At 44.9% G+C, this 72,089-nt stretch overlaps 1 protein-coding gene across 1 annotated transcript; it reads left to right on the plus strand.

Moving 5' to 3' along the window:
- Nucleotides 1-3,918: 3,918 nt before the first annotated feature.
- On the plus strand, nucleotides 3,919-60,188 carry Slc28a3 (solute carrier family 28 member 3). The gene is made up of 18 exons (XM_059262793.1): nucleotides 3,919-4,275; nucleotides 26,188-26,277; nucleotides 30,483-30,568; nucleotides 32,573-32,664; nucleotides 34,267-34,456; nucleotides 36,518-36,662; nucleotides 39,025-39,138; nucleotides 39,852-39,929; nucleotides 40,701-40,781; nucleotides 42,069-42,149; nucleotides 43,834-43,959; nucleotides 46,693-46,823; nucleotides 48,687-48,855; nucleotides 49,694-49,891; nucleotides 54,632-54,713; nucleotides 55,271-55,369; nucleotides 55,593-55,704; nucleotides 58,001-60,188. The coding sequence occupies exons 1-18, from the start codon at nucleotides 4,165-4,167 to the stop codon at nucleotides 58,125-58,127; spliced, it is 2,112 nt and encodes a 703-aa protein (XP_059118776.1). The 5' UTR covers nucleotides 3,919-4,164; the 3' UTR covers nucleotides 58,128-60,188.
- Nucleotides 60,189-72,089: the final 11,901 nt, after the last annotated feature.

Below are 72,089 nucleotides of genomic sequence, written 5' to 3' on the forward strand. Positions count from 1 at the left end.
GACGGCTAGTGGTACTCGTGCGCTGACTGAAGCCCAGGCGGCTGAGGGCTTCACGGTGCATAGATGAACTAGACTCAGTCTCCTGGCGGTTCTCCTCCTTGGTGTTTTATTTACCATTGCTCCTTTGCCACACTGTGTAGCTTGCTTCCTACACTGGGAAAACTTGGGACATTCTTTGCTTCCTTTAGGCATTATTACTTTGCGGAGTTTGCACAAATGTCAGGGACATGAGCCCAAATTTTGACTTTGTGACTTGTGGTCAGGCCCTTGAGAGACTCCCTCTGTCTTTTTGGATTGAGCTTTGACGTGGAAACAACGCAAATGCCTAATGCCACCCAGTGTGCTCAGCACACATTCCTTTTCTTCCCTTCCTCCAAAATTGTCCTTTTTGGAATTCTAATCGAAGTGATCAGACAGCTAAATAAGCCACACAAAGGCATTGGCAGGGCTCTGCCACCAAGAGCACTCTGCCGCCATTCCCGGGACCTGGTGGCAGCATGTGCAGAGGAAAGGGAAACCCAGCTGCCTCCCAGAGTGCTGCTAAGAAAAGCCTGGGGGCGGCCCAGTTTTCAATATGTATTTCCTTCTTCCTGAAGTTATTTGTTTTTGTTTGTTGGTGGCTAGAGGCTGGTGGCAGGGCCTCATACATGCTAACACATTCTCTACACTTCCATGCGGCTTTATCCCCAATAATGACTTCTCTGCCACTGGGTAATCTGGAAAATTAAAGTGGGTTAGGTTAAGCAATTTACAAACCATGCAGGAGGGCTTTTTTTTTTTTCTTTTTTAGACAAAAACCTCACTGTGAAGCCCAGTTTAGTCTCAGAACTCATGATCCTCCTGCCTCAGCTTCTCGAATGTGGGGGCACAGGCATGTACCATGGCACCCAGTGTGTTTTATTTTAGCTTTAGTATGGATATCATCGTTAATAATGCTCTTTCATCTTGCAGCACACAGACAGACGATGATGTGTGACACAGGAAGAGTCTCCAGAGAACAGCAGAGGCAAATGTGGCTGCAGAGCAGCCCATGATAGTCTGCCTATCGCTGCACATGCATTACACACAGTGGTCTTAATTATTTTTTTTCCTTTTGAAAATGCCTTCGTAAAGAGCAGCCTGCTTACAGCATGACGTGCACAGGCAGCAGGAGGAGTGTGTTTTCTCACGTACTTGGTTTCTGTGGACACACGCAGGGATTCTCAGCCATCACGAGGCAAAGGGTTCAGTTATTGACTGGCTGAAATGCCCACTGGTTTGGTTGATACATGGTGCTTTCAAGGTTTGAAAATGAGATTGGGGCTGCCTAGTGATGGTGGTGTGGATCTTTGGTCCCAGCACTCGGAAGGCAGAGGCAGGTGGATCTCTGAGACCAACCTGGTCTACAGAGTGAGTTCCAGGACAGCCTGGGCTACAGAGAGAAACTTAACCTCAAAACAAACAAACAAACAAACAAAACATGAGATTGGAGGACTTGAAGATGAAAAGAGCCAGAGGGGTTGAGAGACGTAGCTATTTCTAACAAACCAGGACTACTTGACATGAGTCTAGATGATGTAAAATCCACTCCTAGAAAATGAGGAAGAATTCTCATCTCTTTTTCTGATTGCATGGCTTGTTTCCAGAGTGCTCATAGCAAATATCACAACTCTAGTGATACCACCGTAAGTCCAGTCAGTGCTGATGTTTCAGCAATGGGTTCCCATTGGTTCTGGTAGTTAAATCTGCACAGGCTCCAGGTTACATATAAGATCAACCTGTAGTCTGGACGTGACCATTGGGGCATGTCAGGGTCATGGTTATATAGGTAACTTCCTCAGGTTGCAAGTGTTCACGGTGTGGTTGGAGAATGAGAAGCAGTGATTACTGTGTAAGAAGGGTGGGGTGAGATAGGGTCTTGGGACACAGCCCAGTTTGATCGTGAACTCACAGTCCTCTCTACCCTCTCTGCAGTATGCTCCACTGTATCTAGAGCACTGTACTTTATAATCAGACTGTACAGTCCTCTCTGTTGCCAGAGGATAGGCTCAAAAATATCCATGCATTGTCTTTACCCAATGGGCAGAAAACACATTGGATTATGGCTTACTGCCCTACACTGGAGATTGAACGCAGGGCCTTTTGCTGCTCCACAAAAGTCCTACCCCTGCATTGCAGACCTAGCTCCGGGACTGTAGCATTTAACAGGCAGCTGAGAGAATGTCAACCATCAGTCAGGTCCCTGCAATTACAATAAAGCCACCCTAAACCGTGCATAAGCAAATGGGCATCTCATGTTCCAGTCAAACCATTTCTGACACTACCATTTTAATGTTAAAAAAGACTTCATTACGTATGTTCAAGGGAGTCTGACTACCACAGTACAAAGGGCCGAAGACAGTCTTCAGGGGTTGTTTCTCCTCTTCTACCATCCCCAAGACCAAAACTGGGTCCTCAGACTTGAGCCAAAGATGCATTTACCCACCCTGCCAACTTCCTGCTCTTCTTTTTCCCTCTAAGACATAGTCTTACTACTGACCCTGGCTGAGCTAAAACTATCTAGACCATGTTGACCCCAAACTTGCAGCAACCCTGTCTCTGCCTCCAAGTACCAAGGCTACAAGGATGTGCTGCCACACCCAGCTTGAAATTAGAATCTCATGACTTTCATGGGTCACAAAATGTTCTTCCCTATGTGTAATAGAAAGTACAAGAGAAATCTAACTGGAGGAAGAATGGAATCAGCTGGGGCAATGCGCCTGTGGGGGAGGATAACTGGCTTAGTTAAGGTTTTTGTTGCTGTGAAGAGACACCATGACCATGGCAACTCTTATAGGAAAAACACTTAATTGAGGGGGCTCGCTTACAGTTTCAGAGGTTCAGTCCATTATCATCCTGGCAGGGAACATGGCAGCATGCAGGCAGATGTGGTGCTGCAGGAGTAACTGAGAGTCCTACATCTTGCAGGCAGCAGAAAATCAACACTGGGTGGTATCCTGAGCATAGGAAACCTCAAAGCCCGCCCCCACAGTAACACACTTCCTCCAGCAAGGCCATACCCATTGTAACAAAGCCACACCTCCTACTAGTGCCACTCCCTATGAGCTTATGGGGGCCAATTACGTTCACACTACCACAGTAACCGACAGGACACCCTAGGACACATGCATATGAAGATGCAATGATAAAGCCCATTACTTTGTACTCCAGTCTAAAAACATTAACTTAAAATAAAAAGGTGATATATTCTTCCCTTTAATTATTTTTCAATTATTCACTCTTAGCTCTTAGACCATATGAAAATGGGAAGTAGATTGAATTTAGCTCATAAGCTACAGTTTGGTGACCTGAGAGGAAGAAAGCCAGGATTTGAAGCCACACAACAAGTTTGGATGATCCCCTGAGCATTATTTACAGTCTAGACATGAAAATGAAAGCCATGAACTGCACAGAAAATACAAAGGACACTTTAGCAATCTTTTATAAAACTACCATCCAGATATGGCCTCTAGGAGGGGTTTTTCTCCTATTATATCTACTGTCTCTCGGTATTAAATTTTATAATTCTAGTTTTTCACTAATGAGAAACTACATGATAATAACGGAGGAAGAGGAAGAGAAGGAAGAGGAGCTATACAGTGAGAGGTTCATTTAAAATACTAGGAAGTATATTACTAGGGAGTGAACAGTCTTCTTCCACACATGCGGCACACCTCTGCATTTCTGTTCTTGAGGTTTTGAAATCCTCACTCTGAAGCAGGGGGGCAGTGAAAGGCTTTGCAGGCCAGACCTGCATCTGATTCTCCTCACCCATTTACTGTCTTTCTCCAGACAGAATACAAAGTCATGCACATTGTACCTATCACGTGCCTGGCATCAGTGCAGCAACATCCGCCTAGGCCCCAATGCCATCCACAGGAAGTAAACGATTTTGCAAAGGACGACAGAGAAAACGGAGGTTCCCGTTTGTGATGGCAAGTCTATGTTGGGCATTCCTGGAAAGAAGAAGGGAGTGGGCGTGCTCAAAAAGGGACCTCACCCCGCCCTCCTGCCTGCCTCGCCTGCCCCACCCCAACCAGGTTCCAGCCCAAGTCATTTAAAAAGTTGTTGGAAGGGTTTCCAAACTGAGGCAGCAGCAGGTGGCCCTCAAACACAGCAGAGGCAGAGCTTGCTCTCAGGCAGACGATGTCCAGGTCAGAGCAGGGAAAGAATTCTAAGCCCAGTGGCAGCAAGATGAGCATCGAGCTGAGCCCAACAGCCCCGGGCAACCAGGGTCGCAGCAACGCAGCCTTCCAGGTGAGCAGGGCTGAAGGGGGCCAGGGAACCTGCTGTCTTCACATCTGGCAAGCTTAGTAACCGGAGCCGTGGGCTCGCTGAGCCACACAAAGAATGTTAATTCTGTAATGGGTACGCTTTAAGCCCATTATTTTTTCCGACTTGGACTCCTCTGGTTGATAAACCTGAAAAGTGTCTTTCAAGGTCTCGTGTTGATCTAGACTGCACTCGTCACTCGGGAAACAAACTGCCGCCTTTTTCCTTTTTGCCCCTGGACTCACAGCACGTTTCAGGATTTACCCTCAGGTTTCTTCCCCGAGATCTGGACCGGGGAGGAGTAGGGGCCTCAGACCCCAGTGGAGGTAGCGGAAACGTGAGTGGGTTCTCAGCCCCGTGGAATGTAGCCCAGGAGCCTGCCCAGGACAGCCTAGTTACGCAAAGCTGTGTCCTCAGCCAAGACTACCGAGTGATTAATACAACTAGTCTCGGGGCTGGGTGCCACAGGTGGCCCAAGAGGGAGGTCAGTATCTGAGCTTGCTGTAATGTTCTCCCTGCCCGGGAACCTGGATTTGAGTTGCTCCTTATTTGGCCAGCAACAGACCTTTGAAAAGATAGGAGGCTGACCTAAGCAGGGCTCAGTAACCCTTGGGCTTCATGGGCATTTAATGGGCAGAACACAACTTTTAAATGCTAGCACAAGAAGTGCAAGGTAGAAGTGCTTGGCATGAGCCTGGTCTCTTCCTCCATCAAGTTACTGTAAGTTCCGGAAGACCAGGTTTGATTGTCCATCAATAGTCACAATGGCTCCCGTCTCATGGTTTATAGGTATAAGGAGTCCTACAAATTAAACTGGTAAAAGACAAGTTGGTGGGAAGGAGGAAAATCATACAATTTTTATTAGCATTTTAAATTGCTCGTGTATGGTGTCTCAGAAAAAAAGAGGCGGAGAGTCTACAGGGGTGGTGTGTGAAGTCCAGGGCATGTGCACCATTTTATCACGCAGCTGCGTACTGTGCAGATGTGACCGGGAAAGACAAGGGACTGGGCTTTAGGGTCAGTAAGTTATTGCAGTGACTAGAAATAGATGGAGAGTTCATGGAAGATAGTGGTTGTTGTCCTGAGGTTTATTTACGCAGACTTCCCTGCTAAAGGGCCGCTGGCTCAGGTCTCTTCCCTGTGCGCCGTGGGAGGGAAACCTGTGGGCTGCATTAGGAAGGCCAGGAGCATGGAGTCAGCGTGACACGCTCTTGGGGGACACTGGCATACTTGAGCGGTGGCATATCCTTGAAAGGTGCTGTCATAAGCACAAGGGAAGGGAGCTCAAACACAGGAGCTGTCACTCAGAGGAAAAGGTGGCAGTGGTTCAGGGGAAGGGCTCTGCAGAAGGTCTGTGTCACCAGCAGCTAGCTACACGGGCAGAAGGTGCGGTGAGGGTTCCATTTCTTTTTCCAACCGCTCCTGTTCTCTCACAGTACAGGTACCATCCCTGGCAGACAGTCCAAGTTACTCCTTCCTCCAAAGTTTGTTTTACCAGGATTTGGGGGATTTCTGTACACCCATATTTGCTAAGCAGAATCATTACTGCCACCCAAAATGTGGCCATCGCTAAGAGGGAAGACCGGGTCAAGCAGACAGCCACAGCTTTTGCCCTCAAGAAGCAGAGCCGGGTAGCAACTCACAGAAAGATGCAACAGAAAAGAAGGACTTGAAAATCAGTGCAGAGTTGGAGCTGAACCTACTGGGGAGCATGAGGGCGCCCTAGAGGAAGTGAGGGCTTCAGGTGGGGCCATCCGACGAGCAGAAGGGGGTCAGCGGAGCTTCGGAGGCAACGAGCTGTCTGTCCACAGGCCCAGGGTCATAAGAGAGGAATGCGAGTTTGCAGCGGAGGTGGGGCAGGAGTGCAGGGCGTGAGGAGGCTGGTGCACCCGATGATGAGGTCTTTATGAGCAAAGCACTAAAGAGGAAATCCCCAGTGACAGATTGTCAAAGATGCTTTTTGTGACCCTATTGAAGGATGGCTGTGTAGATGGGACAGCAGCAAGGAGACCGGGCCACAGGCATGGGCAGGTGCCGCAGTCCAGGCACTGACAGGGAATGAGCCGCTCCAGGGTGAAGAGCAGGGTGGGGACAGGGTGTGTAAGATTCTCCCTCTGAACTTCCAGTTTTCCTCTGTTAGATAGGATCAGAATGTTACCCATACTGGAACTGTTGAGAAAACCCAAGGTGCGAGTATACTGCACTATAAAGAAGTACGTGCAACCGGGCGGTGGTGGTGCACGCCTTTAATCCCAGCACTTGGGAGGCAGAGGCAAGCGGATCTCTGTGAGTTCAAGGCCAGCCTGAGCTACCAAGTGAGTTCCAGGAAAGGCGCAAAGCTACACAGAGAAACCCTGTCTCGAAAAAAAAAAAAAAAAAAAAAAGTACGTGTAACACACACATACGTGTTTTTGAAAAACAGAGCCTGGCACATAGTATAAACAAAATAATAACAATGGTCCTTGGTGGCGTGGCAGGGGAAAGTGAAATTTTCTAGCCCAGGGTGTCAGAGATTTCTCCTGTTTATCAAGGACATCTAGAGTAAGGCTGGTTCAAGGGAAAGGATGAATTCCATTTGAGGCCTGTTGGTTGAGAATCCAAGTGTCTCCGTCAAGGTGCAGATCCTCTGGCAAGGCTCAAAGAATGAGGAAGCTAGAGGATTTGGAGAAGGAAGCAGGGAGAGCCACTAGGAGGGCTGAGCAGAGTCGGACCAGTTTGAGGGTAGTCGGGAATGGGAAAGAGGGTCAACAGAAAGAAAGGCAGAGCAGCAGGGAGGACCCGGCATCGCGATCCTCAGTGCCCAGTTCCACACAGAGCTGATCCTGGCCCAACCCCTCCCCCTTGCTGAAACCCTTAACCTCTAGCTACGGATCCTACACAACATCCACGCTGCTTTTAAACCTTACAGCGAGAAACCTTTGCTGTCTTCACACGGATACAAAATCGGAGGCTTTGTCCAGCCTCTGTGGCGGACTTTCTAAGAGTCACCGTCATGTTGTGGGCTATTCTATTCTCAGTCCCCACAGTTGCATTGACGTAAGCTCTCTGTCCCATAAATATTACTGTGAATGGACATGTGCGTTATCATGATGGAGATTTTCTTGGAGATTCTAAAATCAGTGTAGGACTGGACATACTTGCACACCCTCCTGGAACACCAGAAACAATTCACTCTGGGTTGTGCTTAGGAGTGGAATTGCTAGGACGTGACATAGAAATCCATCTATACTTTTTGTTGTTGTTGCCCTGGTGTTTGCTTCTTGTTTTGTCTTGAGGCAGGGTCTCGTGTAGCCCAGGCTAGCTTCTGACTCTGTGTACTTGAGGATGACCTTGAATTTATGATCCTCCTACCTCTACTTTCTAAGGTAGGGATGAGGTGTGTGTGCAGCAAAGCTTGGATTAAGTGGTCTGGGGACCAAAGGGAGATGTTGTACATGCTGAGCAAGCACCCTACTAACTGAGCTCAGACACTTTCAACACTAATAACCCCAAACTGGCTTCCCAGATGACTATGCCAATTTAGACCCATCAGAAGGGTGTGGGTTCTTGTTTCTTCTCCTCAGCTTCACAGTTTTCAGTTGACGGTGTAAATTCGGCCACTCTGGTGGGTGTGTGGCAATACAATTATGCAATTATCAATTAACACAGCACACTGAGATATACATCATCAGGCAATATTGTTGTTGTACAAATACCCTCTTTACACAGACTAGACAGTGTAGGCCAGCCTCTGGGCTTGCCAGAGTGAGATGTGGTGAGCAGGATATGCCTCGCCAGGGTAAACAGCCTCCCTCTGTAAGCTAAAGACCCACACTCTGCAGCAGAAAAGGCTCTGGAGGGACCCGAGAGATGGCTCAGCAGAAAAAGGGAGCTGCTGCCACGCCTGGTGACTGAGTTCCATTCATGGTAGGGGCAAGTTGTCCACACACACATACACACACACACACACACACACACACACACACACACACACATACACACACACACACACACACACACACACACACACTGAATAAATAAATGGTAAGCTGTTTTCTATGTATGTGGTGACCCAAGCCTGTAATATAGCACTCAGGAGGCTGAGATGGGGAATCACAAGCGTAAGGTTATCCTGAGTTAATAGCAAGTTCAAGGCCAGCCTGAGCCACACAGTGAGACCTTTTGAGTGAGTAAGTCTCCCAAAGTAGACATGTAGTATAAACGGACAGGGTACCACAGGCAAATCCCAGGATTGGGAGCCTGACGCAGGAGCATCATGGTGAATTTGAGGTCAGCCTACACAATGTGGTGTAATCCTGTCTAAAAATTGTTTCAAAAAGAAAGAAAGAAGGGAGGAAGAGAGGGAGGGAGGGAGAGAGAAAGGTAAATAGGCTCTTCTATAGCTCAGTGACATACGCTTACTTAGCATGCACCAGGTCCTGGGTTCCATCTCATTGAGGTCTCTAGTTTCCCAGAAACTGAGTGTAATGTACAGTGTAGATGGGGAGTCATTTCCAACCCTTCTGTTTCTTTAAAGATAGTCTTTTTCCCACTCCATAAACACGTTTGTCAAGTATCGACACCTGGTACACTTTCTAGAATAGGAAATCTGAAAGAATTCCTCAAACTCAGAGGAAGTGGGAGAAAATCCAGAGGAGATGGAACTGACTCGGGGAAGTCACACAGAGCTCAGTTTCCAAAGGTGACAATCCAGGCAGAGTTTTGAAAGAACACTTTTTTGTTTGTTTGTTTGTTTGTTTTTCGAGACAAGGTTTCTCTGTGTAGTTTTGCGCCTTTCCTGGAACTCGCTTTGGAGACCAAGCTGGCCTCGAACTCACAGAGAACCGCCTGCCTCTGCCTCCCAAGTGCTGGGACTAAAGGTGTGCGCCACCACCTCCCGGCTGAAAGAACACTTTTGTTGAAAGGTATCCCTTAGCACCCTAATTCAACTTTCTTCCTCCTGTGATCGAGCCTTACCACAGGTGACCCTCAGATTCAGGGTAGAAGGCTTGCCTGACACACACAAGGGCCTGAGTTCCACGCCCAGCACCACAAACAACAACAAAACACAAACACAAAGTCAGCTGGGTGGGACCCACTTAGGCAAGGCTGGGGCACGACCAGAGTCCGGAAATGCTCCTCAACTCTGTGCAAACACTGAGCACCAGCTGAATGACTCAGTGAATGGGTTGGGGACCCAGCCAGGCAGGTTTGGAAAGCCTGTTCAGCAGAGTTCAAACTGGAGAGAGCTCAGGAGAGTAAGTCCATCTGGCAAGGATGTGACCAGCTGGAAAGCAGGTGTAGATCACTTCACGGCTGGGTGGAATCACACAGAGTAGAGGAGGGCCGTCATCTTAACCGAGTCACGTGAGGCTGCTCAGGGGTTCTTCTCAGGGCTCAGGACAAGATTAACTAGAACGGCCTCGAGCCTTTCCACATATGAACTAAAAAGTATAAAATTCAGGATAGTGACTTGCTTTTGTTGTTTGTTTGTTTGTTTGTTTTGGAAACAGGGTTTCTCCGTGTAGCAGCCCTGGCTGTCCTGGAACTCACTCTGTAGACCAGGCTAGCCTTGAACTCAGAGATCCTCTGGCTCCTGACCAGAGACTTCGAGTAAAGGAAGTTTTCTTAATATTTTTATTTAATCTTTGACAGTTTCACACACACACACACACACACACACACACACACACACAATTCTCTTGATCATATCCACACCTTCCCCGTCTCTGCTCCCTCCCTGCCGATGTAACATGTCAGCACATCCCCTCTCGTCATTATGTCCATTTTATTTATTATTTATATTGGTAAAGAAAGTTTTTAAAAAGTCTATTCTACTGCTTCCTAAAATGGGCATGCGTGTGTCTAAATTAACTTTCATCTGGGAGAAACCTAAGTGACTGAAAACAAAATCACTTCCCTGACCCCTCAGGAAAAGCACTTGGGCTCAGGCCTTGCAGGCTCAAACACTCCTGAATGATTCCTTCTGAGAGGCCCTCTTACTCCCAGTGATTAAGTGCTGGGCAGAGAACACGGGGCAGATTGTTCTGTTGGACACAATGGCTGACCGTCTCCCTCAGCACTCTATTTCGGTGTCAAAACGATGCCCTCGCTTGCGTTCCTGAGTCTAGTTGGTTCTATTTTCTTTCTATGTTTGTCAGCCTATTAAACAGCTGTCACTTGGTCCTTTTAAAATGCCAACTTGGTGTTTTATTGATTTACTCTATTTTTCTAGTTTGTCTCTTTTTACCTTTGTTCTGATCTCCTTTTGCTTTGGTTTGCTTTGCTTTTTGAGCCCAGGTCCTTGAGCATGTTAGGCAAGCACTCCATCGCAGCCAGACTCTATCCCTTCTCCTCATCACTATAGTTCTTCCGTCCAGCTCAGTTTGCTGTTCTTTTCTAGTTTCTTTCTGTGAACCGTCAGGTTATTGATTAGGTCTATTTTATGTGTGTGCTTGCACGTGTGTCTGTACACCATATACATCATGTTTGCTGTCCTCAGAGGACAGAAGAGGGTGTGAGATCCCCTCAATTGGAGTTATGGACAGTTGTGAGCTGCCAGGTGGGTGCTGGAAGTCCAACCTGGGTCCTCTGGAAGAGCACATAGTGCTCTTAACTGCTAAGCCATTTCTCCATACCATGATTTAAGATCTTTTTCTTTGTAGGGCAAACAATTACAAACTTTGGATTTCCCTCTAGCCACTCGTTTAGCTTCATCTCATAAGTTTTATGTATTTGTTTTTGATTTATCTATTTATTACAGTGTCTTAGTTAGGGTTACTATTACTATGATGAAACACCATGACCAGGGAGGAAGGGGTTTATTTGGCTCACACTTCCACATCACTGTTCATCATTGGAGGAAGTCAGGACAGGAACTCAAACAGAGCAGGAACCTGGAGGCAGGAACTGATGCAGAGGCCATAGAGGGGTGCTGCTTACTGGTTTGCTCCCCATGGCCTGCTCAGCCTGATTTCTTATAGAACCCAGGACCACCAGCCCTGGGGTGGGCCCTCTCACATCAATCACTAATTAAGAAAATGTCCCACAGGCTTGCCTACAGCCTGATCATATGGAGGCATTTTCTCAACTGAGGCTCCCTCCTCTCCAGTGACTCTAGCTTCTGTCAAGTTGACATAAATTTAGCCAGCACAGACAGGGTGTCGCTATGTAACCCTGATTGGTCTGGAACTCATTATGTAAACCAGTCTTGCCTCAAACTCATAGAATTATACCTGCCTCCAACTCTAAATGCTGGGATTAAAGGCATTTGTCATCATGGCCAATCATTAATTTTTAGATAGGGCCCTTTTTTTTTTGAGACAAGTTCTCATGTAGCCCAAGCTGTGCCTCTGAGGATGACCTTGAACTTCTGACCCTCCTGTCTCCTGCCCTGTGCTGGAATTCCTGGTGCAGTGATCACACCTAGCTGGAACCCAGGGCTTCTACTGGGGAGTTACATCCCCAGCCCTTGGAATCTCTCTATTGATATTCTCTAGTTGGGATATTATTCTAGTACAGACTCTAGGCTTCTTCTAAGCTTAATTTCCTTTAGCGTTCTGAACACATTGAAAATAGATACCACAATGTGTTTGCAAGTCCAACAACCTCAGTGTGAACCATCTCATCTGTTTGTGTGTCTCATAAATTTTTTACTTAAAATTGGACTTTTAAAAATATAATGTGGCAGCCAGGTGGTGGTGGCACACGCCTTTAATCCCAGTGTGCAGGAGGCAGAGGTAGGAGAATCTCTGTGAGTTCAAGGCCAGCCTGGGCTACAGAGTGAGTTCCAGGAAAGGCACCAAAGCTACACAGAGAAACCCTGTCTCGAAAAAACAATTAACAACAAAAAAACAAAATAATAATAATAATAATAATGTGGCAGTTTTAGAAAACAGAGTTCCCACTCATCGCTAGAGTTTTGTTTTTGTTTTTGATACTGGGGCTTTTGTAGCCCGGACTGACGTCGAGCTCAGTGCGAAGCCCCGGTTGGCCTTGAACTTGCAATGAACTTGCTTCTGCCTTCTGAGCAGTTTGTTGTTTTGTTGTTTGGTTGTTCTCATTGGTCATTTGGTGACTGGACTAAATTCTTTGTAATCCGTCTTCTGGGTCATGTGCTATATGTGATTCTCCCAGGATTTCTGCAGCTTTTCTAAGCCTGTGGTCTGGGAAGAGCACTTACCTAGCACGGGTATTATGAATTAATGTGCAGGGGCAAGGGAGGACACCCCAAGGTTATCCTGTGTGTGTGGGGAAAAGTACTGGGCAGATACAGTGGCGGGCTAGGCAGATGCAGGCCACGCAGGCATGGAGGCGGTGGCCAGTAATTCACAACCCAGATGCTGCATCCACGTGGAGAGTTTATTATAACAGACGAAGAGAGAGATAGAAAAGAGAGAGAGGAAGAGGAAGAGAGAGAGGGGGGAGGGAGGGAGAGAGAGAGAGAGAGGGAGGGAGAGGTCAAGGGTGCACACTTCTGTGGGAGGAAAGAGAGAGGAAGGGGAGTTTTTCCTTAGAATGAGGCTTTTACGTCAGGATGCAGGGTGGAGCTAAGGGGTGGGATTTCAAGAGGCGGATCAGAATATTAACACTAGGAAGGTTTCCGTTCATAATAGTGGGAGAAGCAGTGGTGGTGCATGCCTTTAATCCCAGCACTCGGGAGGCAGAGTCAGGCGGATCTCTGTGAGTTCAAGGCCAGCCTGGTCTACAGAGTGAGTTCCAGGAAAGGCGCAAAGCTACACAGAGAAACTCTATCTCGAAAAACCAAAACAAAAACAAAAACAAAAACAACAAAATAGTGGGAGAAATGGGTTTCAGCCATACACACACACACACACACACACACTGTTCAAAGCCCTTTTTGGACAACTCATTCCCAGGAGCTATTAAGAAACTTAAAGGCAGGTTAAATACTGGCAGTTTTCTCGGGGAGATTTAATGTACTTTAGCCCTCTGTGGCTGCAGGAGTATTTTCCCAAGATGGTCCTGTGTCTTGAAAAGGGACTAGAATTAGGGGGGCATAAGGCGTCTCAGAGCTGGCTGCACTGAGAGAAGTAGGGGGGCATAAGGCGTCTCGGAGCTGGCTGCACTGAGATATTACTTGACAAACACCCTTTGGGCCTCAAAAGGCTGCCATTTTCCCCTAGTGCTCTGAAAAAGTAATTTTGACAGTTTTCTCGGAGTGCTGAGTAGTACTGAACACATCTGTAGGCACATGCACGTTCTGTCAGGAGGAGGGTGGGGCTGAGGCTCGGAGCACCACTGCTGTTTGCTCTTACCAAAGAGAGAAAGGTGGCCATATGCAGGCCCTCTGTCCATTGCCAGTGAATAAAGCAGAGCTTTGTGGGCCTGTCCAAGAACAGAGCCCATGTCCCCCAGGAACTTCACAGTCATCTCCCGCTCCGGTCTTCTGCTTCTGTGATGCAGACCTTTGTTTTTTAAAGTATGCACATGTCTGTGTGTGGGTATGAGCATGTGAGTGTTCACAGAGGCCAGAAGTGTCAGATCTCCCTGGGCTGGACTTACAGGCGGCTGTGAACCACACTACATGTATTGAACCACTGAGCGAGAATGAAAACCACCACCCAAATTAAAGCCAGTGAAGCGAGCTTTATTTACTATGCATAGGAGCAGCTCTCCAAAGCGGGATTGAAGAGAGCAGTGTGGGTTAACTTTTCAGGCCTCTTTTATAGGGAAAAAGTGCCAACTGGGGATTTTCAAAGGAATTTGGTAACGTAAGGACTTGGCAAGCAAATTTTACGGAAGCAGACAGCAGACTAGATTATTTGACGGATCATCTCAGCAGAACATCTCGAGATATCTCAAGATTCCTTGGCAGAAAACCTTATCAGCATAGAGTACATTGAGGGATGAGTCAAACTCCATGGGATGGGGAGCAAGTCAAATTCCAGAAACAGGTGAAAGCGCGGTCAGCTTGAAGTTTGCAGCAAAAAGAAACAAGCTCACTCTGACCTTATAACAAAATGGCTTTTATCTTGAAGACGGAGTCAGGCTGGTCTATCACACGGATGCTAGGAACAGAACTCCAGGCCTCTACAAGAACTGCTCATGCTCTTAGCTGAGCCATCTCTCAGCCCTCAGACCTTTGTTTTTGTTTGGCTTTGCTTCTGAGAGCCAAAGCTGTTTGACTTCAAGTGTGACCTACAGATTCATCAGAAGTGTAGTGAGCCCTGACACCATGCCAGGCATAACAGGAACCACAAACAGAGGGCCTCTGTTTGGCTACCACCAGACAATGACAAACTAGTACCACTCTGTGTGTGTGCAAAATTGTATTCCCAGCTTGGGTGGGGCCTTCACCTTGCCTGGGAATCAGGGAGTCACTGTTCCACCCCTGCCAAGTGAACATTTTATATATACTTTCATTCACTCGAACTAGCCTAAGCAGCTGTCCGGTGCTAGACAGAAGGAAACTCTGACTAGGACACACAGGATGCTGTCGCCTGAGCTATTTTCTATATTTTTATTTTACTAAGAAGAATCAGATCTGGGATGGGAAGGTAGGGGTTTTGATCCTGCAAGTAGACAGGGTAGAAAAGGGAGGTGGGCAGCAACACGACCCACGTCCTCTGACTTACCTCAAGGCACCTTGCTGACTACAAAATCCTGGCCCTAAGATTCTAAAATCAGTAACAGACTTAAAATTGAACTCCTGTAATCTGTGTACTCAAGAACATTCTAGAATAAACTAGCAAGGTGAATGATAAAAGAGTTAGAACTAAAGTAGTGGTATGAATTCTCTATGAAATATAATCAGAAAGCAGCCTGCTAATGTGAGATGAAGCTCTTTGTGTCGTGGAAAAGTGTCAGCCACAGTCCGAAAGAGACCAAGATGGGTCACACGTTCTCCTCACCTCCCCATCTTCGGGAGGGTACCAAAGCAACAGGAGCTGTGGGGTTGTGTTGTTGTCCCCTGACAGTCCCCCAGCTTCCTTCAGTGTCCCTCCCTCTCAATCTCATGACTTTAAAGCTTTGTGAGTTTTACAACATGTACAGGGTTTCTCTGTGCAGCCTTGGCTGTCCCAGAACTTGCTTTGTAGACCAGACTGGCCTCAGACTCAGATCTGCCTGCCTCTGCCTCTCGAGTGCCCCCCCCCAGTCTCCCTGCCACCCACCCCCACGTACCCTCCATGCTGGGGTTAAAGGCGTGCACCACCACACCCACCTTGAACATTTCTTTTTCTTTTTTGGTTTTTTGAGGCAGGGTTTCTCTGTGTAGTTTTGGTGCCTGTCCTGGATCTGGATCTATAGACCAGGCTGGCCTTGAACTCACAGAGATCCTCCTGGCTCTGCCTCCCATGTGCTGGGATTAAAGGTGTGGGCCACCACCGTGCCCGGCTGTATATTTCTAATTAAAGTAACTGAATTAAGAGTTTCCATCAGGTCAGGGATATACTTGCAAAGAGGAAGTTAGAGAACCTTGGCCTAGTGTGAGGGCCAGGAAGCTTTGAAAGGGAAACATGTTTCACTGAGACACTGGCCAACACAGGTAAAGCACAGGAGATAAAGCAGCAGATGCTTGGTGAATGGTAACAGATCAGCAGGGAAGAACAGAGAGACATCTCAGGGGCCACCAAACACCAGCATCCTCTTGGCTCACACAGCTACTTCCTTGTTCTCCTGTAAAATGCAGGCTTCATGTCAGAAGAGGAAGAAAGCTCTGGGGGAGCTGAGCCAGGGCAGCCTGGGGGGCAGAAAGGCTGCTGTTGGTGCTCCAGGTACTGTCTGTCTTCAGTGTGGCAGAGATCTTGGCTGGATATGACAAGTGGCCTCTTGCCAACAGGAAGACTGTGATTAACTTCTGAAACAGGAGGCACCCAGATGGGAAAGAGAAAAGCCATGCACTGAGAGGCAGGAAAAGTAAAGGCTGTGCAGGAGAGTTGAGTCAGGCCGCCTGGATCTGCAACTCCACACATATACACACATGCACATACATACACATACAACACATACACACACATGTACACACGCATGCACACACACATTACTCAGCAGGTTTTCTAACTTTTCTACTTCTTTCTCATCCAAAAGATGTCTCAGCTGTTAAGGGCAGGAACTGCTCCAGAGGAATGGGACCAGGGTCACCCTGTAACTCCAGCTCTGGGTATCAAATGCCTCTGTTCTCTGTGCAAACCTACATGCACATCCTCACATGCAGACCCATACACATACACATAATTAGAAATAAAAATAAATTCTTAAAAATTTAGGTGAAGCGCTAGAGAGATGGCTCAGTGCTTAAGAGCATTTGTTGAACACAGAGGATGTGTGTTCAATTTCTAGCACCCACATGGTCATTCACAACCATCCATTACCCCATTCCCTCTTCTGACCTCCACAGACACCAGGGACACACATGGTGTACATATATACATGCAGGCAAAATACCCATACACAAAATAAAATTAATAAATAATTTAAGAAATAGGTAAATAAATGCCCAGCATTATAGTCCTATGGAGAAATGAAAGCCCCAAACCAGAGCCCCTGGGGAAATGGAGGCCCCACCCCTGCCTCGGTGCTCTTGAGCAGTGAGTGTAAAGCACCAGCCTCAGCAAATGCTCCAGTATCAGCAATGATTTCATACCATGTAGCTGGACTGCTACCTGAGTTCAGAACGTCAGTTTCTGCCTGTAACGAACACTGGGGTCCCTGGTGTGAGGCCTGTGAAGATGCCACAGGATGCTTCCCCACCCCACTCCTGAGTAGCTGGGATTATAGGCCTGTGCCACCACCTTGGGTCCATACCCAGCTTTGACTTAATCGCTCCACTCGGTGTGAAGCCCCTGAGCCACTAGGTCTGGGCCAAGCATGGCTCCCAGCTGTGCCGGGGAGGGCTTTTGGAGTTACTCTTCAGAGGCCTGGAGTAGGTCACAACTTCAACCGTCAATCTGCCACACCTAGGAGAGGGAACCTCAACTGGAAATTTGCCTCCATCAGATTAGCTTGTGGCCGTGGATGTGAAGCACTTTCTTAATTGAGGCTCCTTCTTCCCAGGTGTGTCAACTCATAACCGAAGCCGACCATGGCCTGGACATGTCTACTTATTTCCTATTGAGGCAAACGTTTTTTCTTAAAGTCTTTATGGCATGTAAATGCATGCCATGGTTTCCTATATCTTATATCTATTTAATCATCAACCCTTTGATGTAGGTAACATGGCCAAGTTAATTTAGAAATCTCCACAAAAGAACTGTTTTCCAAATGTAACTTGAGGTCAATGTCACTGAATATGCAGTAAGTCCCAACCTATGACATGCTTTTGATATTTGTTTGTTTTTTAAAGAGAATAAAGGCAGGAGGAAGGAGAGAGAGACAGACAGACAGACAGAGAGACAGAGAAGAGACTCACTATGTAGCCCTGGCTGGTCTGGAACTCACTATATAGACAAATCTGGCCTCAAACCAAATTGTGATAATCATATAAGTCAATCATTGCAGAAGCAACCATAATTTGAGTTGTCTAGGACCTATTCTGAGAGGAAGTTATGGGCTGAAAGCATCAGTAATGACCACCACTGTCTCAGCCCCACCTGTATCCCTCCACTTCAGCCTGACCTCCTAGTCCAGTCTCTCACTTGAGCAAAGGACTAAGACCACTGAGCAGGCAGTACATAGCCCTTGGGAGGCAGAGGTAGGGGAATAGTGTGTGCGTGGTCCAGCCTGGTACAGGAGTTTTTAGGGTCTACACTGGTCTGCCAGCCCCCACAAGTTAGATTCAGCCACCTGTCCCTAGTAGGCCAATTAAAGAGATAAATGGTGAAAAGCAGAGAAATGAGATGTTTTCAGTGTGGCTACAGTGGAAAGAGGAACAACTGATAAATCTCAAGGCATCTTCTGATGTGGGTATGAGTTGGGTGTAAGGAAAGGGCAAGAGGGTGTGTGTAATTAAGCATTCCCGGACAAGATGTGTCCCTACACGTCACTGACCCTTGACCTCCCCTGTGTCTGCTTTGGTCAGTCAAGTGTGATGATCTGCTATCAGAACTGTGTGTAAATTCTTCCTGCTCTGCCCTCAGCATGAGATTCTGTTAGATAATCTGATAGCAAAAGTGTCTCCCTTTGAAATACCTTCTCTACTGCTCTCCTGCCAGGAAGGTAAAAACCCTGGGCTATGGTATAAGACTCCATTTGAGAGAGAGAGAGAGAGAGAGAGAGAGAGAGAGAGAGAGAGAGAGAGAGAGAGAGAGAGAGAGAGAAACTGAAGCCATGTTTTCTGTTCTCAGTTTTTGAAAAATATCTGACCAAGTTGTGTCTCGGACAAGTGTTGTTATCATCTTGGGGTCATTTGCCTGTGAATATTAGACAACAAATAAACATTCTTAGTCTCAAACTTCATCAGGAGCATCAAAGGGAAAAAGACTTCTTGCCACAGGCCAGATGTGGGCAGACTGAAAGGGCACACATTCAGACTACAGTGAAGAGGTTCGGCAACGCCGTGTGGAGAAACACGTCACTCTGTGGCTTTCACAGAGAAATAGAAGCATGGAAGTTCTCATGGGAATATCTTCCTTTACATCAAACAGGCCAAGCTAAATCAGAGGAAGGTGAGAAACAGTACTGGAAACTAGAATCAGGCAGAAATCATTACGCACACAGTCCAACACAAATGATGGGCACAGAAGTCAACCAACCTTTAAGAATAAAGGGAGAGCCAGGCATGGTAACGCATATTGTACTCTCAGCACTTGGGAGGTGGAGGCAGGAGGATTACTGTCATGAGCATACCAAGTCAGAAACAGAATAACCTATTGGTGTCTTTCTGTAACAGACTTTTCATAAAAACAATGAATCTACAGGGTAAGATGTTCGGTGGCATCACTTTGCCACATAACCCCACTTTTCTTGGTGACCCTGCTGTCCTGACCAGTTTATGTCAACTTGACACAAGCTGGAGTCATCTGAGAGGAGGGCACCTCAATTGAGAAAATGCCTCCATAAGATCTGGCTATACAGCATTTTCTTAATTAGTGATTGATGGGAGAGGGCCCAGAGCATTGTGGGTGGGGCCACCACTGGGCTGGTGGTTCTGGGTTCCATAAGAAAGCATGCTGTGCAAGCCATGGGAGTAAGCCTCCTCCAGGGCCTCTGTGTCAGCTCCAGGTTCCTGCCCTGTACCCTGTTTAAATTCTTGTCCTGATTTCTTTCAAATATTGATTATGATGTGGAAGTGTAAGGAACATAAATCCTTTCCTCCCTAAGTTGCTGTAGGTCACGGTATTTTGTCATAGCAATAATAACCCTAACTAGGACACCTGCAAAGGTAAACACAGGTTCTTTTTTTTTTTTTTTTTCTAGACAGGATCTCACCATGTAGCTCTGACTGGCCTGGAACTCGTTATGTAGACCTAGATGGCCTAAAAGTCAACTGTCTCTGCCTCCTGGGTGCTGGGATTAAAAATGTGTGCTGCCACAACTAGCTATTTTTTAAACATTTATTCATATATGTTACATGTGTTTGTGTGAGTATATGTCACATGAGTGCAAGTTCCCACAGAGGCCAGAAGAGGGCGTCAGGTCCCCCAGAGCTTGAGTTACCATGGATGTGAGCCACTGTGGGAATGCTTGGAATGAAGCAGGGTCCTTTGCAAGAACAGTGCTCTTAACCACTGACGCTCTCCAGCCCCTTGTTTTTTTGTTTTTGTTTGTTGTTTATTTGGTTGGTTGGTTGGTTGGTTGGTTGGTTGGTTGGTTGGAGGGGGGAGTTTGTTGTTTTGTTTGGTTGGTTAGTTGGTTGGTTTGGTTGGGGATTTGTTTGTTTGGTCTTTTGGAGACAAGGTCTCTCTTGTGTGAGTTCTGTGTGTTGAAGGCTTATTTGGGTTTCAAATTATAGTCATGTACTGGGTGTTACAGACAACAGTATAGCCAGTATGAGACTTGTACAAATCTTTTATATCTGAAAATTAAAATCAATATGACTAATACACATTTGCCCCCATCAGTTTTAAAGTGAAATTAGCTGTCAGCTAGTTATGCTTGGCTTTTCCTTTTTGAAGTGGAATGTCCTCTTGATTCACACCCACTTCATCGTCTGAATCTTGACTGTTGTCTTTTGTAATCGTCCTATGGGGGTGTAAGACAAGTCAGTGGTGTGGGCAGTGAGTGGACAGGAGATTCTACCTCCAGTCGCATCTGAGATCAGTCACTTGAGGAGGACGGATTCAGAGCTTTGGATAGTTTTCCCCCAAAGAACAAAGCAAGACACTGATATCAATACAACCAGTGAGGACCAACTGCATTCGTGAACTGGCCTGAACTTTCAGCTTCTGCGGAGGTGAGTGGGCCTTCTGAGGAAGAATGAGGAAACAGGGAGAGGTTCAGGCCCAGTCAGAGGTGTGGAAGTTGCAAAAAGCAGGAAAGGGTAGGAGGATTTGCTAACTGGCACTTACTCAAGTCAGGCTCTTCCTCTGGCCAACTGGAAGGTTGCCTCCCAGGACCTTTGCAAAGGGTTAAGTCAGCTCTGGTCAGAGAAGTTCTCTCCACCTCTCAGGGCTAGTGAAGGGCTCACTACAATAAGGAAGCTCTCTCATTGCTCCAAAGAGTTCAGGAATCCTCTGCCAATTCTGCACCCACAGCGTTTAGAAGCCAGGTTAGTGGTTGTTCAGGTCTCTTACTGTGGAAGAATGGGTGAAATAATTTGTCATAGGTCTGCAGAAAGGTTGAAGTTTCAAAGGCGCTGACCAGTCTTTGTCATTAACCACTGCCACATGACTGAAACCACACTACTGCCCCCCTACACACGCACAGAGGCATGCCCACAACCATCACCTCTGACTTTGCCGTTGTTGGTCACTCTGGACTTCCTTTTGAGTTCACAAGAAGGTTGATTCCTCCTTTATCACCAGGAAAAGCAACACCACACATCAGTTCAATAACACCCAGTGGGTTGTTTGCGTTCCTGTTTCTCAAGTGTCCCCAGATATCTTTTACACTAATTCCTTTTCCTGTCACTATGATAAACTACTCTGACAAAAGCAGTTTAGGCCATCGGTGGAACACGCCTTTAATCCCAGCATGGAAGGCCAGCCTGGTCTACACAGTGAGTTCCAGGACAGCCAGAGCTACACGGAGACCTTGTCTCAAAAACAAACAAAAACTAACAAACAAAGAAAGCAGTTTAGGGGAGACAAGGGTTCCTCTGGCTCACAGAGTTTACTATCTATGGCAGGGATATAAAGGCAGCAGGCGCCTGAAGCAGATGGTCACATGACACCCACCATCAGCAACACGGATGCTGGTGCTCGGCTCGCTTTCTTCTCAGTGCAGGAGCCAAGCGCAGTGAATGGTGCTGCCCCGGGTTAGCGCGGGAATGGTGCTGCCCCGGGTTAGCGCGGGTCTTTCCACCTCAGTCAACCTGACTGATACCATCCCTCACAGGTGTGCCTGGAAGCTAGTCTCCTGGGTAACGCCAGGTCCCATTGAGTTGACACCACAAGTGACTTGGTTATGTGTCTTTAGTTTCTTGCAGTTACCACATTCTCCAATACTTATTTGTATTTGTTTTTCATGGCAGTGGCGGTTGAAATAGTTCAGATTGATGAAAGGAAAAAAAAAATAGTTCTCACCAAAAAAGGGGGAAGAGGTTGTTTCTTCTGGAGCCAAATAGCCTAGGAACACCGATTGAGGTTACCCCAAACTCTGTTCCAATGTGATAGTTTCATGAAGTTTTTACAGCCACAAAGCAAACACAGGCATAAATCAATACAGTTTTCAAATAGATCGGTGGGGTGCTCTAGCAAAGTGAATGGCAGATCCAGCTGGGTCAGCTCTTAAGGGAGAGGGCCATAGAATGGCCCTCATACATACATAGAACGTTCTCACTTTTAGGGCAGCAGAATGTTGTTCTCCACCAAGGCCAGAGGTAGGACTTAGATTCCTTTTTAAAAATACATTTTTAATAATAAAAAAAAGAAAGAAAGAAAAGAAAAGAAAAAGCCAAGTGTGGTGATGCACACTTTTAATCCCAGCACTCAGGAGACAGAGGCAGGTAGATCTCTGTGAGTTAGAGGCTAGCCTGGTCTACAGAGCAAGTTCCAAGACAGCCAGGACTACATAGGGAAACCTGTCTCAAAACACACACACACACACACACCAAAAAAAAAAAAATTGGTTTAATTTTATTTTATTTGTATGAATGTTTGCCTTAGTGTATGTCTGTGCACACATGTGCATGCCTGGTGTCAATGAAGGCCAGAAGAGGGTAGCAGATCCCCTGGAACTGGCGTTATAGATGGGGATGCTGGGAACTGAACCCAGGTCCTCTGCAAGAGCAGCCAGTGTTCTTAACTACTGAGCCACCTCTCTGGCTCCAGGGTTTCATTTTTTTGACCAGAAACCAGGAGCTAGCGTCCCCTGAAAACTCCATCTTTTCATATTGTGCCTGGAAGGTGGAGCACAAAGCCGCTGGTGAGGACCGAATCTACTGGTGCCTGTCTGGCTGCCCAGCACTTCAGCATGTTAATTCCTAAGCTGGTCCCACTGGCAGAGCCTGCTGGAGTCAGGGTGGAGTGCAGGAGTCACTGTCCCAACAGCTCTGGTGGAGTGGAGCCCCAAGTGAACACTGCACAGCAGCACCCTGGTGTTGGAAGCCGTGCATTTCATGGAAACATGACCAGGACTTATGAATTCCAGTGGGAAAAAGCAAAACCCTGTGAGAGAAATCATGAAGTAGGACTTTAGACAACTAAGAAGAATGTTCAAACTGTTTACTTACTGTTTAAGAAGCTAAATGGTCACAGGGCTGAAGCCTCTGCTCCCGGACACGCTTACACTTCTTACACTAACTTACTTTCCAGACTATAGTGTGGATAGCTCCATAGGCAAAACTAAGACTTCCCACTATGTACAAATAAAATGAAAGGGCTCCTGTGCTCACAGACGTATCCACTTACTGTTTCCTGGGGGCTGCAGACACGGCTCAGAGGTTAAGAGCCCTGACTGCTCTTGCAGAGGGGACCATTCAGCTCCCAGAACCTCCAGTTCCATGGATCTGAGGCCCTCTTCTGGCCTCCATGAGCATTGCACACATACATGATGCACAGACATACATGAAGCAAAGCACTCATATGAATAATAAATAAATTTTTGAAATAGGATCTAACTATGTAATCCTGACTGTCCTGGAACTCACTACGTAGACCAGGCTCACCTCGAACTCACAGAGATCCACCTGTCTTTGTCTCCCCAGGGTAGGAGAGGAAGACTTCAACTTGGGCCTGAGGAGAGCATAGCTCATTCCCTAAGACCAAGGACAGAGCATTCCCTCAATACACTCTTCCCCTGAACCTTGGGTTTTATTTGCCTGGAGTTTTATTGTCCTTATTCCTTTTTAACTGTTATCCTAGTTAGAGTTTCTATTGCTGCAATGAAACACTGTAACTAAAAAGCAACTTGGGGAGGAAGGGGTTTATTTGGCTTATACTTCCACATCACTGTTCAGCACTGAAGGAAGTCAGGACAGGAACTCAAACAGAACAGGAACCTGGAGGCAGGAGCTGATGTTGAGGCCATGGAGGGGTGCTGCTCACTGGCTTGATCTCCATCACTTGCTCAGTCTGCTTTCTTATAGAACCCAGGACCTCCAGCCCAGGGATGGCATCACCCGCCATGGGCTGGGACCTCCCCCACTGATCACTAAATGAGAAAATGCCTTACAGCTGTACCTTATGGCGGCATTTCCTCAGCTGAGGATCCTTCCTCTCTGATGACTCCAGCTTGTGTCAAGTTGACACACAAAACCGGCCAGTACAACTGTTAATGGAGATGTACAATATGCTCTATCAGAAATACATTTTAATATCTCATTAAATATGTTTAATAAGATATTAATCTTCAATATCTTAATATCTTAAATACGTTTTAAGTTTTATTCACATGTATGCATGCATGTTTTCAGCCCCTGCTCCATTGCTTTGAAATATGCATGAGATTCCTCCAGTCAGTGTCCTGGAGGTTCTTTCTACCTAAGAACAGGGGTGCTTATAGGTGTGAGAATCAAAGGTGTCAGTAATCTGACTTATTAAATAGACAAAAAGAAATAGTGGCTTATAAGTGATAGATGCCTCTGTTACAGACCAACAGTTCCAACTTAAAGAGTGAAGCTGGTCATTTTCCACCCACCCACCCACACCCATAACAACCCCTACTTCTGTTCTAAATCCTCAAGTGGGAGGCCTTTGTCTTCCTGGAAATATAAAGACCAAGGAGTGAGTCCATTGGACAGAGCAATCCCAGCACACAAGGGAAAACACATTCAGGGTTCTCTCTGTGAGTGTGCAAAGCAGCCCGCAAACACACCCCCATACAATCACATGCACTTTTCATGATCATCGACTTAAACCCACAGTCTGAGTCCTTCAGCAAAGATTTCAGACGCTGCCAGCAGGTGGCAGGCATGGTCAGCATCAAAAGGCTGAAGCTCCTCCAGGGAGAAAATCTCAGGATTCTGGGGAGAGCCAGAAAGAAAATGCTGTTGTGTGGACAAACAACTGAGATTTAGAACGATATGGTCTGCGGAGTGTCACACACAGTTACAAATAAAAACCCCAGGTCCAGGGGAGAGTTAGTGTACTGAGGGAGTGCTCTGCCCTTGGTCTCAGGGTTTGGGTTCAAGCCCGTGCTGAAGTTTTCCCCTCAATCCTCTTATTGCATCTTTAAATTAGGGACCCTGATTTTATTCACACATGTAATTCAGGATCCTGGAACCTGTTGTTTTCAATTTAAATGTTAAGGAACATGTAAGAATCCATGAATGGAGAATAGTAAAGAGCCCAGAGGGCCCTCAGTACAATGGCCACTGTTCTGTCCTCTTCCCATTCTTTGTATACATATGTTGCATTTCCTCCCACACCATTACCAGGAGTTCCCGAGAGACCCACCAGAGGTGCCACATGTTACGGGCAGATTGCGGCACTCGCTTGGAGTCTTAGTCTCCTTACAAGAATTTAAAGATGGGAGTGGTGGCACACACCTTTGATCCAGGCACTCAAGAGACAGGAGGATCTCTGTGAGTTCAAGGTCAGCCTGGTCTACATAGCAAGTTCCAGGAGAGCCAGGGCCACAAAGTGAGAACAGATCTCAAAAAAACAAAGGAGGAAGAAGGAAGGAAGGAGGGAGGGAGGAGAAAGAAAGGAAGGAGAGAGGGAAGGAGGGAGGAAGAGGAGAAAGAAGGCAGGGAGGAAGACTATTTAAGAACAGACACACAAGGACAGTTTTATTAGAGTTTAAAATTGAAGCCCTGGGGCATGGAACTTCTACCCAGAAGAGAGAAAGAAGAGGCCATGCCAGCTGAGTTAAACAGGCATGGAGGTGAGCAACATGTGAGCAAGCAGCCATGCTGCAGAGAAGAAAACTCTAGAGAAACTGTGGCCAGAGAAGAGATGGAAAGAAAAGGGAAGAGTTTGCTTCTCAGAACTACCCCAGTTTAGGAATCTCATGCACGTGTCCACACTAGGGCCAGGAATTCTGGGAAGGAAAAGTGCATTATCTTTTTAAAGGGATAATCATTTCTCCTATCACTTGAGCATGGCTTAAAGGTGGATCTGCCTTCCTGAGGGGTGGTCCCTCAGCTAGGTGATTCACTTGCCCTGTGGAAACATTAGGTCCCCCACCCAAGTCCCCTGGTACTGACTCTGCAGTCAGAGCCAAAGGTAGGAAGCTGTCTGTCCTTCCTCAGTGTGCAGCATGTGGATCTTCCCCATCAGAGCAAAATAAAGCAAAACTCATCTGTTTCCTTATGAGCCCACAATTCCCTGGTTGTTCCCTGAATCGGGTGCCTCATCTGAACCCTGAAGCTGGCCTCCTGCCACTTCTCACAATCCTTCCTGGAATCTTCACTGAAGGACACTTGTGTGTGGGTGGGCTCTGACTCCGTATCTTTTCACTTTGCTTTTTTCTTAGGACGAGGACTTCGAAGAGCAGGACACACCAGGAAACAGCACAGTCAGGAGCAGAGTTGTGCAGAATGGGGAAGAAGGAAACACCAAGCAGGTAGGACAGGTGTGGAGGATGGTTAAGGAACTGTTGCTATGGTGATCCTCTGCCACCTGTGAAGGAAGTGTGGTTAGTGTGTCCAAGGCAGAGTCACCAGGAAGCAGACATACCCTAACAACGAGGCTTCACTTTTACAGACAGCCTCAGAGTTCCCCAAAAGGGAAGCCAGCCCAAGGCCAAAAGCCCAGGAGTAGGCCAGCATGGATGAACATCCTTGTAGCCCCGCTACTCACGGGGTGGAGGCAGGAGCAGGGCCAGCCTGGGGTGAGATCTCCTGTCAAAAAGAGAAAAGCACCTGAATGTTAAGGTGAAGGAGGCACATGAGATGCCCCTCCCTTGGTTCCATCGAGCCTGAGAGTTCCTTACAGGACTTCAGCTTACACAGCCTTTGTTTATTGTTTTCATTTTATTATTGTTGTTTTGTTTTTTATTGGAGTTTTTTTTGTGGGGGGGGGGGGGAGAGGGCCTCAAGTGACCCAAGATAGCTTCAAGCTCAATATGCATGCCACAGAGGGTGACCTTGAACTCCTGATCCTCTGGCTTCCGCATCCCAAGTGTGGCATGACAGGCATGGACACCACATCCAGCAAGGAACTCTGTGTAATTAGATTTAAGTAGAATTTCTTCAGTTGCTGGGGGAAAAAAAAGTGAGTAGTTACTCATGTAGATTGTCCATTGAAAACTAGTCCTGAGTACCAAAAACTGGGAAAAATTGTTGCAGCAAAACTGGAAGATGAAAGTTGTCATTTTATCCGAGGGGAGAGTCTTGGTATGTCTTGGAACGTAGCCTATGTTTACGCAAACAGACTCTTTTATATGTGGATATTAGGATCACACTGTCCCTCTTACTTCCCACTTATCTCATTCCATACAGTGTCAGTGTCACTAAGTGTCCCCCAGCAAACAAGCTAGTCCACACAAAAACCACCACACAGATGCTTACAGCAGCTTTTATTCATAATTGGCAAACCTTGGAAGCAGCCCAGACACCCGTCAGTAAAACTGATGAATGGTGGTTTGTCCAGATAATGCGATGTTTTTCAGCTCTAGAAACAAATGATGAAGGGCTGAGAAGAACTAGAAGGGCTGTCCATGCATATCACAGAGTGAGAGAAGCCGGTTTACAATGGGGACACCCCACGCCACCCCAGTAACATCATCCTGGTAAAGGAAAAACCATAGAGGAGTGAAGAGATATTGGTTTCCAGGCTTAGGGAGAAAGTGAGGGTGAGCAGCAGGAATTTTAGGGCATTGAAACCATCCTGTACACTACAGCAGTGAAGACTCACTGTTATCCATTTATCCACAGATTGAGTGCTCCAGAAACGACCCTTGTATGAGCCAGGGTTCTCTACAGGAAAAAGCTTACAAAATGTGTGTATGTGTATATATATATATATATATATATATATATATATATATATATATATATACACACACACAAAGTGTGTGTGGGGGGAGGGATTTTTTATTAGAGTGGCTTACAGGCTGTCGTCCAGCTAGTCCAACAATGGCTAACAATGGAAGGTCCCAGAATCCAGTAGTTGTTCAGTCCATGAGGTTGGAGGTCTCAGCTGGTCTCCAGTATACACTGGAATCCTAAAGAAAGAGGCTCTAATGTCAGCGAAGGAACAGACTTGCCAGAGAGAGAGAGAGCAAGCAGGCAAGAGCAAAAGCTTCCTTCTCCCATGTCCTTTACAAAGGCTGCCAGCAGAAGGTGTGGCCAGATTAAATGTGGATCTTCTCACCTCAGATGATCCAGATTAAATGTGGGTCTTCTCACTTCAAATGATTTAGTTAAGGAAAAAACCCTCATAGGTGTACCCCGCCACTTGAGTTTCCAGATGTAGCCAATTGACAAACGATAATAGACATGACAAGCCTGAAGGTAAACTATGGGGCTGGTGTGGTCATCAGTGCAGCAGGTTCATCTGTGGTAACAAATGAACCTCTCTGGTGCAGGTTGTTAGCAGGGGATAGGACCATGTGGGGATCTATGGGAAGTCTCCATATTTACAGCTCACTTCTGCTGTGAAGCTGCAATTGCTCTAAAAAGTCTATTTTTCGTTGTTTTACACAAGAACAGAGCAAAACTTCCATATTTCATAACTATAAACAGGAATGCACAGGCTGAGTAGCAGCTGGTTTGGTGGCAACAAGCATTGGGTGAAGTTAAAGGAAGCCATTCGGTAGGTATGCACACATCTGTGCACACAGTGGACCCATCAGTGAGCAGGTGTGAGCAGATGGTGGCAGGAAGAAACACACAAATTCCAGCAGTGACGGGGAAGTGGCAGATAACCCGTGATGATGGAGGGTCAGGATAGATTTGAACCCGTGATGATGGAGGTTCAGGATAGATTTGAACCCGTGATGATGGAGGTTCAGGATAGATTTGGTGTCCATGGTAAATTAAACAGAAGTGTCCCATAGGAGGCAGGTAGCTTGGGGCACATTGACAACAGAACATCATAGCCATTTAAATCAAATATTTACTAAAGTATTGGCCAAGCTAGATGTCAAGTGGGAATAAATGGATAAGGGACTGGAGAGATGGCCCAGCAGTTAAGAGCACTGGGTGCTCTGCTGAGGACCTGGCTGCCACTTCCAGCACCCACATAGCAGCTCACAACCATCTGTAACTGCAGCTCCATAGGATCCGACGCTCTTTTTTTTGTTGTTGATTTTGTTTTTGTTTTTGTTTTTCGAGACAGGGTTTCTCTGTGTAGTTTTGGTGCCTGTCCTGGATCTCGCTCTGTAGACCAGGCTGGCCTCAGACTCACAGAGATCCACCTGGCTCTGCCTCTCGCGTGTGCCATTACTGCCTGGCTCCAACACTCTCTTTTGGCCTCTGTGAGCACTGCATGCATGTGGTGCATACTCTTATGGGCAGAACATTGATAGACATAAAATAAAAATAAGTAAGTGTGGGGCGTTTACCCACCAACCCCACAGCTCCCCAGAGTTTTCTTGAGTGCGAGCAGCAGGAAATATTAGATAGAAGGATTTATTGCGAAGAATCTTGCAGAGATAAACAGATAGACAATAAAGGATAGCCTCGAGAGGGCCTGGAACCTATTCCAACGGGCCCCAACTGTCTCTGCCCCAGGGTTTTTATAGAGAGGCCAAGGGTGGAGCAAAAGACCTCCTCCCCCAGCACAGCCAAGTGCAGACCATCTCAGACACCTGCACTCAGGCCCGTGGTCCTAATCATCCTCTATGCGGACCTGCTGGGTAAAGCCACGAGGAAGCCGAGAACGGGCTCCCACAAGTAAGTCTGTTTTTAAAAGAAGACATAAATGGCCGACTGTAGCATCTGGAAGTTGGTTGGACTCAGCCTCTCTTCCTGTGGCCCATGCCTTCCTAGTTCTTGAGGAGCACTCCAGAAACAAAGGTGACGGGAGGCAGAAGGGGGAGAGTCCTTGACATGCTATGTGACCTGTGGTGTCTTTCTGTGTTTTAAGTGCAGAGGATAAAGGCCACTCTGCAAGCAGCAGAGAGCAGAAGCTCCAGCATCACACCTGCCAGTGTGCGGCCAGAGCTGATCCGAACCTGAATGCTCCCCGGCACCTAAAGAATTACTGGGGAAAGGATAGATAGGTCATGGATATTTGGGAGAAAGCTCATTCTGTTCCCAGAAACACTGTTCAGGAAAAGTGGCTCAGGTGCATGTTACACTTAAGTCATTAGGCAAGGGCAATGCCTTTGTGAGTCCTGAGGGGAGTCTCTCAGCTCTTGAAGGAGGAGGCAGGTATTCATATCTGCAAGCCAAGCCTTGGTTTGGTTTCAGTACTCTGGACATGAGCTGGTTCAATGTAAAGGGAGAATTACACAGCCTTTGTTGTTAACTTCCTTTAGCCCTTCCCCAAACCAGAGCTGGTGTCTGGTGTCGATGACTACTACAGCAGAAATGAGAACAAGATCAGAAATACAAACATGTTCGCTTTTAAAAAATGAAAAAGGTGGTAATGGAGGGTTACCAGAGGCTCCTCTGGGAGGAAAGAGGAAGTAAGTGTGATCCTGAATTTCTTGTGATTATAAAAGGAAAAAAATGCCCATGCCGTAGATAAGGGGAGCCATTTCCCGTATAATAATTTTAAAAGGATTGTTGAACATTCTTTGCTTGAATGCTGAGCAAAGGAGTCCAGAGTCCATGGTGTCCAGATTCTCATTATTCTCTCTCTCCAATGTTTGATCTCCAGGGTGACAGGCAGATCACGATTGAGCAGGAGTCTCTAGGAAACAAAGAAGACGTGGAGGAGGATGACCAAGATGAGCATCAAAAAGGGTACCGTTCTTAAGGCAGGGACATCACCACATCTACCCGCTGTGTGTTTTATTCAATGTTTTGTCATTTTGTTTTATTCTCTTCTAAATTAAATTTTCCTATGCTTCATTAGAAATTGTCACCACCTCGAGCCTCACCCATCCAGCCCCACTGGGAAAAAATTAATGGCCTTTGGGGGTGATAGATGTGGTCAGTTTGAAAAGATGTTGCTCTAGGAACCAGTATTTATTTTCACATGCACTCAGGACAGTCTTCTCATTAAAGGTATAAATTACTAACTAATGGCTCCAATCCCTACATAAAGAGTCAATTCATCTTCTCCATATCAGTCAATAACAATTGATTTCTCAAAGCCTACGTTAAATCTCAGGGAACTAGTCCAGGGCAATGGCTCAGTGGTAAAGGCACCTGCTGCCAAGTCTGGTGCCCTGGCGGCAACCCCCAGGCAACCCCCAGGACCTACCTGCTAGAAAGAAAGAACCAATTGCTGAGCGTTGTCAGATTTCCCCATTTGTTCTGTGGCACACATGTGTCCAAATACACACATAAAACAAAGAAATATAGTAACAAAATTAAACTGTTGCCTTTCTTATCTTGTAGCCTTGAATTAGTTCAAGTTTTTACAATCTCCTAAGACAGGAGAGACATCGGATGTGACCTTGAATTTGCCCTTACCATCCCTCTTGCCTGCTCTAGGCCTGCTAGGGTTATGGGTGTGAGCCACCGTACCTGGTTGAGGCAGTATTCTTATCTTAATTTTGGGTTAGCACAATGAAACTTAAAGAAGTGACCTACCCAAGGTCAGTCCGCTTGAGAGCAAACAGTCCAGAACTTCAGGCTGATACTGCGTCATAATACATGGGTCCGTTTTCTAAATTCCTATGTAAAATTTTGTCTAAATTGCCATGTCTCTAAAGAACTTTTTAAAGATTTCTCTATTTTTTAGTGTATGTGTGTTTTACCTGCATGTATGTCTATGTATGTACCTGGTGCCAGTGGAGGCCAGAAGAGGCCATTGGATCCCCTGGAGCTGGTACTATAGATGGTTGTGAGCCACTACGTGGGTGCTGGGAATCCCCAGGTCCTCCTCAGGAGTAGTGTGCACTCCTCACCACCATGCTTCTCCAGCTCCAGAAGAACTGTTATTCTTATGCCTCAGAATAATGTGTCTCACACCACTTAGAATTGAGGCTGAGAGATCTTTATATATGTACACTGTCAAGGAAATTTGTCAAGTTTCATCCTTCATTTACTTCATGAGGCTCTGATCCAGGGGGCTGCGAAAGTCTCTTGAGGAGTCACGTGTCCTCGGTTTTCACCAGTGTTGACGGCACTGAAGCAATCGCCAATGGGTTGAGAATTTCATCCTAGACGGCCAAATGAAGCTGGTGTCTACGCCAGTGACTTGGCTTCACAGGGTCGATGGCTGCAATGAATTACACACATTCTCTGCTTTTAAAAGATCTGGTAAAGTCAATGTGCAGCGGACAGAGGGTCTATTAAAAGTGGCTCTGTACTATTGCTACTTTAAAAACAAACAAAACACTATCTTCTCCACTGGGGGGTAATGTGTTATTGGCTTTTCCTGAACTAGACCCTGACACTTCAATTCACCTAACATCTTCTAGAGTGGTATTTCGGAATCTCAGCACACGTTTTCACATACACTCCTAACCATGAACATTTCCCACAGTGAGTGATGGTGTCATTGTGTGTCTTCTAGTCAGAAGCCCTGCCCTTCCTTTGGTTAACTGGTTGTGTACTTGGTGGTATATAATGGTTATCCATCCCCATTCTGTTCTCTCCCTCAGAGCTTGGCACACTCATTCAGCCATTAATCCACATTATGGCCAGTGTCCGTCAAAGATGAATGTTCCATTTCAGCTTTGAGACATGGCTTCAGAAACCTGTTTGTGTTGCTTATGAAGCCTAGCCTAGGCTTCAGATGCCAGATATCTTGTGTTTGGGTGTTTACTCTGTGGGTCTTTTGCTTTTATGTTGCAGGTGTTTGGAAAGAAAGTATGATATGATTTGTGAGATTTGTAGAAAGCACAGAATCATTCTTCGGCGCATCATTGGGGGCATTTTATTGACTGGTAAATACCAAAGAGCCATGGGAATGCTGTTGTCTTTTCTTGGGATCTTTTAAGTGTTAGCTTTCTGTGTAAAGAAAGAAATGGCTCCTTCTGCTGGACCTCACAGACTTATCCAGAGAAGTGGTGAAGTCGATAGACAAGCCCGAGGAGGAGGCGCCTACACAGATGGCGACCTTGTTCATGAAGCCAGCCAGAAGTTTTGATTTTGAGTCTCCTACTGTCTTAGTCCATTTTCTTTGCTGTAATTGAATTCTGTAGACTCAATCACAGAGTTCTTCAGGTCCCAGAACACAGTCCGGGATTATGGTGCCAGCACTGGTGAGGGCCTTCTACTCCATTGTAACATGGAGGGGGCTTTGTAGCATAGGATAACACATATTGACCCATGTCTCTATTGCTCTTCTTATAAAGCCACTAGTAACATCATGGAGGCTCCGCCCTTAGGATCCATCCAATTCCAATTACCTCCTCAAAGCCCCACCTCTGCTGCTATCACTATATGAATGTGGGGATCAAGTTTCCAACACACAGACTTTGGGGGGATACATTCAAACCATAGTACTACCTTATTCCTGGGACTTACAGAGCCCTTGTTATTGTGACATGCTTTTGAGGAAGTGTATTGGCTAATGCAAATGCAGAATACCTGGGCAACTGGCAGACTTTGCGATGAACACCAGGTTAAACAAGAACAAAAAGTAATTGTAGGAGTGAATACAAAATAAGACCCAGGGCATTCTGGCCCACACTTTATCCTACAGGCACATGAGAATGTACTCTGATTTTTGTCTTCCCAAAACAAAAGTCTTCAAAGCTCATTGTAAAAAAACTTTGTCTATAAAATGTGGACCTTCACACTAAGCCCATAGGCATTTGTAAAGAATGCTACACCTCCAACGCCAAGAGTTGTGTTGGTGTTAAAACAGCTGGAACAGGAATAGCAAGGGTTAGCCATCTTCCCTCTAGCAGGGCAGAGAGTCTTTTAGGTCTGGCCATATTGGACCTTCAACCGCAGATAATATGTAGGTAGAAAGGCAAAGCTGCGGAGCAATACTGCTTGATTGGAGGGTACAAGTACATATGGCAAACGCCACTGATCTTGCCACCTCCCTAGGAGCAAGTCAGACTTAACCTGTGGGCCGTTGTTTGCTGACTTTTTAGGATAATAAACTTTATTTTATTTTATTTTTTTGAGGCAAGTTCTCTGTATAACCCTTGGAGTCCTGGAACTTATTATGTAGACCAGGCTGGCCTTGCACTCAGAGAGATCCACCTATCTCTGTCTCCCAAGTGCTGGGATTAAAGGTATGCACTACCACACCTGGTATTCTTATCCTGGAACCTGTTCTTTAAATGCAGCAGTAGTGACTAAGTGTCAGGATTCAAAAACTAAGAAGGTGCTGTAAGAGGAAAAAAAAAAAAACCAGCATCCTTTCTCCATCATGGTGAAATCTTAGGGACTTGCTTGAAAGAAAAGCAAAGGGCTCAGCTGAAAAGTCTGTATCCACACTAAAGCAGCCCCTTGCCTAAGTCAGACCCAGGCGGGAAGCCCAGGACCACTCGTTTGGTAACACTAACCGTCTGGATTTGCCTCCTGGACAGGTTTCCTGGCTTTGTTGATTGCAGCCTGTGTACTGAACTTCCACAGAGCCCTTCCTCTTTTTGTTATCACCATGGTTACCATCTTCTTTGTTATCTGGGATCACTTGATGGCCAAATATGAGCAGCGAATTGAAGAGTTCTTGTCTCCAGGCAAAAGGCTTCTTGACAGACATTGGTTCTGGTTGAAATGGTAAATACCACTTTTTCTCCTACTGCAGTGGAGGTATGTTGGCTTTCTCCAACACTCCTCCAAAAACGTATTCTAAAATTCCATCCTCATTTATGGGATATTGATGCTAGAAATAACTGATGCTAGGCAATCAGTTATAGTGCCTCCATTTGACAAGCAAGAAATGAAGACCAGGCTGAGATAATGGATTATGGGGAAGTTATTCAAGTGTACCACCAAGCCCCTTGGTTCAATGATAAATGTCCAAAGACAATCTGCTTATCTTCATGTCTGTATTAGAGAGACAACTAGGTATCTACATATTAAGAATTAGCCAAGAACATAGGATAATGCAATGTTCTAGTCACACAGGGATGGCGTGAGCTCTCTTTCCACCTTGTCAGTAGAATGAGATCATGATCAATCAGTAATGTCTGTCTTGCCCCAGGTCAGAGAACAGCTGCACAATGCCATCTGGTTTCAGTGCTGATTTTAGATTGATTTATAAGTACAAAACAGTAAAGACTGATGACAATGTGAGCTTGCATTTTTTCTAACCTTTCCCCTTTTATATAATTATGCATAATATTGTTAAATTCTTTTACAAAATAGAAATCATAGATTAGATTCAATCTTGAATATGCTTTATTCCACTTATTTATTATTATTACTATTAGTTTATTTATCCATAGTTTTCAAACAGGAAATGAAGACCAAGATGAGATGATAACTCGGGGTTTTGTTTGGGTTTGTGTGTGTGTGTGTGTGTGTGTGTGTGTGTGTGTGTTTTCAATGCACAATGAACATCCACATTATTTTTATATATTAAGTTGGACCAATTGGTATCCCATTATTTGCATTTATTTATTGGCTACTGAATTCAGTAATTTTTAGATTAGGTTTTCAATTACTCTCATTTATTTCTATGTCTTTTGCTCCTTAAAAACTAGATCTTGCTGGGCAGTGCTGGCATACACCTTTAATCCCAGCAGAGGCAGGCAGATCTCTGAGTTCAAGGCCAGCTTGATCTACAAAGTGAGTTCCAGGACAGTGAGGTCTACACAGGGAAACCCTGTATCAAAAAAAAATCAAAAACAAAACAAAAAAAAACCACCTAGATCTCTAAAAATCCACTTGATGCTGAAGGTCTAGCACACAAGTTTCTGTGTCAGCTATATACTAAAATTATGACATTTTTCTTTCCTCATCCCATTTTATTTAATGGGAAATATCTATCTTCTATGTTGTACAAAAATGTAAAGATTTCAGTTTGAGATGTTCCTTCCATCCCTGGCTAGAGAAGACTCAGACAAACCCCCATCTTTTCTCTCTCCCCATGTCCTGATTCTAGGCTTGCCTCGAAGCCAGTACCAAGATGAGGACATGGAAAGCCCTGACTTGGGGAGGGGCTTCCTGCTCTAGGAATGGGGCTAGCTCCTCAGGACCTAACTCCCCCTTAAAGGAACCCACATTCTACAATGACCCCCAGGGCTTTTCTTTGACTTTTCGCCATGGGATCTCCTCTCCTTAGAGATGGCCCTACTGGGCAGTTCACAGGACTGGTTCTCTCCATTGAGAACCGTGTGGGCCACCCTGGACACTTCATCTAGTTCACTAGGATAGTGCACTCGCCACACACTCCTCATTGCCTTCAGAGCCATGAGTCACCTGTCATGTCCACCAGACTCTCGGGAGGGAAGACAGGATGCACAGGCTGATTCAGCTCTGCTGAGGTACCCCAAATACAAGAAACATGTTCTCTCATGAAGGAAGGAAGGCAACACCCATCCCAAAAAGGACAGAGGGAGACTAACATGTCTCTCAAAGACCTTTAAGCAGAGACCAGACACTCCTGTACAAACAGCCATTCTCCTCTGATGCTCATCTTTGAATCATCTATGAGGGTCTGCGCTAGAAGGTAAGAGGGACATATGTGACTATAGCCACAACTGACTGAAAGCACAGCTTCTGGTTCTGGAGTGTGTTATCTCATTGTCAGTTTTCATTTGTTAGTGTAAGCCTCATCATCCTACTCAAGTTGTCACAATAAAGGACAGCAGCTCCTTCCTTCCATTCTCGCAGGGTGATGTGGAGCTCATTGATCCTGGCGGTTATTTTCTGGTTGATCCTTGACACTGCCAAATTGGGCAAACAGCATCTGGTATCCTTTGGTGGACTCATAATGTACATTATGCTATTATTTCTATTTTCCAAACATCCAACCAGAGTAAGTACAAACTGGTCATGGGAATAGGGGATGCATGAGACTCCAATAATGAATGGGAAAGAATCTAACTATGCAAATTTTTCTCCCCCTGCCCCCATGTGAGTCCTTAAGGTGGTAAGGGTGCTTGTCTGACTGTTTTATTTCTAGTAATTTCCAGTTACAGAAGTAAAATACTCCTCATGTCCACTCAGGTTCCTTTACGGTCAAACACACAGGAAAACTCATTCCCTTTGACCCATTTTATACTCAGTCCTGTACTTTTTAGTTTTGAAACGGGAACTTGTGTATCCCAGGCTAGCCTCAAACTCTCTCAAGGATGACCTTGAACATCTGATCCTCCTGCTTCCTCAGTATTGGAATTCAAAGCAGGTGCCATAATGCCCAGTTTATAGGGAACTGGGGATTGAACATGAGGCTTTGCACATGCTAACTAAGTCCTCTACCAACTGAGCTACGTCTCTAGCCTTCAATCCTGTATTTTATGAAAATTCTGTTTATGATTTGGGCTTTTTCATTCTCAAAATTTGTCCTGATACACTCTTCCCTGTTGTATCCAATTCTCACTCCCCTTCCATATATATATATATCAGCCTTCAGCCCATGAAATGGGTATGAATTCTGGGACTAAAATCTTTCACCTGCAAATCACGATGACAAGCTGTAGAAGTCCTTTCTGGCTAAAAGGATGACCCACGGAAAAAGCATTAATCGGAGAACAAGTTGACCTAATACAAGGAAAATTATTTGCCCTGCTCAGATGAATATCTCCATTCCCTGTGCCATCAATCCCAAGTTTTTAGGTCACTCATTTCTGCTACGAGATAAACACAGATGACAGTCCATTTCCTCTGTCATCCTAGGTCTGCATTAGAGGTCATTGCTTCCTTTATTATGGAACAAGAGTCCCTCACTCGGGCCAAATTTCATCTAATTCACTTATAAATTGTCAGATAAACAAGCTTTGAACACAGAAAAATCAATTTCTACCTTTCCATTTTCCAAATGGAGAAATAGTTGTACATGTAACATTTACAATTTGACCAGGTGTCTCAGAGACGATTCTCTGTGCCCAAGTCATTTATCAGGACTTCATAATTACATACTTTCTCAGATTTTGCACCAAGATTTATAAAGAGTGGATACAGCCCTGATATATATTACAGAATGTCTCTATCTAAATATTCTCTGAGGTCTCTCTTTGTAGTGAGTGGTGGGCGAATGCAGACTTGCAGCTGCCCATGGTGCTAAGAATGAGTGATGGCTGAGTGCCTAGCTCTAAATAAGACCTCTATAACATCCCCTCTGAGGCTCAGAGAACACTGTGGAAGAGGATGCAAGAATGGGCGATCCAGAGAAAGAGAGAAGGGCTTTGAAATGCCATCCTAGGCACAACACAACATTGCATTGAATTTACTTCTGTGGGGCCTGTCTTAGTTTCATTTCTTGTTGCTTTGACAAATATTCCAACAAAATCAACTTCAGAAAGAAAAGGTCTATTTTGTTCACAATTCCAGGTTATAATCCACCGTAGTGGGAAAATTAAAGTGGCAGGAACTTCATGAAGCAGCTAGTCATATTATTCACAGTCAAGAGCGGAGAGCAATAAATCAATGCATTCATGCCTGAGCTCAGCTCCCTTCTCCACCCTTACACAGTTCAGAAGAGACTGTGTAGGGAATGGTGCCACCCACAGTAGGCAAATCTAACAAATACAGCCATAGGTCAACCTGATCTAGACAATTCTTCATTGAGACTCTTCCCAGATAGTTCTATGTGTGTCATATTTATGATTAAAATCATCAATCCCATTATTATAGGCTATTGATAAATTCTGGGAAAGGTGAGGTCATTGTCCTCAGTTGCACACCCACTGCTGAACCCACCAGACTCAGTGGATAGCTTCAAATCCATGGTCACACAGACAACCCTGTTTAAACTGAGTGAGTTATGAAACAAAGCAAATAGGAATGTGAGAAAGAGATTTGTAAGGATGAGCAGGATAGACAGGGCTGGGAGGGAGACAGGCAAGGCTAGGGAGTGAGAGTAATCAGCATGATTATATACATGTATGAAATTGTCAAAGAGCAAATTTAATCAATTGGAAAACAATTCTCTGCTCCTGGCTGCTTGGCCTCCCCAGCCACATGTCACACATGAGAATGTTCCTAAGGGAACAGTGGCCTCTTGGACATCTATGTTGAGGTCATCATTAACTTCCTAATAAGATAACTATGACCAAAATGTGTCTGCTGCCATTTCTGAAAGCTTAGTCTCTGCATGCCCAATGTTTGGTTGTTCATGTAAGCCTCATTACAATGTTGAAGTTAGCATGGTGTTTAACGGTCTCCATCTTTCTCCACAGGTTTACTGGAGGCCTGTCTTTTGGGGAATTGGATTACAGTTTCTTCTTGGGCTCTTAATTCTAAGGACTAAGCCTGGATTTATTACTTTTGATTTCCTGGGAAAACAAGTTCAGGTGAGCAGTTCAAAAGAGAGCTGAGTGATCTGGAACAGGAGGTCAGGAGTTCAAAAACCAACCTTCGCTACAAGGCAAGTGAGAAGCCAACCTGAGCCTCATGAGACTTTGTCAAAAAAAAAAAAAAAAAAAAAACCTTGTACCTGTACTTTTAACGTTTGGGTGTAGCCCTCAGGACATTTTTTAAGTAGGTAATTTATCTGTAATATTGTACCCTAATTTTAATTCCATAGCACAAGTTAGGCTTGCTGCTTGTATCAAATACGTTCACCTATGTAGCTGATTAAGCCTGCTGCTGCCCCCTACCTGTGTCATCCATTGACCACACCATTATCCCTATTGCCCCATCATCCTGCCCAAGGTGTGCCAAACTTCTGAGATAGTTCCCCAAAATAGAGAAAGAGTCTTTCTCTTGCATCTAGTGGTAACTAGAGTCACCCTCGTATAGCACCCATGGCTTATTGGAGCTGATGACCACAGTCCATGCAAGTCAGACTAAGTGTCAGAAATGGCGGGAAGTCTACATGTAGGGATGATTCAAAAGAAGGAATTCATAGCACTCACTAGAGGATCAATGCTGAGAATATTAACTTCCCAAGTCTGCTTAATGAGTTTGCTGGTCCCATCCATCCTCTGCAGGGCCTCAGGTTCATCTGTGGCTCGTAGTACTGGTTCATGGTTTGTAATGACCTCTCTCTCTCTCTTGGACTCAGACATTTCTGGGGTACACTGATACTGGAGCTATGTTTGTCTTCGGTGAGAAGTATACAGACCACTTCTTCGCATTTAAGGTAATTCCAGACACCTTTTCTCTGCCTGCTTATTTAAATGAAAAGCACACTAATGCTGAGACAAAATGTGTTTTTAGGGGTATTATTAATAGATTTTTCTAAATTAGATCTTGCACAAATTTTTCGGGCATCTTGCCTCTGACCAATTAGCTACGGATTGTGGGGGAAGGGTGAGGTAGAGCAGGGGCAGGGTCCAAGAAGGGAGCCATTACTTCTGTTATGGGCATCCCATTTTAATGACTTAATCTAATCTTTTTTCTGTATTTATTTTATTTAATGGGTATGAGTGTTTTTTTTGCATGTATGTATATCCATCACATGCATACAGTGCCCACAGAGGCCAAAGGAAGACATTAAATCTCATGGGACTGGAGTCATAGGCAATTGCCATGTAGTAATTGTATCCTCTGCAAGAGTAGAAAGTGTCCTTAACCACTGAGCCATCTCTCCTGTCCCCGACTTCCTCTAATCTTAATTACTTCCCAAAGACTCCATCCCAGACATATCACCATTGAATTTAGGAAATATTTAAATATCCACCACGTGGACTTTAGGAGACACATCCAAACTACCTCAATAAAGAACTAAAGAGTTGGAGGCTGTCCAGAGGGCAACCGCTGGATGGAAGCAGTCTTTTTAGTTCAGAGGGACTTTGCTTCTATTGTGATGTTTCGAGGGCCAAAAGGGAGGCAGAGGGGAAGCTTAATAGGAAACTCATGGTACCTTTTGCATTGACCAGTGACCACGTTTGTGCCCCCATCCCACCCACAGGTCCTGCCAATCGTGGTTTTCTTCAGCACCGTGATGTCTGTGCTCTACTATGTGGGGCTGATGCAATGGATCATCAGGAAGGTACTGGGATGCAGGGCTGTTGAAAATGACCTCTCTCTCTTGAACTCAGACTTTGCTGGGGTACACTTGGCTGATGTAGAGTTAGTTCAGATTCAAAGTCCTAACACACGTTATTCGGGCATTTATAGTGTATCCCATTCTTTCTACAAAGACTCTCCTCTACCACCATCTAAGTTCTTAAGTCCCATCCCATAATCCTTCATGTGTTCATATCAAGAACTTTACCTCAGGAACCTTCAAAGGGACTTTGACTTGCAACTCACTGGATATCTCCATGAATCCATAAAAGTTACTTCTGCAGCGAGGGGACAGAGGTCAGGTGCCTGCCAGGGAAGCAGCATTATTTCTCCTGGTGGTTTCTACACAGGCCCATAGTCAGGGCTTCCCACTGGGGTACCAAAGGTCCTCCAGGCCTTGCAGATGGTACAGAAATAGAAACAAAAAGAAGTTGCTTTCGCTCTGTAAAGAGTTTTATAAGCATAGAATTTTTTAAAGCAAGTTAGTCATATTCTTGTGCCCCAACAATTGAGTCCTCATATTTATCAGCACACAAGGGAGCTAGAGAGGGGGCACAGTTGCTAAGAACACTTTCTGCTCTGCCTGAGTTCAGCTGCCATCACTCACAACCAGGGCTCACAATCAGCTCCACTGACCTCCTCTTCTGGCCTCTGTAGGCATGTGCACACACGTGGCCTACAGCCACACAAAACATACACATACATAAATAAAAGGTAAAGGAGTGTCAGGTGGAGCAAAATGCTGGCCTCATGCCTAGAAAGCAAAATAGAGGGAGACCGACTGAATCCCCGGATCTCCCCAAGAGCGCCTTCCAACAACTTCTGGCCTCCCCTTAAGTCCCACCCCTTAAAAGTGACCACTTCCCAATAACACTGTGGCTGTGTACCAGACATTTCATGTGTAGACATTTGGAGGCCTCTCTAGATCTAACTATCCGATGAAGCCATCACAAAAGAGGAACCCCAAAAATGTGCTTATAGTCATTCTTGGACCACAGAAAAAGTTTCTGTCAATGGTAGCAATTATTTATTCATTACTTTTATTTAATCTACAGAAACCCATTTCTATAGTGCTCAACAGTAGATACAGTAGTGCAGATGTAGAGTGGGAGGACTTGGTGGATTGGCTCTGTGGCTGGAGGAGTTCTACACATGTTTAGCCCATCACCAACCTACCATCAGCCGTTAAAGAGCCCAGTGTCTTTAACGCAGATTCAGTTTTTAGCCGACTGGTAAGTCTTTGCTAACTTTGTCCTTTTCTTCTCTTTAGGTTGGATGGTTAATGCTTGTCACTATGGGGTCATCTCCCATTGAGTCTGTAGTTGCTGCTGGCAACATATTTGTTGGGCAGGTAAGTTGTAATAACAAAAACTAAGCAAAGCAAAGCAGCTGCTGATAGGGATGCTCTCTTTCCAAAGCAGATGAAGATGCCCATGGATGCATCATCTCTTTAGGGTAGAGTGAAGAGTATAAAATAAGAAATCCCTAGTATCGTGTATGTGCAAGTATGTGTGCCTTCGTGTGTGTGTGTGTGTGTGTGTGTGTGTGTGTGTGTGTGTAGAAAGAGGAAGGGAAAGGGAAGGAGATTATGCTAGTATGGAATTAAGTTATTGAAAGCTCAGAGAGACAACACCATTATTTTTATCAAATCATAGGGCTTCTCGTGTACACATTCTCCACAAATCTTTTATCCATTGAGGCCTTTGGTCAAGTCTGCAGAGGGTAGTAAGTAGCTAGCTGTTCACCTCAGATGGATTTCACTGTCTGAGCTGCAGATAGTAAATAGGGACCCTCACGGTCCTCTCTGCAATGCCTGTGGCAGTGAAGAGGACAGAGAAAAGCTGCCACCAACAGTCCTATTGACACGTAAACCAGTCTCATCCATGACATGTTCAGCCATCCACCTTTGCTGAGCCTGCAGAAAATGCTTTCAGGGTTTTTTCTTCTCATCAAAGATAAACTTTAAGGCTATGATTCTCACTTTCCTAATCCATCAGATGAACAAATACCCTTTTGCTTGAAGCTCATTTAAACCAAGAAATGTAATCCTTCAACACTGGAGCAACCATAAGGAATGGAGAGATTAGGAATGCCACTGAGCTGCACTACTCTAGATACATAGCTTCAGGGAAAATGAAATCCCACAATGCTGCCAGCAACACTGCCCAAAGAAAGTGGACTTGAAGCAAAAATCATGCCACAGAAAATACATAGTCCCAAATCCCAGGCTTGCAACTGCTCAAGGCAGGCTGAGCCTTCTTGGTAAGGCTGACTCACTAGCCTGAAGCCGTCTTTAGTGTGTGTGGTGGTAAAATGCTTCCTTCCCTGGGAGCTGAAATTATAATAATTATAGTCATAAAATCTCTCAGGACTAATTAAGGTACAGTCTTGAGATGATGGCTAGTACCTGTGGGGTAAAAGGTCTCACGTACTGGACTCCTAAGTAGTCTGTAAATTGAGACCCAACACATCCAATCTCACAGAACAATTAAAAATAATGAACAGAAAATTGTAAAGCTGCATGCATGTGTCTGTGGCGCTCACTTTAATAGTTAATATGCCCAAAGTGCTGCTGTTATTGATGGAGCCCTGCATTGCAGGCTGCCGGCCTCTGTAATGAGATTCATGCCTGTTCCGCTACACCCTGGCCTGTCAGAGTCTTAATTATGAAGGGGTCTAGAGGTACCTGATGCTGTTCTTTTTTCCATAATGGTCTCTATTTCTACAAAACATATATGATTCTGTCAAGATCAACCTGGAAGACGGAAAGTTACAGTGGTTTGGAAATCCCCAGTCTATAAGGACAGACTACTAGGTGGAGTTACTTGACCAGTCTTCAGGAATCACCTGGAAAGCTGTCAAAGGACAGACTTGGGGCAGGGCAACCTTAGCGTTTCTGACTCCAGCTGGAGGACTTGCATTTCCAGAGTTCTTGGTGACACTGGAGACGGTCTAAGAGTCTCTAACAACTGCAATAGGGAATACAGCATTAAGCACCTGAAAGCTAACATTTAACATTTAATATTTGTTTCCAGACAGAGTCTCCACTACTGGTCCAACCATATTTACCACATGTCACCAGGTCAGAACTCCATGCCATTATGACAGCTGGCTTTGCTACGATCGCTGGAAGCGTATTGGGTGCCTACATCTCTTTTGGGGTAAGAATGTTTGGTATATAACTAACTGAAGTAAATTCGATCTCCCACTTTTTATTTATTGTTTCTTTTTCTTTCTTGTTGCTGTTGGAAAATGACACCAAGAAAGCATCCCCCTTGTTAGCATGACAAAAGAAGACATTGTTGCTTTGGCATTTGAACATAGTGACCCCAAGGAGACTGAGGGCTTCGCTGTCATATTCCTGCCACCTTCCTACAATTATACCTAACCACAACAAAGTGATAGTACATGACAAGGTTATTTGTCTAAAGACAGTCCAAACCAGTGATTCTCAACCTGCGGATCATGACCCCTTTGGGGCAGTGAATGATCCTTTCACAGGGACCACCTAAGACCATTGGAAAACACAGACGTTTACATTACAATTCCTACCAGTAGCAAAATTACAGTTATGAAGTAGCATTGAAAATAATTTTATGGTTGGGGGTCACCACAACCTGAAGAACTGTATTAAAGGGTCACAGCATTAGGAAGTTGTAAGAACCCTGGTCTAAACCAAGGGTAAGCAAATCATATCCCATGAGCCAAATCTAGATCCCGCTACATTTTTCTAGAAGGCTTTGTCGAAAACTAGATTTTCCTATTCTTTTGTTTTGTGTGGTTGAATAGTTTGACCATCAAAGCCAAATATATTTACCTGGCCCTTTGGAAAGGGCTTCTTATGCAGAGCAGTGTTCTTAAACCTTGATTCATTAGGGTCCCCTGGAAATTTATTTTCTGGCACACACCCATGAGTAATTAAACAAGAATTTCTTGGAATGAGACCTAGTCATCAATATTTTTTGGCAAACCCAAATTCTAAGAGCTGGTGACCACTTTTTTTTTTTTTTTTTTTTTTTTTTTTTTTTTTTTTTTTTTTTTGGTTTTTCGAGACAGGGTTTCTCTGTGTAGCTTTGCGCCTCTCCTGGAACTCACTGGGTAGCCCAGGCTGGCCTCGAACTCACAGAGATCCACCTGGCTCTGCCTCCCGAGTGCTGGGATTAAAGGCGTGCGCCACCACCGCCCGGCTTGGTGACCACTTTTTAAGGCTGGGATATGCTGTGGCCCCACATTGATGCAGAACCTAGCAGGGAAATTAGCAATGCAGTATGCATCAGGATTTCTTAGAAGATATGTGAACTTCATCCCAGATCTTCACAAAGACCTGGGAGAACCCAGTAGTAGGAAAAGGGGGAAAAATCATGGGTTGCTATGAGAATAAGCAATCTATGAAGTTCACAAATGGTCACCCTCCCCTGCTGTAGGTAGGAACGCGGTCTTCATCAATGAGCTAGGTGTAATGGTAATGGGAGTGGGAAAGACACTGTTTCTGGGACTCTGAAAATATAGTCAGGATTCTCTAAAGGAACCGAACTGATAGAATGGTGTGTGTGTGTGTGTGTGTGTGTGTGTGTGTGTGTGTGTGTGTGTACATATGTAGATATGATCTATTAGACTGGCTTATAGGATATGGTCCAGGCAGTTCAACAATGACTGTCTTACACTAAAGAGGCCATGAGTACAGTAGTTGTTCAGTCCATGAGGCTGGCTGTCTCAGCAGTCCCAACCTGGTATTGAAGACCTAGAGGATCCCTGGCAAGCAGCTGGTCTTTCAGTTTACATTGGAAGACAGATGAAGTGGGTTGTAATGCCAGTGGAAGAATGCCACAGCAAACAGATAGATGGACTCACCATTGAGAGTGAGAGCAGACAGGCAAAAAGCAAAGCTGGCTTCCATGTCCTTTCACCTGGGCTGAAAGTGAGGTCCACAGTTAGTATGAATCATTCTGCTTCAAATAATCTGATCAAGAAAATCACTCACAGGAGTGGCCTGAGAGGCCTGGGTTTTAGTTTATGCTAGATGTAGTATCTTGATTAGGGTTTCTATTACTGTAAAGAGACACCATGACAGTGACAACTCCTATAAAGGAAAAACATTTCATTGGGGTGGCTTATATTTTCAGAGGTTTAGTCCATTATCATCATGGTGGGACATGGTGGTGTGCAGGCAGACATGGTGCTGGAGAAGTAGCTTAGAGTCCTACATCTTGTAGGCAACAGGAAGTGGTCTGAGACACTGGGCAGTATCTTGAGCATATATGAGACCTCAAACCTGCCTCCACAGTGACACACCTACTCCAACAAGGCCACACCTACTCCAACAAGGCCACACCCCCTAATAGCACCTCTCCCTTTGGGTGCCGTTTTCTTTCAAACCACCACAAGTCAAGTTGACAACCAAGATGAGCCCTCGCCGAAGGGGAGAAAATCCAGAACAATTCCAGTGTGGAATAGGTGAGAAGGGACTAGACATGCAACAAGAAAAGGAGAAATATTTTACACAACAAAGAGAGAGAGGGTGAGTTAATGGTGTGTAAAGAAAGAAGAGGCAGGAAGCGTAGGGACTGCCCATCTCTGTCCTTTCTCCACGTTCCTTCCGCCTCGCACACCCCCATCTGAACTGGGAATGTGACAGAATATGGACTGTAGGGCCAGCTGAATGTTCAGAGACAGCAGAGGAGTTGAGAAGTCTTTGAAAATTCTTACAATGCAGGATTAGTTCTCATCCCAAATAATCAGATTTAAGTTTCGTGCTTTTCCCAAGGAGGTGTCAAGTGACATGAATTCCTGTCTTGTCCTCTACTCCCAGCAGGACTGGGAGTGGCTGTAGTTCCAGACCTCCTAGGAAACACTAATCTCTGGCCCAAGATCAGCCTCTTCCTTCTCCACCACAGGTGTCAGCCACACACTTGCTAACTGCCTCAGTCATGTCGGCGCCGGCATCCCTGGCTGTGGCCAAACTCTTCTGGCCTGAAACAGAAAAACCCAAAGTAACCCTCAAGAATGCCATGAAAATTGAAAGTGGGTAAGTTGACATGTCACCTAATTAATAATTTTTTTTTTCAATTTTCCAGAGCTGAGGACCGAACCCAGGGCCTTGTGCTTGCTAGGCAAGCACTCTACCACTGAGCTAAATCCCCAACCCCCTAATTAATAATTGTACAGGCTAGGGACGCCAAAATCAACTTTGATAATAGAAAGAAAGCACAGCCAATCTTGGCATCAGAATGGTATTACATTTAATTTCACAGTTACTTCTTAGAGTTTAAGGAACAAAACAAACTCCATACTCAGGAGAGCCTTTTCAAACATCTGCTTCTTAAGTGCCTGTGATAAAGGTGATTCCGAGCAAATACACCCAGTGTTCCCTGAGCCCTGCTCTAACACTGTTGGGAAGTCACAGGTGACTGTTTCCAAGGTCCCTTGTGGAAAAATAAAAAAGCTGCTTCATTTTCCTCTGCTCTATGAAAAAGAAATAAAAAGTGGCAGAGGGACTGCAGGAGCTAAGATATTTATAAGTATCTCATACTTCACATAATTTAACCAAAGCGTGTCTGAGCTTCATCCCTTATTCACATGGAAATAGTCATAACCAGAAGTATGAAAACAACTTGTCAAAAGGATTAAATAAAGGGTTGGCATCCCTAACCCAGAAATCTGAAACCAAAACCGCTCTGAAATCTGAAACATTGTGAGTTCTGTCACGATGCCACCAGTGGAAAATCCATGCTGCCCAGCTCTGTTTTAGGCACGGGTTATTTAAGATATTGTATAGGGCTTGCAGGAGGGCTTGGCAGGTAAAGCCACTCATTATACAAACCTGGAGAACTGCGTTTGATTCCCAGAGTGGAAGGAGAGAAGTAACTCCACAGAGTTGTCCTATGACCTCGGCCATACACATTATGCTCACACAAAAAGTAATAGCAAATAAATAAATATTTAATTACTCTCAAGTCATGTGTATTAGGTATATATGAGATATCAGTTATATAGTTACATTTTAAGCCTTACCCTCCTTCTGCAAGACTCCTTTGTTATGGATAATGCAACAATCCCAAACACCAAAATAGGAAACACTTTTGGTCTAAATAATTGGGATAAAGAATAGCATCCTGAAGGTTCCACTTTGAGTCAGACCATGAAGATTTGCTTAGTATATTACATAAGGTATGTTATGTAAGGATACAGCCATGTAGGTGAGTGATAAAGAAAATGGAGGGGTGGATAGATTTAGGGGTAGGCTTCTGAGATTACAGGGGTAAATGGAAAGTCAGAGATGAGCCCACAGAGAGATTCAATCTTTTTTGGGGGGAGGGGCTTAAGACAAGGTTTCTTCATGTAGCCTTGGCTGTCCTGAAACAAGCTCTGTAGACCAGGCTGGCCTCAAACTCACAGAGATCCGCCTGCCTCTACCTCCCGAGTGCTGAGATTAAAGGCGTGCGCCACCACTGCCCAGTGATCTTAAACGATGTGGCAGTGATACAGGCTTTCTTTCAACTGCTAGTTTTTAGAGCTAGGAGATTTTATAAATATTCCCTGGTGCTATTTTTGATAAATAGCTTTTAAACTTATACAATTTTGTCACTTCTTGTTTTTTTTTAATTATAAATGTCCCCAATTTAAAAAGCACTATTGGATTAGGGGTGGGAATGGGTATGTATACTTAGTGTGCATGAAGTAGAGTGGAGTCCCACATCCCCACCACTGAGAGTCAACAATTCTAAGCCCCATGATGATTTTGAGGCTGTAAGTGACTGAGTACTCTGACGAAGGCATGTGTCTAGGGGTTCACCTCTTACTCAGCAACCATGATTGGGCCATTGCTGTGCTGAAGTATCCATCCAGAGATACTCTGTGGTAATTCTGGAATTCCCATTTTTTGATGAAGTGATTCAAGAAATTTCCTGGAGGCAGCAACACAGGGTGCATCCTCGTCCATTCCCCTGGTAGCAAACATTGCTGTGAATCTGATCGCCTTCCTGGCCTTATTGTCTTTTGTGAACTCGGCTCTGTCCTGGTTTGGAAACATGTTCGACTACCCACAGTTGAGTTTCGAGGTATGATTCTGTCATGTTTTGTTTCTATCTTTGTTTAAGTTTAGGAACCAGGTATGATAGCTCATGTCTTTAATCCCATCACTTAGGAGGCCAAGACAGGGATTGCCAAGTGTGGGCTACAGAGTGAGACCTAGGCCCAGGAAACAAGTCATGAAAGTGTAGCAGCCTTCCCCAACCAATTATCTTGTGCTCCCTCATACACTATAGACACATGTCGGTCACCCCCATCATCCCGCCCTGCGCTGTCTTCTGTCACCCTCTCTCCCCCAGAGCAGTCAATCTCTGCTGACCTCTTCCCACGAATACATGCTATTCTAATGACCCAGTTCTAACCCAATTCCTGCTTTAGTATGCTTTCTACGCTATGACAGGACACTTGATTAGGAAGCTTATAAAGAAAAAAGGCTTGTTTAACTTTCTGAAGGCTGAGATCCACAGTGGGGGGATTGTATCTGGTGAGGGTCACATGCAGACCCATGCAAGACAGAGAAGAGAAAAAGGCACATTCAAAATGGAAGGGGAACCGAGGAGCTGACTGCCTTTAAACAAGTACTCTCTCAAATTAATTGATTCCACAGAGAACTAATGCAATATAAGAAAGACACTCATTGATTTTTAAGGGCCATGTACCCATTGATGCCACTACATGAGAATCAAGCCTTGGCACCTGTTTTGTTGAGGACCACCCACATGCTCCTGATATATAAAGACGGGCAGCTGAATGTAAGGGGTTCCTTGTGCCCAGAAGAGACAGGAACACCCCAGTCACTAAGGGGCGGGTGGCAGAATTAGAGGCAAACTGCTGTTTAATCAATGTCAACACCTCTGTCTCTTGCAGTTCCTTTGTTCCTACATCTTCATGCCCTTTTCCTTCATGATGGGAGTCGACTGGCAAGACAGCTTTATGGTCGCCAAACTCATAGGTTACAAGACATTCTTCAATGAATTTGTGGCTTATGACCACCTCTCAAAATGGATCAATTTGAGAAAAGCAGCTGGACCCAAATTTGTGAATGGCGTGCAGCAATATATGTCGGTGTGTATAATTATCACATAAATACATTGTGATTTGTTCCTCTGTCTGTCGGAAACTTGAGTGATAGTAGAAGAGAACAGTCCAAAACCTTGATCTTGTAGAGCTTATAATGAGCACAGCATAATTTGCAGTCATGTTATCTTGACCATGTGATATTTGTGTGGAGAAAGGAAGAAAGAGAGGGAAGGAGGGACAGAGGGAGGGGGAGAAGAGGGAGGGAATTAAAGACTATAAACACAGACCTAGGCTCATATGAGCTGAGACTGGCATTGGTGCCCAGATTTATCCAGTGCCCTCTATGCTCAAAGTGGCGGGTACTAAGGTAACAACACCAGGACACCACTGGCCTCTGCTAGTCACCTTTGTGTTATGGTAACACAACACCCAAGGTAGGCAACTTAAGGCAGCTCCTCTTGGCTCACAATTTCAGAGCTTCTTGTTCCCAACCTTGTTGCTCTTCTGTACAAAGCAGTTCACCGAGGTGGGAGCATACAGCAGGGAAGGACTGTTCACCACAAAGAAACTGGTGGGTAAAGAGAGAGGAAGAGGAGAGGACAGAGTCCCAATATCCCCTTCAAGGGCATGGTCCGGGACCTTCCTTTCCTGGACCTGATTTCCTGTCCTAGATTGCTTTTCTGTTGCTGTGATAAATACCATGACCAAAAGCAACTTGGGAAAGAGGAGGTTTCGTTCAGCTTACATATTCAGGAAAGTTCATGACTGAGAGAAGCCAAGGGAAGGAACCTGGAGGCAGAGACCATGGAGGAACACTATTTACTGGCTGCTTTCGGGCTCACATTCAGCACCTTTTTACACAGTCCACCTGCCTAGAAATGGTACGGCCCACAGTGGGCTGAGCCTTCCTACATCAATTAGCAATGAAGAAAATACCCCACAAACATGCCACAGGCCAACTGATATAGGCAATTCTTCAGTTGAGGGTCCCTCTTCGCAAGGAAGGGTGTGTCAAGTAGATTTGTCCTCACACCTCCTGAAGGTTCTGTCAACTCCCACCTTCAGCACAGAGGCCTGTGGAAGATACTCAGTACAGCAGGTCTTACCTTCTTGGAGCTGATAGTTGATCATGAAGGCCTCTTCTAGCATCACGGGTTCTGAGAAACTGACTACATGTCCCTCTGCACCTTATCACCCTCGAAAGATAATGAGGCACAATTGCCACTGTGACAGGGAGGAGGGGAGATAAAATGCTTCCGTCTGTAATGGAAACCTGGGGTCAGTCACCCCATCATCATGCAAAGAGGCAGTCATGTCTTAGGCTTTGATGGAGTGTGGAACTTAACTAGGATGAAGAAGTATTTGCAGCTGAATGACCAATTTATTTCCCTCCAAAGATCAGAATCATCACATAAAGAAGTAAGAGAAATGGGCATTTCTAACCATCTCTGTCTCTCTCTGAAACAACACATTTGGAGTTAATGTCCCCAGCATTAAAGCTTATTGCCCAGTATTTAGATACTCACCCAGAGACCACCACTTCCTCCCTGAACTCCCCAAAACCAAACATGGAGTATATAAGTGGAGTGACTGCCCCAGGCATCCTCATGTCAATGACTTTGGCAGGGGCACTGCCCCACCAATCTGATAGCATTGGGGGTCGTGGGTCTTCTGTCCCCACTGTTCATTTTTCAGGTAACCTGACAGTGGGACACGGACAGCTATCCTCATTGTCTGGATGCCATCTAAAGCATTTGTTTCCCTGCCCAGAGTAAACAATAGGCTAAATTAACTGACATGTTTTTTTCTACTTACCCATTGCCAGGAGAAAGTGCTTTTGTTAATGAGCAAGCTGCCAGTTCTGGCAAAACTAATTGGTTCTCTGAAAAGCCTATTGGGAAGGCGGGGCCCCAATTGTAGAGATGATTCCATTTGGGAGTGAGTCCAGCTGAAGGCAGGCACACAGGGTCCATGTGAAAACAGTTCTGCTATTATTGAGTCACACTGGGAAAAGCAGTTACTCCAAATTTCTGAGCATCTTGGCTCACACACGGGAGACCATTATCTTCTTAGTACAGCCCATCTCGTTCCACTGCACAATCATTTGAGTTTGGGGGCAAAAGAAAGTGGCATCATCCCAGCCTCCTTTTCTACTTCTGATAAAACTATACACAGCCACGTCTGCACACACCTCTGCCAGCAATGAGCACTAAAGTGTTAGATGTCTCCTATGGGGTCTGGGTCAAGGTGCTGCATATTTTCCTCAATCTTTGTCCAGGGACCTCTCAGGCCTGGTTCTTGGTGTGATGCTGATATGTGCATATGCCATACTTACTCTGATAAGCATATAGGTAACACTCTTTTTCCTTTTAGGATAAGTGACTTAGTCTGGGCCTCATTGATGGTGCCAGGCAGGTGGAGCTGTTTTCAGTGTCCACCAAGTATAATCATCCTGTGTTCACACTCAATATAGAGTCAAATGCTGTTTGTGAAATGGAATCTCTCAGAACAAGGGTCAGTCTGGAACCCCACTGTTTTATATAATGTTCAATGGCTCCAGGAAGTCCTCAGTTTGACCTCAACAGTGCCTTTGCCAGGTTGGATGTGGTCTACAAAAGCAGTGTTCTCCAGAGAAGCAGTGTGCTCTACAGAAGCAGTGTGCTCCAAAGAAGCAGTGTGCTCTGCAGAAGTAGTGTGCTCCGGAGAAGCAGTGTGCTCTGGAGAAACAGTGTGCTCTGCAGAAGCAGTGTGCTCCAGAGAAGCAGTGTGCTCCTGAGAAGTAGTGTGCTCCTGAGAAGTAGTATGCTCGAGAGAAGCAGTGTACTCTAGAGAACCAGTGTGCTCCAGAGAAGCAGTGTGCTCTGCAGAAGCAGTATGCTCCAGAGAAGCCGTGTGCTCTGGAGAAGAGGTGTGCTCCGGAGAAGCAGTGTGCTCTAGAGAAGCAGTGTGCTCCGGAGAAGCAGTGTGCTCTGCAGAAGCAGTGTGCTCTGCAGAAGTAGTGTGCTCTGAAGAAGCAGTGTGCTCTGCAGAAGTAGTGTGCTCTGAAGAAGCAGTGTGCTCTGCAGAAACAGTGTGCTCTGGAGAAACAGTGTGCTCTGGAGAAGCAGTGTGCTCTGCAGAAGTAGTGTGCTCCAGAGAAGCAGTGTGCTCTGCAGAAGCAGTGTGCTCTGGAGAAGCAGTGTGCTGTGGAGAAGCAGTGTGCTCTGCAGAAGTAGTGTGCTCCAGAGAAGCAGTGTGCTCTGGAGAAGCAGTGTGCTCTGGAGAAACAGTGTGCTCTGCAGAAGCAGTGTGCTCTGCAGAAGTAGTGTGCTCTGAAGAAGCAGTGTGCTCTGGAGAAACAGTGTGCTCTGCAGAAGCAGTGACTCACCAATCGGCAGAAACTTCTGTGCTGGACCCTCCAACCTGAGAGACAGTCACAGACCTTGCAGCCTTGCATAGGAACAGAGCCAGCCCCACACGCCCCCTTTCGCTAATTCACTTTGGTCTTCCCACTGCCCCAGGAAAGGCTACCCACTCTTGCATTTCCAAATGGACACCCTAACATTCTCCTGGGATTGTCTGAGCTGAAGAACAAAGGCAGGCTAGACTGTAAGGAAGCTCCTGTTACAGCTCAAGAGTTCCTGTTTACTGATATAATTAATTAATTTCCCTTATGGCCATTAAAAGACAACACCACCACCACCCCATAGGTCTATTGGCAACTAATGACTTTTTTTTTTCCACTGTAGATGACTGTATTAATCACTTTTCATTATTGTGACAAAATACCTGAGATAAATCAAAAGGTTTACTCAGAACCGCTGTTTAAAGGTTTCATTATGGTTGCTGGTAATGGTAAGGCATGTTCATGGTGTAGGTCAGGAATCTAAAGAAAAGGTTCAGTATTACAACAAACCCCTTCCTCCAAACCCATCGAGCTATGAATCCATAAAGGGAGCAATCCAACTCATGAAGCCAAATATCTCCCGAAGACCCCACTTCTAAACACTGCTACGCTGAGGACCAGGCCTTTAACACAAGCTTCGAGATCTACCATAATAATGACTTTTGTGCAGCATGTGTGACCTCAGTGAGACTCCACTGGTTTACCAGGAGAGCACATTGTATAACATTCCTAAAGGCAATGCATAAGCATCCCAGATGCTTTACATCCTGACATACTTAGTATAGGCAGTCTCTGTTTTTTAATTTTAGCTCTTTCAGTAACTGACAAAATACCTAAAATAAATCAACTTAAAGAAGGATTTATTTTGGCTCTCCATACAGTGGTTGGCGTCCCTGGTGACTAACACTGAGCATCGTTCCATATGCTTATTACCCATTTACATATCTTTTGTAGCAATGTATCCAAAACTTGGACAATAGTCTTCTTTTTTAATTATAGCAGCTCTTTACATATTCCAAGTAAGTCTTTTGTCAGATAAATATAGTGTAAATATTTTCTGAGACCAACTTCTTATCTCCACCAACTAGTACTGTGTCTGTTATAACTTGGTGACCAAGTCATATGGAATATTAGAAGTTATTAATAAACAGGAAGTAGCATTTCTAGATGTCAAATCCACTAATTCTCAGTCTGTTGTCAGTGTTCCTTGAATCTACACCTTCTTTCCACTCTCCCTCAAAATTCAAGAGCACAAAGAAACCATCAATGGTTATTAGATAGTCTACAGTGTGTACTTATTTATCAACATTAATTTTGTAGCCAATGAAGCCCAGTTGGGGTGTCAGATTTCTAAAGGTGTGTCAGATCATGTGCACATCAGTGTTTATGCTTGCTTACAGATTCGTTCGGAAACCATTGCAACTTATGCCCTCTGTGGTTTTGCCAATTTTGGTTCCCTAGGAATAGTGATCGGCGGACTAAGTAAGTGAAAAGAATATTCTTCAACAACAGTTGTGACTTTATGAGTCCATCCTGCTCTATAATGTTGTGTCAGGGAAAATGGCTCTTCAACAGTAAAGTCTTCTAGGGTCTATGTTTTATCCTTGCTCTGGACTACAGTTTTCTTATGCACACTCTAGTATTCAAGATAAATATGTTCCAACACATAGATACTTCTCTCAAGCCAATATCATCAGTCTCTTGGTTACCAATGCTCATAGATTTATAACAGCTATCTGAAGGGGAATTCTGGGGCCCATGGAAGTTTGCTATAGAAGATGCTCTCATTTGTTACTGATGTCTGCCATGGATGTAGACATAGATGGCGACAGCTAACTAGACATCCATCATCTTGCTGATTGATTATTCCTGGTAACCCATTGACATTGCTGTGTTCTCAGTGCTCTTTGGGCCCTTTGGATAATTTTATGACTTGTTTCTTTTCAATTGACCTGAGAGTCCAGTCACAAAAGAGTTATCAGAAGCTATAAATCTGGGTTTCTAATCGACCTAATCTCAAATGCCTCTTTCTCTTCCAGCATCCATAGCTCCATCCAGAAAGCGTGACATTGCCTCTGGAGCAATGAGAGCCCTGATTGCAGGGACCATTGCCTGCTTCATGACAGCCTGTATCGCGGGTATGACATTCATCCTCCATGCCCTGGGTGCCCACAGGATAGCATCTTTCAGGGAGGCAGGCTTCCAGGCTGCATGTGCAGCATATGCTGCCTCAGAAAGCTGAGAACCAGAGCAGGGCTAAGCACACTGTAAAGTGAAATGCGTGGGATGGAGTGGAGACGCTGAGAACAGAAGGCGCGTTCTGTAAATTATGACAATAAATGGCACTCTGTTCCTTTCCAGGCATACTCTCTAGCACCCCCGTAGATGTCAACTGCCATCGCATTCTAGAGAACACCAATTTACTCAGCAACACAACGGAAGTGGTGTCTTGTTGCCAAAATCTGTTGAACAGGTACTTTTTTATTATGCTGTGATCTCTTAGTAATAATAAATCCAACTGTTGTGTGTCTTTTCCTGGGGGAGATGTGGGCAAGTATCTATTCACTCCAGGTAGGGCACAGACAATAGACAAAGTGTACAGTTCCTCAAAGCCCTGCCTGCTCGGTGAACCAGTGAGATTAGTAGGCTTCCTTCCAGAAGTGTGGGTAGCCCCAAAATGGTAGTATCAATGAAAAGTCTCATGCCAGTAAGGGTGATGACTTACTGTGTCATAGGGTCCCACCTTCAGTTAACCTTCCATGTGATGCATATTCTAGCACCTCCCAAAACTGCATGCGGTTGAGAGGTGGGAAGTGGTAGATGAGATCCCAGGTAAAAACTTCTTGACCTTCCTCCCCCATCTTCTTATAGGGAATGCTAATTGATCTCTTAGTATTACCATAGACCTAGCTATCATGGTATTACTGCACTTACTTGGTTGCCATGACTACTGGCCAAGTTTATCTCTGCTCCATGACAGTGGGCAGAAAGGCAGATAGTGTGATCATGTTATCTTAGGAGCAAACAGCCATACTACAGTCCCAGCATAAAGACCACACCCATTTGCTTTCATGGCTTCCTTAACTGTTATTTCAACTGTCATGTAAGAAAACTCACGGTATTTCTGACAACCCTGTGCCTTTCCTTTTCAGATAAGACTAGAAAACTAGCAACTAAAACACTTCCCTAGGCTGCTCACAAGTGTATAGCATTATACACTTTGTGTGAACAAACTCGCTTAAACTTTGCAGTCACCATGTAAGTTAGGCTCAATCAACTTTCCCTTTGCATTTGACACAATGAAGTCTTGCTGAGGCTGTGTCTATTCAAGCAACACTAGCCTCGGCATTATCAAGACAAGAACTTCAGGCTTGTCCACAAAGCCAGTGTCCTCAATTATTGCTGCTAGGATCTCACTCTGGCCTCACCTCAGGTCCACAGCCCTAGAGATCTCAGTTGAAAGAATTTGGATGAGACACACAGAGTGTAATATTTATTCCAGAGTAAAGAGGAGCAGCCTCAAGGGATGAGAGTGGACAACTTCCAACCTACATTTTTAGATAAGCTTTGTATTTATGCAATTTTAAAATCCTTTCCTGAGGAGTGTTTTCCTGTCCGGGTGATTGGCAGGTCTGTTTAGGTTAGTTCTTAAAGGGGAGGGCAAAGCTTTGTTCCTTACAGAAACCTTCTAACTAGAGATGTCAGGATGTCCTAAGCAGTTTAAAATGTCCTGTCTCCACCCAGGGACAGAGATAAGACCAGATCCCACTCTTGGACCCACAGAGAATGTGTGACAGAGCAGATAAGAAGAACTAAAGAAAGAAATATGTAAACACAGCCATGTTTCTCCAGGAATTGCCTTTCTTTGGCAGATAGCAACAGAACCCTGCTACCTCAGCCTGCAGACCTTCTGTCTAGAATTTCATATAGAATTTAAATTTAAGGTGGTCCAGTTGTGAACTGGACCCTTCCTTTGTCTGCCACTAATTTTCACCTGCAAAATTAACAGGGACATAGGAAGTAGGGGCAGAGGCTGATTTCGTGGGATAGAATCAAGCATCAATGACTTCAAGACTGCTATTTTCTAACTAGCTACCTACCATTTTTCCTCCTTTTACTGCCTCATTTTCAAAAGAATCCCAGCGATCCTGGCAGCATGGTGAAGGGCAAAGGCGGATGAGAGACTAGGATACCATTGACTCTTGCCATGCATCTCCACCCTCTACAGTTTTGATTTGCAAGATCAGTGCCCGCACATGTACAGGTTTTTTTTTTTTTTTTGGAGATTTTGGTTTTATGTGTATGAGTGTATATGCTTGTATGTCTTTGCACTGAGTGAATGCAGTGCCCATGGAGGCCAGAAGAGGGCATCAGATTCCCTCAGGACTGAGAGTTACAGTTGTGAGCTGCCATGTGGGTGCTGGGAATTGAACCTGGGTCCTCCAGAACAGCCAGGGCTCTTAACTTCTTACTCGTCTCTCCAACCCCTGTTCAAGTGTTTTGCTTTGTTTTGTTTTGTTTTAATAAGAATTGATCCTATCTGGTCACTGCTATTCTGAGATAAATAGGGGGAGTCCTCAAGGCCACCCAGAATATTGAGAACCAAAACAATAGAGTGGACAAAGGCCAACCTACATTTTTAGATAAGCTTTGTATTTATGCAATTTCTGAGGGGTCTCTGCCTGGGAACAAGGAAATCAATGCATCCCTGTCTACACCCTCCTGTGCCCTCTGAGGCCCAACTAACGGTTTGGTTCTGCTCCCACCAGCACTGTTGCCAAGGGACCAGATGAGGTCATCCCAGGAGCGAACTTCAGCCTCTACGCTGTGAAGAGCTGCTGTGAGTTGTTGAACCCATCAACACTGAACTGCAGTTGGGTCCCCAATACACCATGAGCTCAGCCATGTATCCAGTGGGATTCTCTGTGCAGATGCTGGATTTTCTGCTCTGGAGGGCATAGAAAGCTATTGCCACAGGTTGATGAATCCACCACGGACTCAGCTCTAATGGCAAAGAAGGAAGAAAGTCTGGAGTGACTCCTACTGAGTGACAGTGTCTCCTCCCTCCCTTCCCTTCTTAGCCCACCCTCTCTCCATGGAGAACTTCTATGATGACGTCCCGAACCGAGGTGTGATCTTCAGTCCAAATAATGTTCTCTTCCTATTTTCAAGAATTTCATGAGAAAATATATGTGTATGTGTGCATATATGTGGTAGCCCCCAACAACTGGGCTATGACTTGGCCATACCCTCTTACAGTGCTCTAAGTATTTGAAGGTGATATGATTTAAACACATCTCAAGTAATCCCACCTCTGCTCTACTTATCTGAATCATGGGAAAGAGGGCTGATCTGCAATGACCCATTCATTGGCTACCCTCTTCTTAAGAGTCCTTCAGAGAACCATGCAGGCCACATGAAAACCAATATAAGTCCATAAACTTAGAGACTTCTAAGCAATCAGCTTATGTATACCTATGTTGCAATAATTCCCCCAAACTTCAACATCTTACAAATCTTTTCCTCATATGTTTGAAATGTTCAATTTCAAGATTTAAGTCTCATAAACTTCAGAGACTTGTAAGCACTCAGGTCATATCTTTTTAAAGTTAATACTGTATTTTCTTAAGAATATCTTTCATTTGTTTTTTGACAATTTTACACATGTATATAATGTATCTTGATCACACCTACCCCCAACTCCCAGTCTCCCTTCCCTCTCCTCAGACATCCTTCAACATGCCCCATCTCACATTCATGTCCTCTCTTTGTTCTGTAACCCACTGAGTCTGGTGCTGCCCAATGGAATGTTGATCTTGTGCAAGTAACCATATCTATAGTGAGTTCAGGAAGGAAGAGCCAAGTCGTTTCCAGAAGACAGGATTTCACAGCACGCTTCCCCATTCCCTGGCTCTTCTGTCCCCCCGGTTTGTGTGCTACTCCTGTGCTTTGAGGAAGTTTGTAGAAACGTCTGGTTTGGGGCTGAGCACCCAGTAGTCTCTTATTCTCAGCACATTCATCAGCTTTGAGTCTCCGCATTGCTGAAAGTGGACTTAATCTATGCTTAATCCAGTATCCAGGCCAAAGCAGCAGCCCCTGTGGAGCTCACTGACCTTAGGGGAACATGCACAAACAACATGACAGCTCCTGGAACTTCTGCTAGGAGCTAGATTTGGTGGGACCCTCCTGTAATCCCAGCACTTGGGAACTGAGACAGGAAGATTATGAGTTCCAAACCAGCATAGGGTACCTAGCAAGACCATGTCTCCAAGCAATAACAACAGAACTTCTGCAAGGTTGTGATATTCTTAATTTCCACTATATACTATGAGCCAAAGTAAGTCCTGTGACAGACATGATATCTGTGGCAATAAATGAATTCTCCTGTCACAGGAAGAGAATGGTGAACACTTCAAAGAAATAATACAGTAGACTACCAAGGTGCCTGTTATCCATGTCTCTGTCATTGGGTAGACTGTATTTATAGGCCTGTAACTGTGCAATTTTGTTATATTCCTGATGACAAGACTGTAAAACATTAGTCCTCAGTCAAAAAGCCATGTAAGGACCAACCATGAAGAAAAATCAATGCTGACTGAGATGGGAATGCCTTTCATTGATTCTTCCATCAATCAGCAAGACACCAGCATCACCACACGTGCCATCCAGGCACCAGCATCACCATACGTGCCTCCTGAGCGTCCAGACACCAGCATCACCACATGTGCCATCCAGACACTGGCATCACCACACGTGCCTCCTGAGAGTCAGCATTCGGGACATGTCAGCAGGGCAGCACAGACACTTCCGAGTCAAACAGGGACTCAAAAGGAAGAGACTCCATGGGGAAAGGGTGACACAACACCTTAAATGATTTATTGTTTTCCCTTCTGATCATGCACAAGAGCTATTTTTTAAAAATAATCTACTTATAAATAGTTGGAATTATTTGTTGTTTTTGCTTTATGTTTGGTGGGGAAGGAGGAGTTACATGACTTCTTATTCCTGAAGTAAATAGATCAAGATAGTTCTAATTTTTTATTTACATCAATCTCAGTCTTTAGACTTTAGGAAAATCCATTTGCATGTCTTTGTGCTCCTTAAGGTTTAATTACAGCCTACGGTTCCACATCATGAGTGTCAATTATTCGTATGTTGTCTGTTCTTTGTCTGCTGCAGCTACTGTCTTCTCTCTGATGCTTTCTAACTCACTGACTTTTTTCTAGAATTTTCTAGGGATTCCTGAGAATCCCTGAAAGGACCTCTTTGCTGCTTCTAGTGTGCCTGTCTGCCAAGCTGTTTTTAACTGTTGTCTTTGGTCGTTATGATTCCTTGAATGTTTAACTCTTCTCTGAGCCTGTTGGCTTGCTTCAGGGAAATCAGTTACTACCATGTTTGTCAACAGGCTTTCCTCTTTAGTTTGCAAGATAGGCATTTGTAATGAAGACAAGGATTATGTTAAAAACTGGGATAGAAAAACCTAACATATATAGTAGTTTTGTATAAACATAACTAAGTATCTTTCTCTCCACTCTGCCCACCCTGCTTCTCTGGCCAGCAGAGCCACAGAGCTCACTGGTAATTGATTAGTATACACCTTTCTGTTTACACCAACACACAGAAGCACGCAGGGGATCGGAGACTACAAAAGAGCCAGTATTTGCGGGCTACCTCCCACTTTTTTTTCTTTTTTTTTTTTTTCTTTTTTCTTTTTCTTTTTTTTTTTTTTTTTTTTTTTTTTTTTGGTTTTTCGAGACAGGGTTTCTCTGTGTAGCTTTGCGCCTTTCCTGGAACTCACTTGGTAGTCCAGGCTGGCCTCGAACTCACAGAGATCCGCCTGACTCTGCCTCCTGAATGCTGGGATTAAAGGCGTGCGTCACCACCGCCCGGCTCTTTCTTTTTTTTTAACATCTGGATACACACGTGTGTGGCACTCTGTAAGTAGGATAATATAATACCAAGGAGGGGATGGAGTTAGACATTCCCTAGAGTTCGGATCTTGAATATTTCCCAAAGGTTTATGTGTGGAACGTTTGTTTCTCAGCCTGTGACACTGCTGGAAGGTGGGAGACATTTTAGGAGGCCTAGCCCACTGCAAAGAAGTTAGGTGCTGGTAGTATGCATTTGAGAGGGACACTGGGATCCCAATCTCTCCCTTTTCTATTTCTCTACTTCCCAGTCACCAGAAAGTGGGACAGCCACTTCCACTACCCACCTCTACCATAATGTACTATGTTGCTACAGACACAATACTGGAAATCCAGTCAATCATGGGCAGAAACCTCTGAAAGTGAGCCCAAATAAACCTTTCTTCCTTAGAAGTTGGTTGGGCCAGGTGGTCTGCACAGATGCAGCCGATTGGGCCAGGTGGTCTGCACAGACGCAGCCAATTGGGCCAGGTGGTCTGCACAGATGCAGCCGATTGAGCCAGGTGGTCTGCACAGATGCATTCTGTTTTCTTTCTGATTGCCTCTGCTCCACTGTCCCCAGGCCATGTAGATATAACCAAGTTAGATCACCTGATAAAGTGGCCGCTGTCACTATGCAGCCCTACCTGGCCTGGAAGTCACTATATAGACCAAGATGTCCTCAAATATGGAGGCCTACCAGCCTCTGCCTCCTGTGTGCTGGGATTAAAGGTATGGCTGCTTTGCCTGGCTCTTCAGACACATTTTTTTTAAAAAAATACTGGTTGAGAATTTTGTTCAATGTGTTTTGATTATATTCATCCCCCCCCCCAACTTTTCCCAGATCCACTCCTCTTCCTTCCCATTCAACTTTTGTGGTTTGTTTGTTTGTTTGTTTGTTTGTTTGTTTGTTTTTAAACCCACCAAGATCAATTTGTACTGTCCCAATATTCCTCAATGAGTGGTCTTCCACTGGGGCACGGCCAACTCAATAGAGCCCACACTCTTATCAAACACTGGTTCTTTCTGTCCCAGCAGCTAACAATTGTCAGTAGCTCCATGGCTAAGGGTGGGATTTGATGCTTGAGGCAGCTAAGGTGGGCTGTGATACCCGCCTTCCCCTTCCAAGCTGAGATATGATATGATCAAGCCACACTTTAAGAAATTAAATTTGTTCTTTGGCAAGTTTACACATGTGAGTGTTTGCCCTCTGTTTCTGACTACAGTGTATATTCTTTATTAAAATCATATCCATTTCTGTCTATCCCCATGCTGGTCATCCCCAGTACCACAATTCTGGTTTGCTACTTCAAATAGTATGTATACATGTTCTTTACAAACCAGTGCCTTCCTATTCTTACAACAGTGCTGTCTCATAGAAAACAATACCGTCTGGGTGTGGGGGTTTGTGACTATATTCCCAGTACTTGGGCATTGAGGCATGAGAATTGCCCCAATTTCAAGACCAGTCTGAGCTACACAGTTCTAGACCAGCCTAAACTACAATAAGACTCTCCCTAAAAGGAGTGGGATACAATCAAATAATATGTAATTTAAGATTCCCAAGTAGCCATCATGTTTTAAAAAAGAAAGAAACAAACAAATAAACAAAGAAAAACAGTAAGGAGTAAGATTAATTTAAAAGTATTTCAAGGAGATGTTTTATATTCCCTTATTGAACAAAGTCTTTAAGATCCAGTGTGCACATCTCAAGCAAGGTACTAAAATTTTACTAGAAATGCTTTATCTGTATTTAGATTGCATTAAATTTAAAGCTAAAAAGTAAACTCACATACTCAAGTTCTCCTAAACATGCTTAGTTTCCAGATAATCGAAATTAATGGTTTTTAAATTTACATTAAAGCATAGTTAGTTTCTCCATAGTTTAAGCATTAGTGGCGGCCCCACTAGGCAAAGCAAGGTGCCAGGTCTTTCTGGTAAAGTGTGTCTGAACTTCTGGTGTTAATACAGGGTGCCAGGTGATTTTCTGGAGAAATATGTGGTCCTGATTCTCACCTGCCTTGATAAGATGTTATTCTCCCCTCCCCCTCTCCCGCAACATGTTTGCTTAGTTCTCACACTGGCTTCTTCTTCTGAATGTCCTCCATCTAACTGAGGTGGGGGTGCGGGTATTCTGAGGCACTGGCTAGATTAACAACAGGAATATCAGCTGGTTGGCACCCTGAACCTGTCCCGTCCGGGCAGTGTCACAAGGACCCTGGGCTGGCTCGGTGCTGCCACCTCCTCGAGAAACCTCTAATGGAGATGCTTGGTGCCATTTGAGTTCCTCTCACTTCCACAGGCACAGAAGCAGCAGTTGCTTGTTCTCACAGTGTGTCCCAAACACACAGTGTGTCCTCTACCCACCTGCTAACCATTCTGTGTGCTCATGTGTCTAAGGCCTCAGTGGTCCATGCTGTGACATTTACTTTGGAAAATTCTTCAAACTAAAAGTTCCCAAAAGCCACAGGATACCAAATAAAAAGTTCAACATCAAGTGTGGGATACCTGCCTGCAGTCAGACCTTTTGTCGGGACCACTAGCTCCCCAATAATGACACAGAGACTTATTAATTATGAAAGCTTGGCCAATAGCATAAGCTTGTTTCTAACTAGCTCCTATAACTTAAATTAACCCATTTATATTAATTTGCTTTTTGCCTTGTGGCTTTATTACCTTTATTTTGTACTGCCCATGCTTCCTCCATGTCTGGCTGTCAACTCCACCTTCTTTCCAGTGTACTCTCTGCCCCCAAAATCCTGCCTTGCTATTGGCCGTTCAGCTTTTTATTAAATCAATCCGAGTGACACATCTTCACAGTGTAAAAAAAAAAAAAAAAAAAGATTATTCCACAACACCTGCCTTACAGTTGTGTAGGGATGTCCTGGAGAACCCCATTGTCTTTGACTACTTTGCTCACAGGACATGGAGAATCAACTTGGTACTGACTGGGACGCTTCCTCCCTGCTGGCTAGCTTTTGTGATACCAGAAAGTACCATGCAGGCTGCTGGGGGAGAAGAGTCACCGACAGCTTTATTCACTGAACCCTGAAAGCTGTAGTGATGACTGGCAGATTATGCCCATGACGCACGAGTGACACAAAGATTATGGGCCAATCAGCTGCTCCCTGGCTGGATTTGAGGCCTGCTCCGTGGGAAGAAGTATTTGCTTGATACTATAAATCTGGCCAAGAGTCCAGGACTCTGGAATTCATAGACCCCCAAGAGTGAACATACTACTATTATTTTCTAAACGAACAGTATCAAACTGTCTTCTAAGTAGATATCTCTCTACATAATATAAATTAGTATATCTCTCAGACCTCATCAGAGAAGTTCCTTTGTGCACTGAACAGTGGTTAATGCAGAAACTCACAACTAATCAAGGTGCAGAAAATAAGTGTCTATGGGGTGCTCAGCCTTAGAAGAGAAATTTACATCATACCCTTTTCCAAGGGTCAGGGAGCATCGTGCAGATCGGCTGTGCTGGCTGGTGAGCGGCCAATGGTGACGATGCAGCCTTAACAGCAAAGAACTCCAGAATTAAGTACAATGAAACTAAGGTATAGTGAAAATATGTTGGGTGCATGCGTGATATTTTCAGAGAATTAATAAAAAATATTTTTTAAATCCCCAACCTTCCTTCAGTTTGTCTTTACATTGGTTTATTTTTCATTAATCTGAAAGTGCCTTTTTATACACGGCATTATGGCTTCAAATGTGAGTGATTCCCAATTTTATAAATAAACCCTCTATCCCTGGGGAAATCTTAGCACCTCAGCCAAGAATAGGGTAGAGTCATGAGATGCAGATAATTTTCTTTGTTTTTCCCCCCATTGGTAAAAACAACATATCCACATACCTGAGTGACAGGTCCCTGTAACTATGCAGAGTACTAACATGCATTCATTTTGCAAATATTCCCACCTAACTGCTCTTAGATTTCTGTACTTTAATTAGGCTGCTAGGGAACTCTAAATAGCAATGATGTGCCTTGCCCTCAGAGCTGATTCTCAGTTCCCAGATGATTCTATCAGGCATAGGTATGAAGAAGGCATTAAAGCCAACAAAGACACAGCCCACCGGAAAAGACTACACCAACTGGGCAGGGCCTGGGAACTAAGAAGGAATCATCTAGTTCTACTAAGCTCCGTGGTCTAATGAGCCGGCAGGGGTCCTGAGTGAGGTCACTTTCTGTGGGTTGTTTCTTTTTTAAGATTTATTTGGTTTCCTTTTTCATGTTGTATGAGTGTTTGCCTGTATGTCTGTCTGTGCACCACATGCATGTCTGATCCAGAAGAGAGCACTGGATCTCCTGCAACTGTAGTTACAAGCAGCTGTGAGCCACCATGTGGGTGCTGGTACCTGAACCTCAGGAAGAACAGGAAGTGCTTGTAACCATTGAGTCATCTGTCTCTCAAACTTGGAGAGGCCACTTTTATAGGCTGTTACTAATTTTGTTTTTAACCTCAAGCAAATGAATATACTGACTCATTCTGTTTCCTGCTCTGAAGACCATACAAGCTTCTGATAAAAAGTCTGTTATCCTTTACATCACACTAGCCATGTTACTACGCACCATTGCAGGGAGTCTGTCCAACCCTGCTCATTGCTGTCTATGGTGTGCTTCAAGAAGCGCTGAGAAGTAAATCTGTTCATATCAGGTCAGCCCTTCTAAACTATTGTACATTTTTCAAAAATGGAAGGACAGTGCTTGTGCTGGTTTACATCAACTAGACATAAACTACAGCCCTCTGAGAGAGGGGACCTCCACACGATCAAGCTGTGAGCCAGGCGTGGTGGCACACGCCTTTAATCCCAGCACTCAGGAGGCAGAGGCAGGCAGATCCCTTTGAGCTTGAGGCCAGCCTGATCTACAAAGTGAGTTCCAGAAAAGCCAGGGCTACACAGAGAAATCCTGTCCTCGAAAAAACAATAATAATATAAGATCAAGCTGTGGCCAAGCCTATGTGGCATTTTCCTAATTAGTGATTGAAGTGAGAGGGTCCAGCCCATTGTGGGTGGTGCTACCCCTGGGCTGGTAGTCCTAGGTTCTATAAGAAAGCAGGCTGAGCAAGCCATGATGTACAAGCCAGTAAGTAGTACTCTCCATGGTCTCTGCATCAGTTCCTGCCTCCAGGTTCCTGACCTGTTTGCATCCCTGCCCTAACTGCCTCTGATGATGAACTATGATAGGGAAGGGGGGTTCCAGTGACCTTTACAACCATCAGAGTGACAGTGGGAGGCAGAAACTGGTGTTGATTCAAACTTGGGGACCCTCTGTACTTATTGGTTTCTTTGAGAGATTTAAAAGATTGCTGGATTCAGTAGGCCACCAGGAAGGCCAGGGTGCTGATTCATTTTCATCAACTTGACACAAATCAGACCCACCTGGGAAGAGGGCGTCTCTATTGGGAAAATACTCCCATCAGACTGATGTAGACAGCCTTGGGGGGCATTTTCTTGACTAATGATTGATGTGAGTATGCCTATCCACTGTGGGCAGTGCCACCCCTGTGCAGGTGGGCCTGGGCTGCATAAGAGGGCAACCTAAGCAAGCCCTGGAGAGCAAGCCAGCAAGCAGCACTCCTCCATAGTCTCCACATCAGTTCCTGCCTCCAGGCTCCTACCTTGAGTTCCTCGCCCTTGCTTCCCTCTATGACGGACTGTGATCTCTAAGGTGAAATAAAACCCTTTCTCCCCAGGCTGCTTTTGGTCCATGTTTTATCACAGCAACAGAGACCAAATTAAGACAGCCAGTGATGATTAGCCTCCAAAAGGAGCAAGACAGAACGCCACAAGTTTCCTTCATGCTGAAGGGGATGTGGAAACTGTCTCCCACAAGTTTAAGAAAAATCATTTGGCTTTGACGTCGTATGGATATAGTATACGAACAGTAGTGGAAGTGGGGAAGAAACGTGAAAAACAGTTGTTTGAAAGTACTATGGAAAAGTCACTGTGCGTGCATACTGAGCTCTGCTCAGTAACAGAGTCTGCCTCCAGCAGAGTGCCACCAGCTGAAAATTGTGTTATTTGGTTGTTATAAAAAAATTGTTCCTGCTTATCTGGAAGATGGGCCAGTTCTATAACATGTAGGTCTCATTAGAATTATCTGATCAAACACAACCTACCAGCCTGTGACCCCACCACTGAAAGGCTACAGCAGGAGGATCATGAGGTGGAAGCCAGCCTGGGCTACACAGTGAGACTCCACAAGAAGAGAAGGGAGACAGACAGCAAAGATGAGAGAGACGAGAGAGACTGGGAGGAGGAGTGAGGAGGAAGGGAGGAAGGGGGAGACAAGACCCTGTAGCCCACCTGGCAGAGCATCTCACACAGAGCTACTTGCTCTCCTCCATCCATTCATCAGTCAGCCACTGAGAGCAGATTGTCCAGAAGGTGCGGGTTTCCATGGATACCGAACCAAACAGAAGGAAACAATATATTCGGACCCAGGAGAGGTCCTTTGTCAAAGAGTGACTTGACTACTGTTTCCATAGCAACAGGCTGTGGAGTCCTCCAACTAGAAAGAGGTGCAGAATGTGATGTGCTCAGGGAGACCGCAGCTGGATACTCAGGGTTTTTGTTTGCTCAAATGCTACTGAAGTATTCAGAAAGAATCCAATCAGAATTCTATTTAAAGCAGGATGAGTGGAGGCTGCTCTGCTCTTCCTGGTCCTCTAGAGAATATGAAAATGAAATTAATTTTTCTCATGTTCTTAAATTTTTATGTTTTTCCCAAATGTGTGTCTGGACACCATGTACATACAGTACCCACAGAAGTCAGAAGACATCAGATCCCCTGGGACTAGAGTTACAAATGGTTCCTAGGAAGTGAATCTTAGTCCTCTGGAAGAGCAGCCAGTACTCTTAACTACTGAGCAATCTCTCCAGCCCCTAAATTCATTTTTAGACAGGTTCTCACCAGGTAGTCCTGGCTGGCCTGGAATTCACAGTGATCCACCTGTTTCTGCCTCCCAAATGCTGGGATCCAAGGCATGTGCCACCATAACCAGCTGGAAATGAACTTTCTTTCTTTCTTTCTTTCTTTCTTTCTTTCTTTCTTTCTTTCTTTCTCTCTCTCTCTCTCTCTCTCTCTCTCTCTCTCTCTCTCTCTCTTTCTCTCTCTCTCTCATTCTTTTTTTCTTTTTTTTTTCTTTTTCAAGACAAGGTCTCACTATGGAGCTCTAGCTGTCCTGGAACTTGCTATGTAGACCAGTCTGGCCTTGAACTCATAGAGATCCACCTGCCTCTGCCTCCCAAGTGCTGGGATTAAAGGTGTACACCAACACCACCCAGGGGCTATTTCTTAGAAACCTAGGAGTGGTCTGGGAAGGCCAGACAGAGGTTCAGACTCAGGGGGACTTCCCAGGCCCTGTGCTGGGCCACTCCAGCTGCACTGGTGGGAACACACTGTGATCATAGCTGTGTAAGATGCTCCTATGAAAGTACTCAGCTTTGTTATAGGAAAATATTAATAACCCTGGGGCTGGAGAGATGGCTCAGCCATTAAGAGCACTGGCTGCTCTTGCAAAAGGACCCAGGTTCGATTCCCAGCAACCACACGGAGGCTCATAACCATCTGTAACTCTGGCTCCAGGGGGTCCAACACCCTCTTCTGGCCTCCTCAGACACTAGTACACATGCATAAATGCAGGCAAACATTCATACATTTAAAAAATAAATATTTTTAAAAACATTAACAGCCAGGCAGTGGTGGTGCACACCTTTAATCAAGCTTGGGAGGCAGAGGTGGTGGATCTCAGTGGGTTCAAGGCCAGCCTGATCTACATAGTGAGTTCCAGACAGCAAGGGCTGTGTTGAGAGACGGTGTCTCCACCCCCCCCCCCAAAAAAAAATCAGCTTTATCTAATATGTGTGTGTGTGAGAGTATTTGTGTTGCAGGGAGAGGACATGTGGATGTGTATGATGTATATGGGTGGGTACATGCACACATATGCCACTGCCTGTATACAGAGAGGGGAGTGCAGCCTTGTGGAGTCTTCTACTTTGGGTTCCAGAAATCAAACTCAAGCCACCCACACTTTCACAGCAAGCTCCTTGAGCTACTGAGCAGTTTCACCAGCCCATTATGAAGGATTTCCTCCACTAAACCACTTGTAAAAACCCATTGGGGAAATGACAAACCAGGTTACCTTCATCTGACTCAGACATTTTCTAGAATGTTAACTTAACAGGGTTTCCTTGTGTCTTCAGCCTTTATAATGCCAACATGAATTCAACAAGAAAAACAAAGACCTTTGAGTGGTTATAATCTTTAGGTTCAGTGCAGTACGAAGGGGTCCTAGTTCACAGAGATCCCACCAATGTGACAGCAACAGCAGAGTGGCCAGTGTGCATCTAAGTCCTTGATTATCTGTTATCTATTTATCCAGTCAAAGGAAAGCTAGCAATTTCATCAGCAAATGGCAAAAGCAGAACTCTTTGTCCTTCCCCCATGGCTTCCCATATGTGCAGGGTGACCAGCTGCTCCACTGTGGCAGCTAACTATGCGTACTGCTCTAACCCTGCTTGATCCTCTAACAATACATCCTGGGCTCTCTCCAAATGAAAGATAATTTCCATTACCTTTCCATAACAAAAAAAGACCTTTTTCATTATTTTGAATATAGCATATGTCTTTGTTATGATTTATTTAGTAGCCCTTGTTTATATTGCATCCATTTTTCATTTCTACAAAACGCTGCAGCAATAGCCTCTGCACACGTCACTCCGTAAGTGGATCACCAGGGCTCATGCTGCATCCCTCCACAAGTGTCAAGAGTGGAGGTGGGAATTGAATCTCCAAGTTGTGCTTTATGCAGAAAGCCCGTCCCCTGAGAAGGTGGCCGGCTGATACTCCAGAGCCAAGGCCTTGCCATCTCATCTCCAGATGGCAGTTCTCACAGGGGAGGAGAACAAAGGCAGTTAATCACCCAGGAGCCCCAGCTTGTTCCCCAGGTCAGGTGGCCTCAGGTGGTTATGTCCCCCCCTGGAATTCATGATGTCCACAGCTTCACTGTTGCCTCTTTCCTGTCTTCCTGGACATCTGGGCTCAGGCTTTTCCAAGACTATGGGGTCTGTAGTACCTGATGGTACCAACTCCCCACACTCTTCCTAGTCTCCCCTGGGACAGACAGAGTCCTTTCTACAGATGTCTAGAGAACTGTATCATCCTCTGGTCTATATCAACTTCACGTGTACGAGTACACCTCTTGGAGATGTTGTGGAAAACAGCTATTGAAACTTAGGACATAATAATTCGTTGTTTCAAAAGATGTTGCCCTCTGTGGAGATTTAACCAGGCAACATCCCCACCAGCCATCAACAGTGCTGTCTTTTATTGAACTTCAAAGATTTTTTTTTTTACCAAATACAAAATAACAGCATTGCAGTGCAGCTTTAATTTACCTTAGTTAAGTGAGGTTCTGCATCTCTTTGTATGTATATATGAGCCATCTGCAGCTCATCTTCTAGAACATTCAATCTATCCCTCATCCACACCTCTATTAGGTAGACACACCATTTAGCATACGATAAAGTTTCACATGTTGGAGTTTTGTGGGCTTTTCTGTTCTATTTCACTGATCTATCTATTCTAATCAGCATTAGATGTATATTTATCTATCAGTCTATCTATCTACTTGTCTACCTGTCATTTATCTACCATCTGTCTGTCTGTCAGTCATCTCTATGTTACAGAACTAGCCTCAGGAATTAAGTGAATTCAGAATGTTGGGTTCACAGAAGCATTCATACAGTGAACTTCAGGGGATCAGCACCATGGTACCAAGCTGCAACAATAACTCTTTGTCTTCTATACTCAAAAACCAGACACGGTTAATTAATATTTCATAGAGTAAAGATCTTGTAATTCACTCCTTACTGCCTCAGTGAATACAATTCACTCCATTCCCTAAGATTCATGCTTCACATTTCCTGCTAGCCCAACTCCTGCTACCAACATTACTAATGTCCTATGTTCTCTCTTCCCACCTTGTTTCTTTCAGGCTCTGACTTCAACACTTTGCACCTGAGAAACAACAGAAAGAAAGGAGTTGGGGGGTTGGGAGTGAAAACTGTTTCCAGAGCATTTGGAAAACCAAAGTCAACTGTAGCATCCTCCTGTTGCTAGGATACAGGTAGGCTCTGTACAGAGTCCCTAGCCTGGAAACATATAGATGGGGACTAGTTTGCACCAGTTGCCATGGTGAGAAGGGATGTTTTCTCCATGCCCATTGGTTCTTATGATGTCAGGAGGCCAGATCTGCTGCAACAGTAAAAGCGCCTCATCAAATCACTACACTTTAGGTTCACACTCAGGTCTTGGTGAGGAAGAAAAGAGGGTGCTGAACTCTTCTACAACTTAGAAAGGAAAGTGTTTAGAGAAAACTCTGTCTCTTTAAATACCTGCTTCTATACCATCCTCAAGCTTATGCTGCTTTGAAATATTAGACTTTGAGAAGTTAGCAACTGCTAGTCTAGCACTTGTCAAAATGTTATCCCCAAGCCATCTCCAAGCCAGAAGCTTTGCAGGTAGAGAAGAGATGAAGTGTCTGCAATTTTTGGAATATTGATCTTTTTAATTATGTAGGGACAAATAATTTCATTATGAAGTTGCTTTTATATCATTATCTTGAGTCTGATGCTGCCTTCTGTGAGCTTGGAGTAAGCATTCTTACATCATTTCATTCACTCGGGACAGAAAGGTTACTAGGAGCCAGCTTGCCAAGGGTCACACCCCAGTTCCACTGTCTGTCACCTAAGTGGCCTTGTGCAAGTTACTTAATGCCCCAAGTCTTAATCATCTGCCACAGGCAGACGCCAAGAACCATAGTAAAGCATGATTTGTGACTGACAGAGTTTGGTGGTCTTCCCAAAGTTCAGGCTAAGCTGAAGAGCCAGGAAACAGCAGGCATCTCCAGCTCCAGAACTAACAAGACTCAGCTCA

Source organism: Peromyscus eremicus, chromosome 5 (assembly GCF_949786415.1).
Source record: "Peromyscus eremicus chromosome 5, PerEre_H2_v1, whole genome shotgun sequence".
NCBI classification, from domain to species: Eukaryota; Metazoa; Chordata; class Mammalia; order Rodentia; family Cricetidae; genus Peromyscus; species Peromyscus eremicus.

Coding starts and splice junctions, on each gene's coding strand:
- Slc28a3 (XM_059262793.1), top strand. CDS start 4,165: ATGTCCAGGTCAGAGCAGGGAAAGAATTCTAAGCCCAGTGGCAGCAAG. Junction 46,824..48,686: donor GCCATGAAAATTGAAAGTGG/GTAAGTTGACAT, acceptor TTTTTGATGAAG/TGATTCAAGAAATTTCCTGG. Junction 55,705..58,000: donor TGCCAAAATCTGTTGAACAG/GTACTTTTTTAT, acceptor TGCTCCCACCAG/CACTGTTGCCAAGGGACCAG.